Consider the following 72089-nt stretch of genomic DNA (forward strand, 5'->3'; position numbering starts at 1 on the left):
CATGGGAACATGGAAATCAATTGTGTCAGTTAGTCACCTGGTTACAAACAGCTGTATTATCTTAGATTGCATTCCTCCAGTGACCAATTTTACTGTTCAGAAGTGCTGTTCCTGTGTGGGAGACATTGTGGAAATCAATATTACAGTTCTAGTTCAGTGCACTGTTTGATATTAAGGACTTCATTATGCAGGTTCTTGTGTTCTTAGTTTCCTTTTCTCTGCTCCTTCAGGAGAGTAAACCCAGTGGGGACAGATGCTAACATTGTTAATTCACTAACTGAACATGGATGTGACGTCCTGGAGACATGCTATTATCCATATGTAATGTACCCATACCTTTTCTCAGTGCCATGCATTGTGTGTGTCTAACATAGCTGCTGCTGATTTCAGTGCAGCTCCTATTTTATACTGATTGCTTTTATTTTGATAGCCTTAGTTCTAATTATTGCAGAATAAAGAGATGTCTCCCAGATCCTCTAGGCAAGGTTTGTATTCCGACTGCTGTACTGAGGTTATGCAAAACAGGTTACATTGCGTTACAGGTCATTTGGACTCCATGTGTTCTAAAAAGAAAAGGAGTACTTGTGGCACCTTAGAGACTAACCAATTTATCTGAGCATAAGCTTTCGTGAGCTACAGCTCACTTCATCGGATGTGTATTCTAAGATTACTGGTGCAAGAGCAGGCCCCCACCTCCTCTTATTGAACAAGTTAGATTGATCTCTGTTCAGAGTGTCACATTCCTTTACCCCAAAACCAGGCAACGATGAACAACTATGCCTAAAATTAAAGCATTTCCATAGTATAGCCACGCATGTGATCTATTATGGGGACATTTTAGGTGACTGTTCTGGATGTACCCAGGATGCATAGAACTTCAATATGCCAAATGACAAGGGCACTCAGCCAATGGTCAGAGAAGTGTGGTAAGGTGGAGTGAACGACTTAACGGAAGGAAGAGGCTATTTCTTGTTTGATAGTCATGATTCTGCTAAATGTTGTAATCTTTAGTGGGTCAGTATCTTGTCTGGACAGTAGCATATTAATAACCACAAGGAGGGGAGATTTTCAAATGCTCCCAAAAGATTTCGGAGAAGACCTGGGTGACATTTGTTTGGCTGGAACATTTTTCTGGCAAAAAAAAAAATGCAGATTCTGCAACACCACAATGATTTCCAAGTTTGAGTGGATTTTGCCAAATTGTTTTGAAAACAAAAAAAATTGAAACAAAAAAAATCAAAACATCTCATTTCATCATTTCAAAACAAAAAACTTTAAATTTTTCAGTTCGATATGACTTCTCAAAATTTTCTTCAATTTTATTTAAAAAATAAAAAAAAGTTTAAAAATGGTTAAATTGAAAAATTATTTTGTTTGATCCAAAATTCATTTTCTTTAAATGTTTTGGTTTGCCTAAGATTTCAAAAATAAATTTATTGTCAATGTGACCTAAATTTCCCCTCCCAACTTTTTGAAATTGCCAACAAATTGAAAAATCCATTATTTGCCAGCTGTGTTTAGGAACTCATGTTGGAGACAGTGGACTTTCTTGTCATAGATTTAGATACTTTTGAAAATGTCAGGGAAGTCTCAGAAACCAGATTGTTCTGTATTAAAATATAGAACATGTTAGGCTATGGATATGAAGATTCACATTTGCTGTTACAGTTCCAAGGTTACTTGTTATAATCCTCTTGCTTGGCATAAAATGAGTGACAGGTGAGGTCAGAAATGTCTGTTCTCCCCATGGTCTAATATTGCCCACCTGACTGATGGAGTTATGAGGGATTTGTAATCCTTTTCATAGAATCAGAGAATATCAGGGTTGGAAGGGACCTCAGGAGGTCATCTAGTCCAACCCCCTGCTCAAAGCAGGCCCAATCCCCAACTAAATCGTCCCAGCCAGGGCTCTGTCAAGCCTGACCTTAAAAGCTTCTAAGGAAGGAGATTCCACCACCTCCCTAGGTAACGCATCCCAGTGTTTCACCACCCTCCTAGTGAAAAAGTTTTTCCTAATATCCAACCTAAACCTCCCCCTCTGCAACTTGAGACCATTACTCCTTGTTCTGTCATCTGCTACCACTGAGAACAGTCTAGATCCATCCTCTTTGGAACCCCCTTTCAGGTAGTTGAAAGCAGCTATCAAATCCCCCCTCATTCTTCTCTTCCGCAGACTAAACAATCCAGGTTCCCTCAGCCTCTCCTCATAAGTCATGTGTTCCAGTCCCCTAATCATTTTTGTCGCCCTCCGCTGGACATTTTCCAATTTTTAAAAAATCCTTCTTGTAGTGTGGGGCCCAAAACTGGACACAGTACTCCAGATGAGGCCGCACCAATGTCAAATAGAGGGGAACGATCACGTCCCTCGATCGGCTGGCAATGCCCCTACTTATACATCCCAAAATGCCATTGGCCTTCTTGGCAACAAGGGCACACTGCTGACTCATATCCAGCTTCTCATCCACTGTAACCCCTAGGTCCTTTTCTGCAGAACTGCTGCTGAGGCATTCGGTCCCTAGTCTGTAGCGGTGCATGGGATTCTTCCGTCCTAAGTGCAGGACTCTGCACTTGTCCTTGTTGAACCTCATCAGATTTCTTTTGGCCCAATCCTCTAATTTGTCTAGGTCCCTCTGTATCCTATCCCTACCCTCCAGCATATCTACCTCTCCTCCCAGTTTAGTGTCATCTGCAAACTTGCTGAGGGTGCAATCCACACCATCCTCCAGATCATTTATGAAGATATTGAATAAAACCGGCCTCAGGACCGACCCTTGGGGCACTCCACTTGATACCGGCCGCCAGCTAGACATGGAGCCATTGATCACTACCCGTTGAGCTTAACAATCTAGCCAGCTTTCTATCCACTTTATCATCCATTCATCCAGCCCATGCTTCTTTAACTTGCTGGCAAGAATACTGTGGGAGACCGTCTCAAAAGCTTTGCTAAAGTCAAGGAACAACATGTCCACTGCTTTCCCCTCATCCACAGAGCCAGTTATCTTGTCATAGAAGGCAATTAGATTAGTCAGGCATGACTTGCCGTTGGTGAATCCATGCTGACTGTTCCTGATCACTTTCCTCTCCTCTAAGTGCTTCAGAATTGATTCCTTGAGGACCTGCTCCATGATTTTTCCAGGGACTGAGGTGAGGCTGACTGGCCTGTAGTTCCCCAGATCCTCCTTCTTCCCTTTTTTAAAGATGGACACTACATTAGCCTTCTTCCAGTCGTCCGGGACCTCCCCCAATCACCATGAGTTTTCAAAGACAATGACCAATGGCTCTGCAATCACATCCGCCAACTCCTTTAGCACTCAGATGCAGCGCATCCGGCCCCAGGGACTTGTGCTCGTCCAGCTTTTCTAAATAGTCCCGAACCATTTCTTTCTTAACAGAGGGCTGGTCACCTCCTCCCCATGCTGTACTGCCCAGTGCAGCAGTCTGGGAGCTGACCTTGTTCGTGAAGACAGAGGCAAAAAAGCATTGAGTACATTAGCTTTCTCCACATCCTCTGTCACTAGGTTACCTCCCTCATTCAGTAAGGGGACCATACTTTCCTTGACTTTCTTCTTGTTGCTAACATACCTGAAGAAACCCTTCTTGTTACTCTTAACATCTCTTGCTAGCTGCACCTCCAGGTGTGATTTGGCCTTCCTGATTTCACTCCTGCATACCCGAGCAATATTTTTATACTCTTCCCTGGTCATCTGTCCAATCTTCCACTTCTTGTAAGATTCTTTTTTGTGTTTAAGATCAGCAAGGATTTCTCTGTTAAGCCAAGCTGGTCGCCTGCCATATTTACTATTCTTTCTACACATCGGGATGGTTTGTCCCTGTAATCTCAATAAGGATTCTTTAAAATACAGCCAGCTCTCCTGGACTCCTTTCCCCCTCATGTTATTCTCCCAATGGATCCTGCCCATCAGTTCCCTGAGGTTGTCAAAATCTGCTTGTCTGAAGTCCAGGGTCCGTATTCTGCTGCTATCCTTTCTTCCGTGTGTCAGGATCCTGAACTCGACCACCTCATGGTCACTGCCTCCCAGGTTCCCATCCACTTTTGCTTCCCCTACTAATTCTTCCCGGTTTGTGAGCAGCCGGTCAAGAAGAGCTCTGCCCCTAGTTGGTTCCTCCAGCACTTGCACCCTATACTTTCCAAAAACGTCCTGGATTGTCTGTGCACCGCTGTATTGCTCTCCCAGCAGATATCAGGGTGATTGAAGTCTCCCATGAGAACCAGGGCCTGCGATCTAGTAACTTCCGTTAGTTGCCGGAAGAAAGCCTCGTCCACCTCATCCCCCTGATCCGGTGATCTATAGCAGACTCCTATCACGACATCACCCTTGTTGCTCATGCTTCTAAACTTAATCCAGAGACTCTCAGGTTTTTCTGCAGTTTCATACCAGAGCTCTGAGCAGTCACACTGCTCTCTTACATACAATGCAACTCCCCCACCTTTTCTGCCCTGCCTGTCCTTCCTGAACAGTTTATGTCCATCCATGACAGTACTCCAGTCATGTGAGTTATCCCACCAAGTCTCTGTTATTCCAATCACTTCATAATTCCTTGGCTGTGCCAGGACTTCCAGTTCTCCCTGCTTGTTTCCCAGGCTTCTTGCATTTGTGTATAGGCACTTGAGATAACTTGCTGTTTGTCCTGCTTTCTTAGTATGAGGCAGGAGCCCTCCCCTTTCGCGTTCTCCTGTTCGTGCTTCCTCCTGGTATCCCACGTCCCCACTTACCTCAGGGCTTTGGTCTCCTTCCCCCGGTGAACCTAGTTTAAAGCCCTCCTCACTAGGTTAGCCAGCCTGCTTCCAAAGATGCTCTTCCCTCTCTTCGTTAGGTGGAGCCTGTCTCTGCCTAGCACTCCTCCTTCTTGGAACACCATCCCATGGTCAAAAAATCCAAAGCCTTCTCTCGGACACCACCTGCGTAGCCATTCGTTGACTTCCACGATTCGACGGTCTCTACCCAGGCCTTTACCTTCTACCTTTCTTTTCCTTCTTCCTTTTCTTTTGAAGCACCCTGCAAGGACCAATGCCTAAGGTATGGTGCTGGATTAGATACATCATTAGTCTGTTCTAATTGGATAATTCCTATGTATTTATAAAAGACTGCATGTTCTACATTTATGCTTTACCATTTGACCTCTAAAAACAATCTACAATCTGACACAAAATATCAGAGGACCTTTATCTTCTTGAAAAGGTGATTCTGAGTGGATCTTCATAATACACAATGTATCACTTTCTAAGCAGGGTGCAGCCATTAACTAAATCAATCTTCGCAACAGCCCTGTGAGATAGAGAGAATACTTAGTGAACTATTTCACAGGTAGGGAAACTGAAGCACAGAGATTAAATGATTCATCTGAAATCTCACAAGTAAATTCAGAGGCAGGATTATCACTCAGGACTCCTTGAATACCAACTTGTGTTCATTCCTCCAGATGACACTGCCTCCAAGATCTCACACAGTAACACACAACTTTAATAATGTATGCATATTTCATGTCACCACCATGAGGACATGGACTCCTTTGGCTAAAAATGATAGACATGGAGAGGTAATGGGAAACTGTGCAGATGTGATACAAGAGGATGGACATATAGTAGAACCTCAGAGTTATGAACACCAGAGTGACTGAACTGACCAGTCAACTGCACACCTCCTTTTGGAACCAGAAGTACGAGATCAGGCAGCAGCAGAGACTGGGGGGGGGGGAGGACAAGAAAGAAAATACCGTACAGCACAGTACTGTGTTAAATATAAATTACTAAAAAAGTACAGGAAAATTTTTTTTTAAAAAGAAAATTTGACAAGGTAAGAACACTGTTTCTGTGCTTGTTTAATTTGAATTACGATGGTTAAAAGCAGCATTTTTCTTCTGCATAGTAAAGTTTCAAAGCTGTCAATGATCAGTTGTAAACTTTTGAAGGAACAATCATAGCATTTTGTTCAGAGTTACAAACAACTTCCATTCCTGAGGTGTTCGTAACTCAGAGGCTGCTGTACCCATAAATGTGTGATGTGAGATCTTTTCCCTACGTATGCATGATTCATTTCTTAGTATGCAGTTGCTGATATTTTGGGGATGTGAAGAGTATTGTTAGATATTATTTGTTACTAGTGTAAGCAGTGTCAGGATGAGCTCCGCCCTGACATCTGGTGGTGAGGTGTGGCAAGTTGTGGAAAAGGACTTCGGGGGCCGATCTCATTTGCATAGGCACACCCACCCCGCCTAGAATGAGGCCATAGCTGCCCAAATGGTCACTTTGGCTGCTGTGGGATCCCCAGCGTCTCTGTTATTGGGGCAGGAAGAATAAATTGTTATTACCCTGATTATGGGAACTGTGCTTGGAACTGTACATGGCCTTTTGTTATGATGGAGGGACTCACCATCAACTAAGTGGCACTCGCTAGGCAAGGGTCATGGGTTCCAAAACTCTGTGAATTGAGAGAGGCTGGGGATAAGTATTAATACTTGGTGGCATGGGCCCCTTGGTGAGGGCCTTACATGCTAATTGCACTTCCTCCTCTCTCCACTGTGGAATATCAGAGCTAATTTTGATTTCATTAGAAGTCTAGTTACAGGCTGCTGAGCTCACTTTGGGCTAACAGTACACCAGCACTGAGGCTCTCCTACTACAAGCTGAATTCACCAAAGAGCTGAACTGACTCAGAGCTGAAATCACTGAGCATTGTGTTAAGTAGTGGGGGAGCCTGAAGATATATTGTGAAGCAGTTTGCGGGATGGCTGGAGTGCCTTGTGGACAGGCTGGTGGAGCAGTTCGTAGGACGACGGGAGCTGCTGGTGGGACGTGGAGCAGTTTGTGGACCGGCTGGTGGGGCAGTTAGTGGGACGGCGGGAGCTGCTTGTGGGCCGCAGAGCGGAGCAGAGCTGAGCGAAGGAGTTCGTGGGGCGGCTGGCGGAGCGGAGCGGAGTGAAGGCCTATGGAGCTGTGGGGCAGTCAGCTTCAGATCATGTAAGGTGCCTCTTACCCTCGTCCTATCTCCATCCAGGTTGGGAGGTAAAGCTCCGCAGATAAACTTTCGAACTCTGGGGCTGCCCTGACCAGGGACAGAGACTTTTGGGTCATTGGACTTTTGGGACTTTGGGTGATTTGGTGTTGCTGGACTCAAGAACCAAAGGGAAAGGGGCATGCCCCAATTTGCTTGGGGTGGGTTTTTTTTTGCTCATGGGTTGTGTTATGAATCCTGTTGGTGGTGTTTCCCCAACATAATGCCACATTGTTTCTCTCTGTTATTAAAAGGTTTTTTGCTACACTCAGACTATGTGCTTGCGAGAGGGGAAGTATTGCCTCTTGGAGGCGCCCAGTGGGGGTGGTATATATTTGTCCCAGGTCACTGGGTGGGGGCTAGAGCCGGTTTGCATTGTGTTATTGGAATGGATCCCCTAGATATTGAACCCGGCCCTTGTTGCTGCCAACTCTGATGGGCAGAAGGGTTACACTAGGTTCAAATAAGTGTAATTTTTGTTTCCATGTCGTTTTGCTCACACAGCTGTCACATGTCCTCCTGTATAGATTACATGGCTGAGTTAGATACTCCATTCTTCCTAGTATGTCAGTGCAAGTTCACATTATCACTTTTACAATGCACATATGGTCTTTTTTCTGCCCTGACCTCAGTGTTTATTTACTGTGGCTTATCACTCTGATCTTTCCCATCCATCTTACGCTGTGTTGTTGGAAAATATTGATCATTTTATATATTTTCTCTATCAAGCATTTGGTCAAAGAGGAATGTATGTGTGTGAGGAACATAAGGGAGAGGGAGAGTAGAGAGAGAATGGCCTGTAGTTTTCTATTAGATGGAATGTCAGGCCTGCGCAAGGGTGTGTTACTATATTACCCCCCCAAATGGGAGGGCAACATAGGATAAGTGTCCAAATGTCATTATAACTACTGGAGATTCTTCTTTAACTTAAGCAGTAAAGGTCTATGTTTTAAATATAGAAGATGGGATTTTCAAAAATACTCAGTTGTACCATTAACTTTAGTGGGAGCAGTTAGGCCAATGGTGAGTGGTTTTGAAACCTGCACACATATGATCCTGAATTCTATCCCTAATTAAGACCATGAATCTATGCTGCCAACATGTACCAAACAGCTATGTGTACATAGAGTTATTATAGATGGAAGACACCCTCTCTCTCTGACCAGCAGAGATATATACCATCTAGTGGCGAGATAATTTAATAGCCAAGGAACATTCTGATCCTTGACTCGGGTAGATGAACAGATCCTATCTATGGTGATGAGCGAGAACCACGAATACAGTGAGAGAGCAAGAATTACAGGTAAATAACTCATCTCAAACTCAGAAAGGGATAGCAAAAGTCAAACTATTTTAAAATACCCAGAGAATTCAGCTGTACTAACTTCAGTGGCATTTAGACTGCACTATCATCAAGAGACCTTTGAGGAAATAATGAACTATTTTTGTTCAATTTCCTTCAGATAAAGTGCATTGCCAGTGTAAAAATGAAATCATAATATTGTATGTATGTACCCTCTCTTTATATTTTGTGTCATGTTAGCTCAGTAAATTAGTCAGTTGTATCTACTCTCTGCCCTGCAGTGTCAGCTTAGCTTTTGAAAACCTGTTTCATAAGTTCATACAGTCATATTTAGAATGTGCTGTCTTTACTAGCCATTGTACATTCAGACATTTAATATTACAGAATTATATTTGATGCATTTATTCTTATTGCAACCTGATTTCTTAAAAAAAAAAAAAAAACCCCAAAACACCCTGAAGATTCATAAGGCTGTTCTATACTAAATATCAAGAGTTCAGTTTAGAGTCCTAAAATAGCTTTCCCCCTCTGCAATTGCATGAGTGCTTTTATAATAAACTCATTGAAATGTTCCAAGAAGCAGTGCTTTCACAAGAATAGTATTCAATCTCATGTAAAAAAAAATCTATATTAAGAGTCATAGTCACAGATTGAATTAAGATGCAATGAAGTCATTGCAATTGGCTGACACTAAGGGAGCACTCCTTCCACTACTGTGCCCAGATATCTGTGCCAAAATCCCTGTTGTCACTGCATTGGGCTTCAATGGAATGATAGTATAAATAATATTTTCATAGAGGTGGTTGAAAATCTTGCAAATTTTGATAAAAAAGCTAATTAAGGTTCAACAACCGTGAAAGCTGTGTGAAAAAATTGTTCCCAATTTTCAACCAGATGTAGTTATTTTTTAGGCAACCTGAGAAATTCTCATGCTTGTGTAGCAGTACAGGGGCATAGCTTCTTGATGTGTCCCACATGACAGGACATGGTCACACTCTCTTGAACAGGCCTGCATTCCATCCTGAAGCACAGTGGTGGACAGAGGATGTGGAAAGAGAAGGGAAGGGAGAAAGAAAAGGATGCACACATACAAGTCACTTTACGATGCATAAATGTCTGTATCCAGATCAACCCACAGGTTCATTTAAAGCCTGATCCAAAGCCCAGTGATATCAACGGATTGGCTCCCATTGACTTCCATGGGCTTTGGATCATGCCCATAGTCTGGTAACCTTACTTCTGGCATTAGCCCAAGCCTGATCCTTCAGTAGAAGTAACCTTCTACCTCTCAATAATTCACCTTGGCACTGATGCAGTCCTGAGCATGGGTTTAGTATGGGAAAAAAGTTCTTTTGAGCCATATGGTTGAAAGTTTATGCTCTGGAACATGAGATTTAATTCAACATATTTTAAAAACATGCACAACTGTAGATGATATTTAATGTTTGTAAAAGTATCCTTCCTTGATGATTGATTTGGAGGCAGTTAATCTCACAGGGTGATTGGAATCTCTGTGAAGTAAATATCTGTTTGAAACGTGCTGGCCGTTAACTTAACGTTTCTTGTTCTTCTCCTATTATAGAGACATGGTAAAAAAGCTGGGATAATTTTTTTTTTTTTTTTTTGCTATCCTCCAGACCTTTGAGGATGAAATCCTGGCCTCATTGAAGTCAACGGGAGTTTTGTCATTTACACCAATGGGGCTGGGATTTCACCCCGAGTCTTTGATAGTTTAGTCTAACTATTTTCTATTTTAAAATCATCCTGATCTCATCATATGCCTCTAACAATTTGTTATTAACCAGGATGCCATCTTTTCAGATATTAAAAGTTGTTCTGTCAAGCAGATCGCTGGACAGCAGGTGTAACTAGATGTTTAACTCTTGATGCCTAGTGTATATGCTAGCATTGGTCTTATCTCTAGCTTCTAAATAAATAAGTTAAATACAATTATACAAAGTGGCGGAAAATTAAAAACACACTAATAACCTTAGTCCCTGATTCAACAAATGCCCTGAGCGCATGTGCAGCTTTAAGTACGTGGGTAACCCATTGACTTCAACTCATGTGCCTAAATGGACTAAATTAAGCACTTTGTTAAGTATCTTGCTGAATTGGGGCACTAAAATCCCACATCTTCTGCTATTCAGGGTGGATTCTGGTAGGATGTGGCACCTGGACCACAAACTCACTAATTACCAATACTGCTATGTCAGTACTGCCATGGTCCTAAAGGGACTAATGCACTTTTGGATCATGTTACCCAATCATATGAATGATTAATTAATTAATTATTAAAACTATTGAATATCGTGGAGTTGCAGTGAAAAATGAAAACAGCTTTCCTCTCTTCAGGACACCGAGGCTATGTTCAGGCTACAGACCTTACAGCAGTTCAGGTGTACCGCTGTAGCTATGCCACTGCAAGGTCTCTTGTGTAGCCGCTCTGTGCCAAGGGGAGAGAGTTCTCCTGCTGACATAATTAAACCACCCCCTGGTGAGTGGCGGTAGCTATATTGGTGGGAGATGTGCTTCTGTTGGTGAAACTTATGTTGGTCAGGGGGGTGTTTTTTCACGGCCTGGCTGACAAAAGTTTTACCGACAAAAGTACTAGCGTGGGCAAAGCCTTTGAATGTCTAAGCTCCCGAACTATGCATAATAGATTACATACCATTTATTATTGATATTGTTGTACCTTCTTCTGACACCAGTGTCTTGCTTTTCTAATATACTGTGCTGAACACAAAGGGGCTGTGGCCCATAGACATGATTGCAATCCAAATAATAATGATAAAAATTTTGCCCGGTGGCATTCTTGATGCCTCATCGCAGGAGGGGCATGAAGTAGGTGTTCAGCTCCTGATTATTCTGGAATCTTCCATCAAGAAGTTAGCAACAAGAATCTTCTGCTCAGAAAGGACAGCTCTCTACTCTGTCGTATGTGACAGCTATTTAACTTTCAAAAGCTAGGCAGCGGTTTGTGTAGGTGATGGGGGTGTTGGCCTGTGGCTAGTTGATAAAGTGGGTCGAGCTATATAAACATGGGGGATTCCTCTCCCCCCATGCTTTCCACTCCACTGCACTGCTACTGTGGCTCTTGGCTGACGTTATGAGGCTTGCCCTGCTCCTAGCATTACTTAAACCGTCCCTTTCCCAGCTCCAGGACTGTGCTGCTGCTGCTTCGTGTTAATATTAGCCTGGGTTGATGGGAAGATTGTAGGTCATTTTACAACCCTCAGGGCATAGCAGCCAGCTATCCTTTTAAAACCCCATTCTTTCCTTTATTTGCCCTCCATCTCCTTTCCTTCCCTCCTCTCTCTGGGGAAAGAGTGAGGAGGGTGATAGCTAATCAGACGAGCACACTTTTGCCATTTCCCAAGTACATTTATGGTGGGCTAGATAGGGATATTATGCCAGGTTAAGAGGACACAGGAAGAGATACATGCCTGTCCTTCGCAGACACAGTCTCTAGTCTCGGGATCTGTTTTTGGATTCTCAGGCAGCTGCAGTGACCCATATAGCGACTTTAATGTAAGGATTGCCAGTGATCTTTCACTTGGATATAGACCTCACCATTGTGATCCATGCTTAAGTCACCACCAGGCTAGGATTATTGCAGTGCACTACCTGGGGTTACCTTAAAAAAAAAAAAAAAAAAGCTTCAACTGGGCCCTGAAAATTTAGCGAAGACTCCCATTGACTTCAGTGGGAATTGGCTTAGCTCTTATATGGGGTGAGCTGCCAGGAGAGGGTATTGTACCAGTGCCATGTGCTCTACCTATTTGGTTCCAGATGCAGCTTGCCTGGTATGTTATATACCATAAAGTCCTTGCATTATTTAGGATCCCATAAACCAAGAAACTGCCTGAATCCTCTTACAGAGACAAGGTGGGTGAGGAAATATCTTTTACTGGACCAGCTTCTATTGGTGAGAGAGACCCTAACCCCAACCCTAACCCTAATCCTCTCACTTCACTTAAGACTCTGGGCCCATCTTTGCTGATGGGTTTTGGAACTACATTGTCAGGGCCACAGAGAGAGTACTATTCGTCAAGAGCTCTTTTTCCTGTGGAACTCATTGGTGTTAATTTATTACTCTGGCTGTGGTAAATTTTAGGGTCCGTTGTCCTAACATTTGTCAGTTAATCAGTAGCAGCAGGCTTACAGTTCATTAATTTGATCTGGCTGAGAACTTCAGGGGCATAGCAGTTGTAACTGTGTGAATGCATTCAGTTTATAAGACAAGGGACATGACAAATATTTTGGTTTTGCAACTTTAGTTTCAATTTTTTTAAATCAATTTTTATTTATTAGAATAGAATCACTGGGACAGGGAAGTCAACCGTGGGAATTAAATTTGAGGGAAACGTCACCTACATACTTGATCATGAAAACCCAAATTCATCAGGAGATCAGCCTTTAAAAAAAATAAGCTTAAGTAAGTGTCATTTTTATCATGTTTCTATAATGGCACACTAAAATAGCACCACAGGTTACTGGCATGATATCTTAATTATGCTGGCACAAGTATAATTTAATTCATATTGCTATAACAACAAATAACAATGCCGCTGCTAGCTGTAATCATGTTAAGGCCTATGCATAAAATAATTAGCATCTTTATATTTGGCAAATGGGGTCCATTGCAGGTCACCTTAAATGAGGGCAACTTACTGTTACAGTTTGAGACCTTTAAAAGCTTTTGCAGAATGGATATTTGGAACTAAACTTCCTTTAAAACAGATAAATAGGAAGGAAGTTCTGATTATACAGGGGTCAACTCCACATTTCTTTTATGCGATTTTGTCCCCTATTCTGGACAATAATAGTAATAAAATGATTAAAGTGCAAGTAAGCAAGAAAACCATATTCAATGGAAGCAGCATTTGTAGCTCTCCTTTTGTGTCAGAGAGTGTTACCTCACTTTTTAAAGCCTAAGGACCTGGTTCTGCAGTCCATAGTCTGGAAAATGAGAATTTACTTATGTATAGACATTTCTGTGGCCATTGGGCCTGCGATAAACTTACCACTTAAATAAATGGCATGAAGAACAGTGACGTCGTTTTGCGTGGAGGAGCAAAGTTTTCAAAAGCATTTAAGTGACTGGCTTAGGAAAGTAAATTCCATTTTTAAAAAGGCACTTAGGAGCTTAAGTGTCTAAGGCCCATGATTTAGAATGAGATTTATGCCTTTAAGTCCTCAGTGAGCACTGTGGATGGAGCCCTGGCCTGGGACTCAGGATACCCCAAGATGATGGGGATTAATATGAGAATTGAAATATGGATAAGGAACTGGTTAAAGGGGAAACTACAACAGGTCATACTGAAAGGCAAACTGTCAGGCTGTAGGAAAGTTACTAGTGGAGTTTCTTAGGGATTGGTCTTGGGATCCATCTTATTTAACATTTTTGTTAATGACCTTGGCACAAAAAGTGGGTGTGTGCTAATAAAATTTGCAGAGGAAACCAAGTTGGGAGCTATTGCCAATATGGAGGAGGCCTGGAATATCATCCAAGAAATTCTGGACAATTTTGAAAACTGAAGTAATAGGGACTAACAACAAGAAATTTTGCTATAAGCTGGAGATTTATCAGTTGGAAGTGGCAGAGGAGGAGAAACCTGGGTATATTGGTTGATCACAGGATGACTATGAGCCGCCAATGTGTTGCGGCCATGAAAAAAGCTAAAGCAGTCCTTGGATGCATCAGGTGAGCTCTTTCCAGTAGAGACAGGGAAGTGTTAGTACCATTATACAAGGTACTGGTGAGACCGCATCTGGAATACTGTGTGTGCGACTCTGGTCTCCCAAGTTTAAGACACATGAATTCAAACTGGAACAGGTGCAGAGAAGAAGTACTAAGATGATCCAAGGAATGGAAAAACTACCTTACAAGAGGAAACTCAAATAGCTTGTCTCATTTAGCCTAACCAAAAGAAGGCTGAGAAGAAATATGACTGCTCTTTATATATACACATCAGCGAGATAAATAACAGGGAGGGAGATGAGTTATTTAAGGTAGGCACCAATGTGGCTACAAGATGGATATAAACTGGCCATCTAATTTCAAGTCTAAACTTGTTGATAAAAAACTAACTAGCTTCAAGATTGATCTTAATAAATGTACGGAGGGGATGGTATGATGAGACTGCCTATAATGGTATATAGCCGATCTGCGATTGCTAGCACCAAATATCTCCAATGGCCGGTGATGAGACACTAGATCAGGGGTCTCAAACTCAAATGACCATGAAGGCCACATGAGGACCAGTACATTGGCCAGAGGGCCTCATCACTGACCCCGCCCTCGCTGCCCTGGCCCCGCCCCCACTCCACGCCTTCCATGAAGCCCTGCCCCTGCCCCACCTCTTCCCATCCCTTCCCTGTCCCCATTCCAACCCCTTCCCTGAAATCCCCACCCCAACTCTGCCCCTTCCCTGCTCCCAAGGGGTGCAGGAGAGCTGCGGGATGCGGCAGGGGGCTCAGGGCAGGGGTTTGGGGTGCAGGGTGCAGCAGGGGGCTCAGGGCAGGGGTCGGAATGCAGGAGGGGTGCGGGGTGAGGCAGAGGGTTCGGCTACAGGTGGGGTTTGGGGGGTGGGCTCCAGCCCGGTGCGCACCGGGGGCAGGAACGGTGAACCGCAGCCAACGGGAGCTTTGGCGGAGGTACCTGGAGGCACAGCCAGGGCAACACACAGACCCCTGTGCTCCCCCCACCAAGGTCCCAGCCGCTTCCTGGAGTGGCGCGGGGGCAGGGCAGGCAGGCAGGGGGCCTGCCCTGCCCCCGGTGCACGCCAGGCCGGAGCCGCTCTAGGTAAACACTGTGAGGGGGCCGCGGGGAGTTGGCGGGCCACAGAAAATAACCCGGCCCACAGGCCGCATGTTTGAGACCCCTGCACTAGATGGAGAGGGCTCTGAATTACTAAAGAGAATTCTTTCCCACATGTCTGGCTGGTGAGTCTTGCCCTCATGCTCAGGGTCTAATTGATTGCGATATTTGGGGTCAGAAAGGAATTTTCCCCTAGGTCAGATTGGCAGAGACCCTGGGCATTTTTCACCTTCCTCTGCAGCATGGGGCACGGGTCACTTGCAGGTTTAAACTAGCATAAGTGGTGGCTTCTCTGTAACTTGAAGTCTTAAAATCATAAATTGAGGACTTCAGTAACTCAGCCAGAGGTTAGGCGTTTATTACAGGAGTGGGTAGGTGAAGTTCAGTGGCCTGCAATGTGCAAGAGATCAGAATAGATGATCATGATAGTCCCTTCTGGCCTTAAAGTCTTTTTCCTGGCTTTGCTCCTGGCCCCAGCGGTGGTCTTGGGAAAGTCACTTTCTTCCCCACGGCTCAGTTTCCCCATGTGTAAAATGAAGATAATGATAGTACCTTCCTTCACTTTGTGCTTTGAGACCTATATCCAAGAAGCATTATATATTATTAAATCATTTTGGTGCTTTGGAAATTTTTTTTATCTGAGATGAATGACAGGGTATATGATAGAGGTATATATAATAATGAATAGTCTAAGAAAGGAAATCACAGCCTCCTATTTCCCAGAGCCAGCTGAAAAGTTTTTCAGAAGCAAAATGGCCTCTTTTTGAACATGGAAATTTTCACAAAAAATGGTCATATTTGAAATTTTTTGTTTTTCCATGAAAATTCCACATAAACATCTAATAAAAATCAAAACTTATTGAAATACTGTCAAAAATATGCTTTATACATTTTCGAACATTATTCAATAACATTTTATTAAAATAATTGTTGAAATATCATGGAAACTTTAGCAAACAGTTGAAAATAGTCCATTTCAAACCCTGGAAAATAGAACAGTTTTGAAATTCCATTTTTTTTAAACCAGTTATACTATTTGCCCTTTTTCTTATTGAAGTAAGGGCATATCTAATTAAATTGAAAGACAGTACATTTAACACTGTTAAGAGGAAATAATTTTATACACAATGCATAATTACACCCATGGAACTTGCTGTCATGAAATGTCATTGAGTCCAAGAGCTTAGCAATGTTCAAAGTAGTATTATACATTTATATGTATAATGAAAATATCCATAGTTTCATTAGAAAAGATAAAAAATTATATCAGGGCTGCTACTCTGAAATATATCTGGACTATAAACCTTTATGCTTCACAGCATAAGCCAACTGCTAAATGCATGGGGTTAAGAAGAAACTTCTTATGTGTGCAGGTTACTCCATAATTGTCTATTTCAGGGATTCTTGTACCTTCCTCTGAAGTATCTACAAATGGTCAGTGCCATAGACAGGATACTGAATGGAACTGATCACTGGTCTGATACAGTATGGAAACTCTGATGTTCCATAAGGATGCTGATTTCAGTGCAATCAAGATTTCACCCAATGGCTAAACTCCGACCAATTTCAATAGGACAAGTATTTCACTCTCCGAATTCTCATACTGCCAAAGGGATGTGTAGAATTCCTACTACTGCATTTCTTTACCTATTTTTTAAACTATTTCTTTATTTAGGACATTTTAATAGGGAAATCATTGAGATGTAAATGTCTGAGACAGTGCAACAATCATTACAACAGAGAACTTTTGTTTAGAGAATACATTATGCAAGAATATTGTCATAAATATAAAGGGAAGGGTAACCACCTTTCTGTACGCAGAACTATAAAATCCCTCCTGGCCAGAGGCAGAACCCTTTCAGCTGAAAAGGGTTAAGAAGCTAAGATAACCTTGCTGGCACCTAACCAAAATGACCAGTGAGGAGACAAGTTACTTTCAAAGCTGTGGGGATGGGGGAAACAAAGGGCCTGTCTGTCTGGGTGATGCTTTTGCCGGGAACATATCAGGAATGCTCTTCATAACTCCTCAGGTTTCAGAGTAACAGCCGTGTTAGTTTGTATTCGCAAAAAAAAAAAAGGAGTACTTGTGACACCTTAGAGACTAACCAATTTATTTGAGCATAAGCTTTCCTGAGCTACAGCTCACTTCATCGGATGCATACTGTGGAAAGTGTAGAAGATCTTATATACACACAAAGTATGAAAAAATACCTCCTCCCACCCCACTCTCCTGCTGGTAATAGCTTATCTAAAGTGATCACTCTCCTTACAATGTCTATGATAATCAAGTTGGGCCATTTCCAGCACAAATCCAGGGTTTAACAAGAACGTCTGGGGGGAAGGGTAGGAAAAAACAAGGGGAAATAGGTTACCTTGCATAATGACTTAGCCACTCCCAGTCTCTATTCAAGCCTAAGTTAATTGTATCCAATTTGCAAATGAATTCCAATTCAACAGTCTCTCACTGGAGTCTGGATTTGAAGTTTTTTTGTTGTAATATCGCAACTTTCATGTCTGTAATCGTGTGACCAGAGAGATTGAAGTGTTCTCCGACTGGTTTATGAATGTTATAATTCTTGACATCTGATTTGTGTCCATTTATTCTTTTACATAGAGACTGTTCAGTTTGACCAATGTACATGGCAGAAGGGGATTGCTGGCACATGATGGCATATATCACATTGGTGGATGTGCAGGTGAACGAGCCTCTGATAATGTGGCTGATGTGATTAGGCCCTATGATGGTGTCCCCTGAATAGATATGTGGACATAGTTGGCAACGGGCTTTGTTGCAAGGATAGGTTCCTGGGTTAGTGGTTCTGTTGTGTGGTGCGTGGTTGCTGGTGAGTATTTGCTTCAGGTTGGGGGGCTGTCTGTAAGCAAGGACTGGCCTGTCTCCCAAGATCTGTGAGATTGATGGGTCATCCTTCAGGATAGGTTGTAGATCCTTGATGATGCGTTGAAGAGGTTTTAGTTGGGGGCTGAAGGTGATGGCTAGTGGCGTTCTGTTATTTTCTTTGTTGGGCCTGTCCACATACCACACAACAGAGCCACTAACCCAGGAACCTATCCTTGCAACAAAGCCCGTTGCCAACTGTGCCCACATATCTATTCAGGGGACACCATCACAGCGCCTAATAACATCAGCCACACTATCAGAGGCTCGTTCACCTGCACATCCACCAATGTGATATATGCCATCATCTCCAGCGAGAGACTGTTGAATTGGAATTCATTTGCAAATTGGATACAATTAACTTAGGCTTGAATAGAGACTGGGAGTGGCTAAGTCATTATGCAAGGTAACCTATTTCCCCTTGTTTTTTCCTACCCCTCCCCCCAGACGTTCTTGTTAAACCCTGGATTTGTGCTGGAAATGGCCCAACTTGATTATCATAGACATTGTAAGGAGAGTGATCACTTTAGATAAGCTATTACCAGCAGGAGAGTGGGGTGGGGGGAGGTATTTTTTCATGCTTTGTGTGTATAAAAAGATCTTCTACACTTTCCACAGTATGCATCCGATGAAGTGAGCTGTAGCTCACAAAAGCTTATGTTCAAATAAATTGGTTAGTCTCTAAGGTGTCACAATAACTCCTCAGAACTTCTGTTAAATTAGTAAGTAATCTAGCTAGAAATGTGTTAGATTTCCTTTTGTTAAATGGCTGGTAAAATAGGTTGTGCTGAATGGAATGTATATTCCTCTTTTTGTGTCTTTTTGTAACTTAAGGTTTTGCCTAGAGGGATTCTCTGTGTTTTGAATCTGATTACCCTGTAAGGTATTTACCATCCTGATTTTACAGAGGTGATTCTTTTACTTTTTCTTTAATTAAAATTCTTCTTTTAAGAACCTGATTGCTTTTTCATTGTTCTTAAGATCCAAGGGTTTGGGTCTGTGTTCACCTATGCATATTGGTGAGGATTGTTATCAAGCCTTCCCCAGGAAAGGGGGTGTAGGGCTTGGGGGGCTATTTTGGGGGGAAGATGTCTCCAAGTGGGCTCTTTTCCTGTTCTTTGTTTAACACGCTTGGTGGTGGCAGCATAGGGTTCAAGGACAAGGCAAAGTTTGTACCTTGAGAAAGTTTTTAACCTAAGCTGGTAAGAAAAGCTTAGGGGGTCTTTCATGCAGGTCCCCACATCTGTACCCTGTAGTTCAGAGTGGGGAAGGAACCTTGACAAATATGATCATTGAATTTCTATTTAACAGGGTGTTACCGTGTTACAGAGTGAGCCACTATACACTACCCACGACATGTCATTTCTAGTGATTTTATGTAATGGAGTGAAACTGTGATTACACATATTTAACAGACCAGGCACGTCTAACAAAGTGTTAATATTCCCCCCCGCCCCACCAAAAAACATTGGACAGGTGTTTTTTTGTGTGCAGGCGAATGCACTTTGTCTGATAACTAAATAAAAGGTGATCAAACATCTAAGTATTTAGACCCCAGGAGGATTACAAAAGGATCACTTGGTAATAAATATCCAACAATTTGTGATATTTGGTTACAAATTGCGTCCCAATACTCTAAATGACAGGACATATCCACCATAAATACATAAAATCTACTCTTTCATTACAATTTCTCCAACATTTATCCCCATTCATTTATTCAATCTATCTATAGATTAACCAGCGGCTCTCAGACTATTCATTAGGACCCCAAAATGGGTCATGACCCCAGTTTAGACCTGCTAGGGCCTGGGGCTGAAGCCGAAGCCAGAGCCCCACCACCTGGGGTCGAAGTGGAAGCCCAAAGCGTTCAGCCCAGGGTAGTAGGGCTCAGGTTACAGACCCCCTGCCTGGGGCTGAAGCCCTTGGGCTTGGCTTTGCCCCCTCCACCCAGGGCAGCGGGGCATGGGTGGGCTCAGGCTTCAGTCCCCCTCCTGGGGCCGTGTAGTAATTTTTGTTGTCAGAAGGGGATCGTGGTGCAATGAAGTTTGAGAACCTCTAAAACCTGACTGATGTGGGGTTCCATTAAAATAGTATTTTAAAAACTTTTTCTTTTATCATGCTACAGACTGAGGTTGCTGGTTCTCTTTTCCAGAACACCATCATTTCTTTAGGTCTTGTCTATCCACATACTTTTCCCAGCATATCATAGATGGGTGTGTTTTTGTTAGGAATATTGTCTGCAAAGATTAATGTAAATTAGTTATTTTTTGTTTCCTAATTAACCAGACACCATCACTTCAATTAAAGTTAGCTTTCTCTGTAAGACAGTTTTGCTAGAAGGTTGAGAAACAATGGCTAACTTGCAAGTAATGGTACTGTGGGAGAGTGGGCTAGTTAAAGATAGTTTTGATCTCTAAATAAGTGGGACATGTTTCTTTGCTCAATGGCTGGCCAACTATTTAAAGCTCTCTGGTTCATGATTTGGGTTAAGATCTGTATTATTTGCAATGGGTCTCACTGGCGAGAAGAGCTCTATGATTTAAATGTCAAACCACTACTTCAGCAAATGAAAAAAATCATCTGGCCTACAGGGGGAAGTATGTAATGTCTTGGTTCGTAAGAACAGCCACAGTCAAACTGAGGATTTTGCCAAGGATATCTTTGTTTCAAGATATTTCTGTAATCATCCCTGATTAAATCCTAATAGGAATACAGATGATGCTAGAATTTATAAGGAATAAGAAAAGACCAAGATTGAGAGCAGATCCCTTGTACAGATTCATTAAACAAGCTGTTCCAAATATTCTATGGTACTATCAAGCTCAAAGCAGTCATGGGCTGGGGGCGCTTTAACCCAGCCAAACAATGGCTCTTCATTGAACAAGAAAATTGTGGCAGTGTAAACATTGCTAGGCTACCATGTATTAATAAAAAAGTCACGCCCTTCAGAAATGTATGCACATCCTCCAGCAAAAGCTACTCTATGGGCTTGTGATAGAACTAAAGATAAAATGAGTTATCTTAACTACTTTTAATTAAACACAGAACTTGGAAAGCATTATTTAGTAATATGTTCATTATTGGTAGAATTAAGATGAGGTTGGCTTGGATTTTAAGGTTTGGATTAATTTAGAATTTGCTTGACCATTTCATGAAGTTCAAAAAACTGTTAATTGCTTTTCATTTAATTTTTGTTATGTTCAGCAAACACTCAGGAGCAGGTTGATAGGAGAGAAAGCATGGTATTTACATCAACTTCAGGGGCACCCAGCTCAAACTAAATGTGCTCAGGCTCCTGTAAAATCATCTAATCAAAGAGAAAGATGGCTTTGTGTTTGAGTCATGGCACTGGGGCTCAGGAGACCTCAAGGCAGTTCCTGGCTTGACCAGTCTTCCAGTGTGACCGTGGGCAAGTCACTAAGGCCTTGTCTACATTGGTAGTGGTGTGTATAGGGTTGCCAACTTTCTAATTGCACAAAACCAAACAACCCTGCCCCTCCCCTGGGCTCCGCCCCTTCTCAGAAGCCCTGCCCCCACTCGCTCCATCCCCTTCCCCCTCCCGCATTGCTCACTCTCTCCCACCCTCACTCTCTTTCACCAGGCTGGGGCAGGGGTTTGGGGTATGAGAGAGGGGGTGCAGGCTCCGGCTGGGGATGTGGGCTCTGGGGGTGGGGCTCTGGATGATGGGTTTGGGGTGCAAGGGGGGGTGGGGCAGGGTGTTGGGGTGGTGCTGGTTCTGGGAGGGAGTTAGGATGTGGGAGGGGATTCCGGGCTGGGCCAGTGGGTTGGGGTGCTGGAGAGAGTTCAGGGTGCGGAGTCCCAGTGGTGCTTACTGCGACTCCCTGGAAGCGGCCGCTTGGTCCCTGCAGCTCCTCGGTGCATGGGTGGCCAGGGAGGCTCCACACACTGCCTGCGTGCCCACAGGCACCGCCCCTGCAGCTCCCATTGGTCGCGGTTCCCGGTCACTGGGAGCTGCAGAGCCGGCCCTCAGGGCAGGGGCAGTGCATGGAGCCTCCCTGGCCACCCATGTGTCTAGGGGCTGCAGGGACCTGGCGGATACTTCTGAGAGCCGCGCGGAGCTAGGGCCAGTAGGGAGCCTGCCTTAGCCCTGCACCCCTGCTCTCCCCCCTGCTGTGCCACTGACTGCCTGGCAACCCTAGGTGTGTAGGGTACGTGTACTACACACTGCAGTAAAAAGTGGACTGTGTCCACACTGCTGTGTGTAGCTACATGCGGCAGTGAAAGGCTCTGGTGGGGGAGAGGCAGCGGGGCAAGGCTCTGGCAGCAGGGCACTACACTGTTAAAAAGAGCAGTGTAGACGTAGGAGGCACTGCCTGGGCCTATAGAGAGCTGTGTAGGGTCTATATCCTGGGACTCTGGAGTGTCTGTACTTTACACGCCTAAGCAGTGCCTCACTGTCTACAATGTTATTTATACCCATTCTAGCTGGGCACACAGTGTCTGTACTCTACACGCCGCCAAAAGCATAGACCTACCCTAAGTCGTCAGTGCCTCAGTTCCCCCTTCTGTAAAATAGGGATAAAACTCATGAACTTTTCTATTTACCCAGGCAAGTTTTACTCTCTTCTTTTTCCATCTCCACTCACAGCCGCACTCAAGTCAACCCTGCTTTTAATACAGTGTTCTTAAATAGGCTCCAAGCTGTTTCTGCGGAGTATGGGATCTCCTCCTGGCCCTTTACTATTCACACTACTCCTAAGTGCTCTTTTTATATAGTTTTACAGTTTGCCCTTTAGAAATTCATCACCATAATGTAATCCCGGTAAAGTCACTTTCAAGTGTTATATCAGACTCAATTATGCAGTAATTACAGCTGCTAAACTGAGCTCCTACACATAGGGCAAGATTCACAAAGAAACTGAAGTGTGGTGATGCCCTCTGCACCCAGCTTTTATGCAACTAGAAAATCGGAGTGGGACTGGATCCTGGGTCTCCCACGTGAGTGCTCTAACCGCTAGGCTACAGTCACTCATACTTGCTCACTCTCTCTGGACCAATAATTCTTTCATTATTTATCCACAGAGAAATAGCTTCAGTACTGAGCCAGAAAAAACGAGTGAGCAAGTGCACACACAAGTATGAGAACAGAGACCCAAGATACAGTCCCCCAGTGCCAATGAATTATTTATCAGTCTTGTGCCAGTATTTAGCCTTAGATGGAGTATAGCACCGGCTTTGGGCTGCATTCCCAAGCAACCCGACTCCAAGAAGACCCATGGTACAGCTTCAACAGGCGAGATGGAGGCAACTCCCCATCAGAATATCCCATAGCCCACTGGTTAGAGCCCACACTTTGAGAGGAGCTGAGCCCTGTTCAAATCCTGTCTTCCCCTCACATGGAGTGGGGGACTTGAACTGAGGATCTCCCCCATCCCAGGTGAATACCCTAACCATTGGGCTAAAAGTTATGAGGGAAGTCGTCCTCCTCCTCTCCAACACTCTGCCTCAGTTGTTGTGAGTCAACTCAACTATAAGGGCCCAATCCAGTAGGTGAGTTTATCCATGGGTGAGATAAGCAGAGGAACGCCTATTTTTAACCAGTTTATGCCTTGCTCTGGGGCTTATACATCTGGATGCCTGGCGTGGGTCTGCAGTGCACATCCCAAAGGCAGAAACATAGGCACCTAGGGAACTTTTATTGCAAAATTTAGGTGTGGAGTAAGTATACACATCTACAGGTCTTGGGGGCAGCTGAGCAAGGATTTTGTGAAGCCCGATGGGACCTGATTCTGGGTTCTAGGCATCTGAAGTGGCAGTTAAGTCATTTTGTGAATCCAGCACTTACGTCCTATGGATCCATTTCTGCATCACTAACTCATGTTGAGCAAAACAAACATTTCTTTTAAATTCCAGGTGGCTATATGTTGTCTGAGCTCATATAGTGTCAATACTCGTTTACCCAAAGCATGCTCCAATGAGCCATTTAACCAAATATGGTTTTAAAAAATACAAATGAGCAAAATTTAAAACAATAAGACAGATTTTTTCTACATGACTCCAAATAAAACCAAGACTGGTCACATTTCAACTAGAGCAGGGAAAGGTTTTCCTCTCCTACTAGAACTTTCAAGAGTTTGAATGTTTTTCTCCATCCCAAATCAGGATGAAAAGTAAAAATAGCATTTTTTTTTGCAGACTGATAATCTAATTTTTTTAGTCAGATCAGTTGAAACATTTCATTTCAATGTCAACTCTTTTGAAATTTTAGTAGATTCAGAATAAAATGTAAAGTGGTTTCGAACTGAAAACCCAAGCTTTTCCAAAATGTTGAAACGGGACTTTGGCAATTCTGAAACTTCATCTTCAAAAGTTTTTCCCCAATAGGGAGATTTATCAAAACTGACCCTTTTCTGCAAATAGTTTTAGTTTTGATGCATCCGGATTTTCAGAAGAAAAAATATTTTGTTTGAGAATTCCCAGCCAGTCCTAAGTGTAACATGCAATTCCTCTTAAGTGGGGCGAGGGGGGGGGGAAGGGGGAGAGGGAGGGGGAATCAGTAATTTACCCTAGCTGCCACTAGAGGTCAGACCACAAGCAATCAGCACAAATGCAGGAGAAAAAAGAAAGTTTTATTAGATGCTCTTGTAGGATCACATATTCAAACATACCAAGCAAGAAAATTCTAAATGTGATATATGTCAAGTTTCAAAGCATAAGTATGCTCTTGGAACCTGCTACATCACGTTAAGGATAGAACAAATATAATGAGTGCCAATATTATATCAAATCTAAACGATTGCTTTTCGAACAAAGGCTCTGTGGAACTGGGTGCAGAGATTTTGTCAAGTCTGGGCATAATTTACAGAACCCCTGCAAATTTATGAAATTGTTTTTGAAGATTTGGCCCTTAATATAGGAATAAGCATTTTGTAGATTTCTAGTCTCTGATGAATTTTGAGATCAAATTCAAAAACATATGGAGCAGACAACAATTTGTGAGTAACCATAACAAAATATTTTTCCTGAAAGACATTTGGTCAGAGTGATATTGTATCATTTTCCCCTGGTCACATGCCATTTTAGAGTCCACCTCTCCATCTGGCCTTTTGGTCTGTACAAATATTGTAGCATGCTCGGGGCTAAATAAGTTTCAAATTGTACACTCCATTTAATAGAGAGGCTTTCTGGGCAAAAACGCTGCACCGAGACCTTGGTTTTTCATAAGAACATAAGAATGGCCATACTGGGTCAGACCAATGGGGTCCAGCTAGCCCAGTATCCTGTCTTCTGACAGTGGCCAATGCCAGATGCTTCAAAGGGAATGAACAGAACAGAGCAATCATCAAATGATCCATCTCCTGTCATCCAATCCCAGCATCTGGCAGTCAGAGGCCTAGGAACACACAGAGCATAAGGTTGCATCTTTGACCATCCTGGCTAATAGATAAGTTCATGGAGGATAGGTCTGCCAATGGCTAATTCTTTTTTGAACCCCATGATAGTTTTGGCCTTCACAACAACCCCTGGCAAGAAGTTCCATGTGTGCTGAGTGAAGCAGTACTTGAAGGGGAAAGCCCGAGTTAACACTGAAAGAGAAGAGTTTCATGAAACAAAAGGTGGCTCAGAATTTCCAAACATAGGACTATTATATTGCAAATGGCCATTCATAACAGACTCCAGGAATTCTGGGAGCTACTGAACCATTTTCTAGTCAGAAACTCTAGACATGGTATCTTTTCCAGTGCAATCCTGCCCTAGCTTCACCATTAAAAATGCTCACATACACAGTTTTATAGTATAAGAAGAGCATTTATGTAATGACACGTAGATCTTAATTAACCCATCACTTATGAGGAGCAATACTAAAATGAAAAATCAAGTGTATTTTTGTTGGAAGGAATGGGAATTGGCAAGGATAATTTTCCTCTTGGGAATTTATACCTGGCGCGTTAGCAGCTTTCCTTAAAAATGTTTTAAATTGGGAAGCAATCTACAACTGAGATTTCAAGTAATGTCAAGCTACGTACATTCCTACTTGCCTAAAATGCCAGGGGTAAAATCCTGGCCTCACTGAAGTCAACGGGAGTTTTGTCATTAACTTCACTGAGGCCAGGATTTTGCCCCAGACCTATCATATATAGCTCTTTCAATAAGAACACATTCATCCTCTTTTCATCTAGAATCAAAATTGTACGCAATGTTACTTGGATTATCTTATCCTACTTTATGCATTTCAGTTTCTCAGCAAGAAACAGGAATGCAAGTGTACATATGAATTTATACATACACTTTTTTGAGAAATAATGTATTGGACTATAGTACAAAGTATATTAGTGAGTTCAAAAAAAGTTTAAAAGTTCTTTCATTTTAGACTCCTATGCACTTGTTCAAATGTGCCTACTAGACAATAATATTGAGATAGTTTGATCCATTATTTGACAGTCCAGTTAGAAGAAGTTTTTGATTTTGATTGCAGTAAATAAAGTCTGGGCCTTCCATACCAGCTCTGACCTGTGGCCTACCTATGACAGTTCAGTATTCTCTCCCCAAGAATGGCAAAACTCAAATGCTTCAGGGGAAGGTGCAAGAAGCTTCACAATGGACAGTTCCATATTAACCTGTCCATTGGAGAAATTTCTTCCTAGCCCCAAGAAATTAGCTGCTCCCGACGCAAGAGGGTACGTGTCCTTTTAATTTGCTTTTATCCTCTCTTATATAATCAGAGAGTTCTGTGGAAGCATCTATCCCTTTTTAAAATCCTGTAATATATTGAGGCAGCAAATTCCTCAGGTTAACTATACATTGTACAAAAACCAGAGTTCCTGTCATCAGGTTTATTTAATTGAATGTTCCCTTGTTCTTGTGTTATGAGAAAGGTTAAATTAGCACACCCAGCTGACCCTCTCAATGCCATTCATTATTTAACATAGCTCTTATATCCTCTGTTTCTCTAAACCAGGGGTGGGCAAACTTTTTGGCTCGAGGACCTCATCTGGGTATGGAAATTGTATGGCAGGCCATGAATGGTCACAAAATAGGGAGTTGGGGTATGGGGGGGGTGAGGGCTCCAGCTGGGGGTGCCGGTTCTGGGGTAGGGCCAAAAATGAGTTCAGGATGTGGGAGGGGGCTCCAGGCTGGGGCAGGGGGTTGGGGAGTGGCAGGGGGTGGGCTCTGGGGTGGGGCTGGGGATGAGGGGTTGGGGGTGCAGGAGGGTGCTCCGGGCTGCTATCGAGGGGTTTGGAGGGTGGGAGGGGGATCAGGGGCGTGGGAAAGGGTCGGGGTGGAGGCTCCAGGCGGCGCTTACCTCAAGCAGCTCCCAGAAGCAGGAGCACGTCTCCTACTCCGGTTCCTATCTAGAGGGGCAGCCAGAAGGCTCTGCATGCTGCCCTGTCCATAGGTGTGGCCCCTGCAGTTTCCATTGGCCATGGTTCCAGGCCAATTGGAGCTGCGGGGGCAGCGCTGGGGGCGGCAGCAGTGTGTGGAGCCCTCTGGCTGCCCCTATGCGTAGGAGCTGGAGGTGGGACAAGCCTCCGACCCCACTCCCCAGCTGGAGCGCTGGAGCGGGGCAAGTCCCGGACCCTGCTCCCTGGCAGGAGCTCAAGGGCTGGATTAAAATGTCTGAAGGGCTGGATGCAGTCCCCAGGCAGTAGTTTGCCCACCCCTGCTCTAAACAGTCCTAATCATACCCTGGTCTCCTCACAAGAAAGCCTTTCTGTTCCTCAATCGTTTTCACTGTCTGTGTGTGGACTTCTGTAGAAATGGTATGGCATCATACATTGTCTCCTGACTCCGAACAATATGAGCTACATAATGTTTTCATGGAATGTTACTGCCTTTTAAAGAAATGGATTGGCAAGTGCACTTGGTTGTGCAAGGAGATGGATTCTTAGAAGGTGGGAAAGCTGTCGTGGTCCACAAAAAAGAGAGGTATGTTGACCCAACAGAAATTACTTGCTATGTGCAACTTATTTATAAACAGACTTATGACAAAACTGAATAGTTGCCTGTGACATGGGAAGCTTTTCTCTTATAGAAAGGAACACACACAAGCCACTAGAAAGCGGTACAGGATATTTCTTGGGGGATGCTGGGTAGCATTCTTGGACTTTGTTTTTGTAGGCCCCGATTCAGGAAACCACTTCAGCTTAAGTCCATTCCTATTCAGCAAAGCAGTTAAGCTCATATTTATGTCTTTTCCTAAAACTGAGATGCTTTCCTGAATTGCGGCCCTACAAGAGAGATCATCTACATGCATTTTGTTGATTGTTCCCAAGTTTGCTGTTATGTATATAATTTCTGTTTTTAAATCAATAAGGCATTTTAATCTTTGAAAAATCATGCATGAGAGCACATGACAAAAGCATATTTGGCATTGTTTCTTTCCCTTGTTCCTAGTCACACTGTCTTGAGTGGTCTTCACTCAGTAATTAGGTTAAGTAGCTCTTGCAAAATGAGCTAAAGAGGAGATGCAGAGCTGGAACAGTGAGACACCTGAGGTCAGTTAAGGTTATTAGACTCCTGCAGCAATGCTATAAGAGGACTTCCCCTCCCCCCACTTCCTCTTTTAGCAAAGCCTCATAGGGAGGCTTTAAAGACAGCAGGTTTACATTAGGAGGGGGAGTGTGAGAAAGCTGCTTTCAGCATAAGCAGGCTGTGCTGCTTATTCAAATAAGATATTGATGTTGCCCTGTAGATTGCTGCTCTGCTTTCCTGTATAATATAGATCTATGGGTTTCCTTTATGTGTTGATCAACATGCTTTTTTCCAAAAATAAAAAACTCTCTCTGTGTCTGCGTATCTGATTGCAGAGTGCTTTGTCTACATGTGCTGACGAGTGGAAGCAGCAGAGCTCCAAAAGGGAAACGGTGCTCTCTCTCGCAAAGACTTTTTGGTAAGGAAACTTTAGCAAATATCTACATTAGAAATTTAATTCTCGGGGCAGAATCAGACTGTTGTAATGGTAGAAAGTGATGTTATGAGGCATTCCTGAAGTGTTTCCAGTGCAGATGCCTTTGGCATCAGTTGGTAAATGACTACTTGATACCATTTCATAACTTAAAATGGCACCCAGACATAGTTTACGTGCTGGGGGGGGAGTCTTCAAAAGAAGGAGTTGGAGAATCTGACATGCATTGGAATTATATTTTTAAACCATGCACAGTACAGGAGTATTTTCAGAAACCACAGCAAAAAGAGCAATTTGTTCTGGTTATTTGCATATAGTGCAAATAAAAGCTGGTCAAAGAATTTTTAAAACAAATCTTTGTGAAAAACCTTCACTGAAAACTTTGAATAATCTCTAGCAGATACTTTAGCGTATACATATAAGGTAGAGTGAATTTATGCCAACAGTCTGGGGAGTACTTTTGAAATACATCATTATTTTTAGTACACTAATTTCAGTTATATTGGCATCAGGAAAACATTTATGACAAATTCTAGTGGCGACCGTGTGTTTGTCATGCACTTAACTTTCTGGTTATAGGATTTAGTAGCAAGGGCATGCATTAAAGTGAACTCCATGTAGCGAATATACCTATATTATGATCTATACTTATGACTGTGTCCCTGTAATCTCTTTTGTCCAGCTTAGATTTAGGGCTCCACAACACCAGGAATGGCATCTTTCTGGTTTATTCCTAGGGTAGTATCTATTGTCCACAGGCATGATTAGTTTATAATGCATGGATAGTGTGGGAATTGCCTTAATTTGGGGCTAATGTGTGGAGGGGCAGTAGGCTTCCTCAGCGAGCAAGCTATTTGTTCTTAAGGGAGCCATCAAATTGTGCACATATCTGGTCTGCGTCCCAGTGTTAATTTATTACTGTTGCCTTCATCCTCATTCCCCTGTTGCCCTCCTATTTTTTGTTACTCCTCATTTGTCACATCTCTAAACTGAACTGGGAGCTTGTTGGGTTAAGGACCATATCATCCCATCCCTGGCACACTGGGGACTTGAGCTTGAATGGGGTCTTTGGGTGCTACTGTGATACAAACACAGTCTATTAATGGTCATTATTCTTTCAGGCTCTGGCATTAGTCGTGCTGCAGTCAACATGTTAGAAAGTTCACTGACACAGGGCTGTTCTGAGCATGTGGCTGCCATATATTGTTGGTGCCTGCTGGAAGCAGGTTCTCATTGGCCTACTGATTTCTGAAGGGGCATAGGTGGACAAGGAGAATTGGATTGTGGGGATGGGGATGAAGGGCAGGGAAGGAAGCAGGCTCAGGAACTCCAACTAAGAGACAAATATTCCCAGAGTCCCAGAGGCAGTTCTGGGATGTCTAGCTTGGAACAGAATCCTGAATTTCCAGCATGGGCATTGCACAGCAGCCTGTCTGCACTCGATTGTCATGAACCGTTAGCCCTGCCTCAAAAAAAAAAAAAAAAAAAAAAGGCAGCAGTTTTGATGTCTGCAATACAAAAGAATAGTGGCACAGTGAAGAACTGGCTGTGAGAGTTCCAGGGGCTTCAAATACAAGATGAACAAGTGATACACAATGTGAAGGTCTTTGTCTAGTTCCATTCCTAACAATATACAGAGCTATACACACCACCACTGTGCCTGCTAGGTCCTTGCCATCTTTCATGGATGCCAGTTTCATTGCTACTGTAACACAGCCTTCAAGGTCTGCTTTTGTAGCTGTGATTCATCTGCCAGTACCATCAACCAAAAGCCACTTATGCCATGACAACTTGCATAGCCAAGGGAGGAGGCTGAGCCAGTTTCATGGCATCTATATCAGTCAGCGCAGGATGGTGAAATTGAAGGACATCAGCCAAAATCAGGATGACCCTGTGCTAAAGGACACAGAGAGACCTGGCTGATTAGGACTAAGTGATTTTCAGATATAGCATAGTGGATTAAATACAGTGGCATAGGAAAGCCAGGCTAGATGGCATTATGAACAAAATAGCCTTTCAAGAAACTGAATTGTACATGTAGCAGTATAGAAGTGATGCCTTTTTATCATACACAATTTGTAGTAGTTTATATTCTAAAAAAAAAATTGACCTAGCTGAAACTTTCAGTGAAAGTGCTTAGCTAAAAATTGGCTTTAAACATCCCCCCCCCCCCAATTTTTAAAAAAATTTTGAAACCGCAAAAGTGTCCAACCTCAGTAACTTAATTCCCCCTCTTCCCCCTGGTGAAGTGGGGAAAGTATTTTTTTTTAAACATAGAAAGTAACACTCATTTTGAAAATATTACTTTTCACTATTTCATAGTAACACTCACTTAAGTATTTCACTTAAAAGAAGATGGTACTTTGTTATAGGTTTTCCAATTGGGAAAAAGGTGAGAGTCAAAGTGGGGATAAGGTGGTTAAAAAAAAAGCAGAGGGAACTCATTTCCCATTTTCTGCTCCTGTGGATTCTCCCTGCTTAGTTTCCTTAATAGCTTTCCCAATGCAATGTTTGTAGCAACAGTTTTCAACTTTTAGCACAAGGGTTCCTTCCTTTGTAGGCCTATAGGCTGTAGAAGGCACCTTGGGAGAGAAAAAGATACCAAGAAAATTGCCTAACCATAGCAAGATATCAGTCAGTTCTTGGTTCTACATTCAACTAGGGCATTATCACAAAGGCCCACAGAATGCTGTAACAGCTTTGTTTTTGTGGAGTGGGACTGCCTTTCCGGAAAGTCAGAGTATTAACGTGGTTTCCAGCCAGAGTGAGTCAGCCTATTGTGAATTTTTGGGCATTCAGTTCCACTCAGATGCTAGTAACCATGGTAAAAGGACCAGATAGTAAGAGCCACTGAAGAGATCCAATCTCAAGTTTTACACTGACCCAGTGCATACTGGGATAGGACTTCGGGAGGTTAGTGAGTACTAAGTGTATACTCTTGTAACTCAAAATGTGATTAAGAAAACCTCAGTAGTGTACTTCAGTAGTGAGACTTACTGCTTTGTTTCTAGAAGGTCACAGTAACATGGGACAGCAGTGGGGAAGAGAGTGGCAAAGTTACACTACAGAAATGAATGAGATGAGAACATGCCGCGGGGGATAATAGTTCAGAGTTCAAATGAAGCTATATGACAACTGCTGGTGCCTAGCTCGCTCCATCTGAAGGAACTTCATTGAACTCTAGTGGGCTCCTTCTGGGTCGTAGAGCATCAGGTCAACTGACTTGCCCAGTACCCAGAACTATGTGGCCAAACACATTCAACATTCCGGGGAGTGGGGGAAGTGCCATATGATGAGGGTTGTTTGGGGATAGGTGGCTTTATAAAAGACCCACAGAGTTGGAAGCATTGTCTGAGGAGTAGGAGGTTTTTTGGAACACAAACACTAAGCTGTTTTGCTGCAGCTCCACATCTAAATTATAAATTGTTTATGCTATCATACCCTGGCTGAAGCATGTACACACTTGTCAATAAACCACAGATAGAAAAGTGAGTAGACTCACTAGGCTCTCCCAGAATCATCAGCTAAGGCCAAAGGTAAAAATTTCAGAAGATCATTGACTGTCAGTGAAACTTAGGGAATTGCATGCTTAAGTAATTTCTGAAAGTGGGACTTAGGCACTTCTGAAAATTTTACCCCAAATTGTTAACTCCTGAGGGGTCAATACAATATGAAAACTCTTTCGCCAATTTGCAGGGAACTGACAAAAGGAGAGACAAACTTGCAGGTATGTGGCCAAGTATCAGAGCTGGTTCAGTAACAAGAATTAGATTCGTGGACTAATCAGCCTAGGCAGAATTCACTACTATTCAGAATGTTATACTACTTATGTGGAAATATTTAGTTCATTCCTTAAAATGTTGATCTATCTATCTAAAGCTTTGTAAATTCACACTGGAATTATATTATTTGTCATTTGCTAATTGCCATTTTTGTTAAAACTTTAATCATTCAATTGTCCAGAAGCAAAAGACATATTTGACATAAGTAACTAACTTCAAGTAGTAAATATATGAAGAAGAACAGGCCTTTGGCTTAGCTAAACAAGTTTCCCTGTATATGAATACTATTCCTTTCCCCTAATTTAAGGGAAAAGTGACCTAACCCATTCATGTTATGGATCTTAAAGACATGAGCAGGGATTTTACCCTAATCGGAGTCAATGGGTCCAGGATTTCACCCACAAGGTTTTCCACCCCAATGAGACGTATAGTTAAACAAATCTAATATCCTGCCCAGGCCTGATGTCTCAATGCAAGACAGCTGGCCAATTATGTAATGCTGCACTTGAGTGTAGAAATACAACTCACCAGCCAGCATGACCCCTTACAGCTGAGTATGGCAGAGCAGGGTCTCCTCTGGCGCTCCACTGCCGACAGGTGCTCCAATCTTGTATTGGTCTACGTCTTCTCCTGATGCAGCCCTCTGGCCAGGTGAGGTATATTCCCACCTATTCCAGGGTAACAGAATCCAACAACAAAAGTCCAGCACGCTAAGTCTTCAGCCAAGTCCAGACTCAGTCCTTCCTCCTCTTGTCTCTGGAGCCACTTTCATCAGTGGGCCCATCAAGGAACTCAGGCCCCCTCCTCTACTGGGTTGCAGCCCAGAGCCCCGATAGTGAACAGCTAAAGTCTGTCTACTCAAAGCCCTGCCTCCTCTGTGGGCTGCTTCCTACCTTAGCCTGTCTCTAGGTCTTTGTTACATTCCCTTCCCGGGCTCACACCTCCACAGATCTAAAAAGAAAAACAGATTAATCACAGCAAACAAAGCAAGTGTACAGAGTACCATACCTGGCCTACCTGCCCCCAGGAAGGTCTCCAACAGTATCTAGAAAACTCATGGCCTCAGCTGGGCCTTATTTCAGGCAGCCTCAGGCTAGGTCCTGGCCCTTTATTCCAAGAGCAAACTCCTTCTCCCAATCAGCCCCTACTGAGCTGGGCTTGCCCCTTTAACCTTGTTCTCCGGGCTTGACAGCTTTTGCAGATGTAGCAAGGCAGTCTCTCATGAACCCCTTGCTGACTAGTATACCCATCACAGTGAGAAAGTGGTGAAATAGATAATTACATAATCTCTTGGGTTAAAATGAGATTGCATCATTGCACATTTGCCTCTCATGTCAGGATTTTGTTTTGTTTTCTAGACCCGATTTCCAGCTGTGACAATGTTCAAACAATATTTAAAAAAAAAAAAAAAAATTCTCCACTGTGTAACCTCCTGTGCTAAACCCACTTGGTTACTTTCATTTTGTGTGTGCAGCTCTATCCATTTTATTCCAGTAGAGGGCACTGGTGCATAATATATGGACACAAAGTGAGCAGTACTATTACAAGATCACTCTACAGTTGCAGCATTGTTATTATAATCTGATTGCATGTGCATCCATAGGCACACAATCTCACCCTCCTCCTCAACAACAGACAATATTACAGCTCAGTCAATTTAAGAGTTTCTCCATTCTGACACATTCCATTTCTTTTTGAATGTAGGGAGCAGAAACTGTATATCTTAGGGCAGCTCAAATAAATTTGTTAGTCTCTAAGGTACCACAAGTACTCCTTTTCTTTTTGCGAATACAGACTAACACGGCTGTTACTCTGAAAACTGTTCGGACTGTATATCCTGGGGCAGATACTGTTCCGGTATTTGTCACATAATGCATAACTAGCAGAGCTTTCTAAGGCATTTAAAGTTAAAAATGAAGATTGCGTTACCGCATGTAGAAAGGAAATATTGGATTGGTATATGTAACAACACCAAAGACTGTTTTATAAGAGCATGAATTTTCATTATATAGTAAATATTTTAACCAATTAGGAAAACAATTGTTGTATATAAACAGAAACAGTCTAGAATTAGTGCTTGGCTAGGGGAAAGGTATGTACATTAAAAAGAATATACTAGCTGTAACGATCTTGGGGTTCATTAAATAACAAACCAGGGAATGAGAAAGGAGTAAAATTTTAATAAAACAACCTATTTTTGTTTTTGGCTTCTGTAGTGAGCTGCTGCAGACATCCAGGCAGTGTTCTGAACGCATGCCTACAGGTCCCATCTCCAAACTCCCACACTCCCAACACTGTCCCTTCTGAGGGAGCGTCTCCAAAATCACAATCTTTTATAAACCTATCTCTATAGTAGATGCTGAGAGAAATGGGCCATGATTCTTTCCCAAATTAAAAAAAAATAAAAAAGTTTGGAAAGTCAAGGTCATGTCACAAGTAGGAATGTCCCGTGACTAGACTAAGGGAGCTGGGGAAAACGTACAAAACAAAGGTATTAATAAGGAGTTAGGCATGAACAAAGAACACCAGTATGTATTACAATCAATACAATATGACTTGCTCAACTCCATCATTTCCCCTGCACATTTCATACACCCAGACCTTTTTGACAAGCAGGCAGGTGTTATCCTGGTATGAATCTGCCAGTGTTTGACAACATGGATCACTTTTTGGTCTCCTCAGTCAGATGCTGTAGTCTGTCAGGTTCTAGTCATGCGTGTAAGAGCATGACGGAAGGACTTGGAACTCGATTACGCTACTGTGTGCAGAAAAAGATGGGGATATGTAATTATAAAACTTCATACAGATTCCTGAACATGTCACTTTCAAAATGAAACTTTGGGTTACTTTGAAAGCAAGCTAAAAAAGTACATTAAAACACTGGGGCATGGAAGGGTAGTTGCTATATATGCCTTTAGATTAGGACAGTGATATGTTCTGAAACATTTTATAAATAGTGGTAAATACTGTATCAAACGCCTAAGTGACTCCTTAGAATTTATCCAGGATAGCGAAACCACTTTTTAAAGTTAGGGAAAGCCATGACAGAGCAGCCCTCAGGTCCACAGAAGTAAAACCATATACACTCCACACTCCTGAATGTGATGCTAGGTTGGGTCCATTGGCTGCCGACTCTGCTGAGGCCTTATCTGTAGTCAAAGGTCACCACAGTGTTGGTTGAAATTTTTCAACCGAAAAATATTTGTACCAAAAAAAAAAAAAAAAAAAGTGTTTCATTAACCAAATTTTTTGGCTGGAGCTGTCATTTTCAACAGTTATATCACACACACACACGAAACTTCAAAACAAAATGAATATTTTCATTTTGAAATTAAAATTTTTATTCCGTTTTTCATTTTTTTTTAAAAAAAATTCTTAATGCGTTATTCCCCAGTTCTCCCCTTTTTGATGCTTAGGGCTTTGTTTGATTTTGGCCCTGTCTTCACTAGCACTCCCACACACAGCACTAAACCAATGATAGCAACACTGGGAAATGTCTGCATTCACATTGTTAAACAAACAAGTATATAGGATTTAGAAATAGAAGGGATCTGTTAGATCATCCAGTTCATCTCCTTGAAAATGCAGAATTGTTCTCCATGGAAAATTAACAACATTTTCATTGTGGCATGGACCAAGTCCCCATTGTGTCAGGCCCAGGCACTGTACAAACACAGAACAAAAAGACAGTCAAGGCTGGCCTTATGGGTATGCGATGCGGGTGACCACCCAGGGCACCATGGTCAGGTGGGGAGGTGCTGTGGTCAAGAGACTGCAGAAGGGCCGGGCCCACCAAGCAGGTGGAGAGAGGAAATAAAAGGGGCTAAGGGGCAGGAGCCAGGCACTCCCACACATTCCCTGTCTGCCCTCCCAGCAGCATGACACCTGCAGCCTCACTTCCTCTCCACCTGCTGCTGCTCTGCCTGCTGAGTGGCTGCCTGCTGCTTAGGAAGCAGTACTTAAAGTACCAAAGAAAATTCACCCAGGGCACCATTTTCTCTAAGGCCAGCTCTGAAGACAGACCATGCCCTAAAGAACTTTCAGTCAACGTGTAATAGAAAAGACAACAAGTGTATGCAGAAGAGCACAAGGGAAAAATGAGACAATAGTTAGCATGATGAGCAATGGTCTCAGCACACCAGCTGCCTCACTATTGTCAAATTTTTTTGGAGAAGTCCTGAATATTCTGTTTATTCTAAACATGAGTAACTCCAGCCACTGCAGTTCTATCATTTATTTTGGAAAATTATCCTGAGGTCTAATTGACCTTTATTTTTAGGAAATATTGGGAAATCTACTGCAAATTGTTCTTTCCTCATTTTCATCCCTGTACGACTAGTTACTCCCAGTTGAATTAATCTAATACAATTGTTTGCTCCTTCTAAATATCGATAACCTAGGATGGCTTTTTTAGAAAAGTCTGGCTGAATGTTTTCTAGGTTGTTTACAGAGTAGCAGGATCAGATGGTAGTCATGTACACTAATATACCTGAGTGATTGCTTTCTTTTACTGGTCTTTTTAACATTTGGACAAAGCACTCTTACAAGCTATTTTGTTATGTAATATACGTGACATCATCATTCTGAAAAACAAACCTTTTATAAATGTTTCTCCCAAACATTTTGTAGCTGTTCATAAACACTGGCATGGACTTTTATGCTCCCACTTTTGGGGGATTTCATTTTTGACAGCTAGAATAATGTGACTGCAGTTCCCATTTGGAAAAAAGATAGAAAGGGAGTAAACAGCAATCCTCATATCAACAGGGTGAGAATGCTGATCTAACAGAGAGATGGCAGGTAAGTCCACCATAAAATGAAAACCCCTTTGACCTTACAGCATGCGTATAAGCTGCAAAGATGAGAACAGTGATTTTGTCAAGGCTCTTCAGCATGAGTCAACTATTTTAATTTGTGTTTCTCTGCAGCCCCCTTCTACTCTAGGCTTCTGCTTTTTATATTAACCACCCAGCTTCTCCCTCAGCTGGGCTTCATCTTCATTTGGGCCTAGTCCACCATCCAGGTGCACTAACTGCTCTGTCTCCAGTTAACTCTTTCATTACCTGTGTGTGGCCAGACCCCCTCACAGCAGGGAAATGTATTCACTGTTTCCCTCATCTAGACCACACCACAGTGCCATCTTGATAGCCACTGAGGCCTATAAACACTGCCATAAAACAAGCAAATAATATTTCTGAAATACCACATTTTTCTGCACCTTTAGATGCACAGGTGTAGAATGGGCAATGTATTTGTGATATTCTGTGTACATAGAGAATATCATCTTAGAGGCACAGTAAGTTACTGTGGTATTTGTTCATGAAGTGACCACAGCATCCTCGGTGCTGTATGAGACAAAAGAAAAATCCCTGTCCCGAAGAGCTTAACAGCTAAATAATAAATAAAATAAATAATAATAGAGGTAAGAAACTCACAAGAAGGACTGACTTTTTTAAAATTAATGTTATTAGCTTTCTTCTTGTGGGTATCACAGGAACAGTGTGCTTAGGAGGGACTTGAATGAGGTCAGGGGACTCATCCCCTGTAGAGGGGTCATGGGACAGAAAAAGATAGATTGCAGTGGGAGGAAGAAACGAATGGGACATCAAGGGTGGAGTCACTGGAGGAATGAAGGAAGCACAGGGACCACAATAAAGCTCCAATCAGAGATGTGGGTTGGGATGGAGTTGGGCAGGGCCTCCTTTAGAGTATTAAAATAAAGTATTATCATGGAGGAAAGCACTGACAGTACATAGGGCTCGTCCATAAAGGGAAGGAGAGAGGTGATACAATTGTTGCAAAGCACCCAGGCTGCTCCTCAGCTCCCAACATCATCCCCCATAAAATATGTTCAGAAACTCTGGCTCACAGACTGGACAGGGGACAGAGAGAGACCCAGAAAGGCAGCGAATGCAGCATCCTAGAACGCCATCAAGTGATAGCATCAAAGGAAAGAGGCAGGTGAAAGACACAGAAGGGGACATACCAGCATGGTCACACCAATGAGGAGTGTTAAACCTCAACCCAAGAACACAGCAAGGTATGTCTGGAGCAACAGCAGAACACACCCCTGTGACATACTGGTTAATGGTGTTCAGAACAACTTCTTGTCACACAGAAAAACTGTCATAAATATAAAGGGAAGGGTAACCACCTTTCTGTATACAGAACTATAAAATCCCTCCTGGCCAAAGGCAAAACCCTTTCACTTGTAAAGGGTTAAGAAGCTAAGATATCCACACTGGCACCTGACCAAAATGACCAATGAGGAGACAAGATACTTTCAAAGCTGGAGGGGGTTGGGAACAAAGGCTCTGTCTGTCTGTGTGATGCTTTTGCTGGGAACAGAACAGGAATGGAGTATTAGAACTTGTTAGTAAGAATCTAGCTAGAAATGCATTAGATTTCCTTTTGTTAAATGGCTGGTAAATAAGCTGTGCTGAATGGGATGTATATTCCTGTTTTTGTGTCTTTTTTGTAACTTAAGGCTTTGCCTAGAGGGATTCTCTATGTTTTGAATCTGATTAACCTGTAAGGTATTTACCAACCTGATTTTACAGAGGTGATTCTTTTACTTTTTCTTCAATTAAAATTCTTCTTTTAGGATCCTGTTTGCTTTTTCATTGTTCTTAAGATCCAAGGGTTTGGGTCTGTGTTCACCTATGCAAATTGGTGAGGATTTTTATCAAGCCTTCCCCAGGAAAGGGGGTGTAGGGCTTGGGGGGCTATTTTGGGGGGAAGATGTCTCCAAGTGGGCTCTTTCCCTGTTCTTTGTTTAACACTCTTGGTGGTGGCAGCATAGGGTTCAAGAACAAGGCAAAGTTTGTACCTTGAGGAAATTTTTAACCTAAGCTGGTAAGAAAAAGCTTAGGGGGTCTTTCATGCAGGTCCCCACATCTGTACCCTATAGTTCAGAGTGGGGAAGGAACCTTGACAGGAACACAGGACGGATTGTCAGTACAGACAGCGAACAGAATAATGATAGTGTGATTTTAGAGCACACAGGGCACAGATGCTGTAAACCCTGTCACAGCACCGATGTTAACAATAGCACAACATCCACCTAACCACATACATACACAAACAAGTGGCACGGTAACAGGCTCATAGCTTTAAGGCGGGGGGAGGAGGAAGTCCCCTCCAGGGCACCTGGAAATTTGTAGAGTATGAACTTAATGAATTGTGACGATGATTTGGCCCTGGAGCTTCAGCCACATTCTGCATTGGCTACAGCACCTCCTCTGCAACTTCACACTGAAACGGGACCCTTCTTAGTACAATGATGCTGCAGAAGATCACACAGCACACTGATGTGTCACATCTGTTGTCTTGGATGCTAACAGTAGAAGCAAATTTTCATTCCTGTCTTCCTTATCACTCAGTTGGCATTACAGTAACTCTGTTCTTGGATGCAAATATAGTATTGGGTTGTAGAATGCCAGTCAGTAGCCAGCATCGCCCTTGAAATAAAAAGAGAGTGACAGTTTGTATTATTGTCATTATTAATTCAGGAATACAAATAGACCCACAGACTGCTAGGAAAGCTGAGCCCAAACCACTATGTCCCCCTCAGCTGCAAATGGCCTTGGCATAACATACAGTAAATCTCATAAAAGGTTCATGTGACCTATCATTTGTATGAAACAAACAAGGAAACTGGAGAGGAATCCGTGCAATCCTGTGAGATTTAACATCACACTATGCATTATCCATTAGACAGTCACCCAAAATCTGCAAGTCAATGAGTGCACATTTGAATGTGTAAAGTGCTGTATAATGCTAACTCTTATTTATTATTATTATTACATTCCGAGATGTCCTCTCCTTCAAGTTAGGCAAGTCAAAACTGAATGACTCACAAACAAAATGTGAAAATTCCCCAAGTATATGCGTCACCACACATGACCTGTCAAATACCATCTGGCTACTGATAATTAACTGTTTCTGAAAAGGAAACATTTCCCTAGTATTAATGCAGGTGAAACTATGGCAACATGTGCAGTCTATGCAACCCCAAATTTCAGGAAATCCAGAGTTGAAAGAATCACATATGTCATTTTTGTCTCAGGAAAAACAATTATCAGCAGCATGCTGAAATGTTATGGCATCTGTGAATGGGCTAAAGCACTTGTATGCTGTGAATTGACAGATGTCACACACAGGGAAACCATTACACTCTTCAGACAGGGACTGGCATGTATATATTGGGTAGTGTGGAAGCAGATTTCATAGGTCTAGGATGGCACATCTCTCCTATTTGAAGTGCCGGATGCATTCACTATCTCAGAGATCCAGTGCTAGTGTCTTGGGTCTATACATTTTCTTATTTCCATTTTATCCATGTCTTAGTGATGCCTCATCAGTAAATGCCATGACAAATAGTGAAGCCATTATCTGACCTATGTAGGATTCTGACAATGAAAAGAACTGGAAGATGGCTAGAGTAGGCCAAAGGGGGAGTCAAGTAAAGCTCCATTCATGCATACTTTTTGTAAGTGAGGGAATAGTACCGCTATTGTGGGGAACTTTCCTGGTTTCTGCACTACCCCGGTGAAGTAGGCTAGCGAAAGGATCCGAGTCCTTGCTCCCACTTCCTTTACCCAGAGGCCTCCCTGCCCTCAAGGACTCCCCTTCCACTCTCCTGTCTGGCAGAGTCCTCGTAACCCCAACAAGGCTGGGCCCAGGATTCCTGTGGGGCTCGACCTCCAACCCTGCTGTGGTCACCTAGGACAGGGGCTAGGGAGTCTCCACTCCGGGGTGCTCTCTCTGCACTGGGCACTTCTCTGACCCACTGACCATTACATACAATTTAAAGCAAGTGCAAATTATTTAATCAACAATTAATTTTTAAAAGAGTAAGGAAAAATGGGAAAGGTTAAAGGAAACACATCAACCCGCTCTGTGGCAGGGAACATCACAAACAGTGTCTCTGGAATGTCAGGGCAGTTCACAGTCTGTCCTTGTAAGTCCCAGGCCTTCTTCTCCGGTCCTGGCTGTGCTGTAGGGATGCTGTGGTTGGACACTCGCTCTGGTGGTAGCCACACGCTCTCAGGCTCTAGGTGGCAGGGCCCTTCTTCCCAGCGTTGCCCCTGTCCTGTCAGGGTTCCCAATCCCCCTCCGAGTCTGGCCTACAGAGCCTCCTGGCTGAGGTGTCTCCCTGTGCTGGGCCCACTGCCCAGAGTCCCCCTCGCTCTCTCCAGCTGCTTATGACACCTGGCTCCGGATTGCTCCAGCCCCAGTTCCAGCTCCAGCTCCACTCTGCCTCAGCATGGCTGCTGCTCTGCCTCCTCTGGCTCTGGTTGCTACAGCTCTGCTCCCAGGACAGGTCTGCTCTGTGGGCTGCTTCTGTGACTCTCCTCCCAGCACTGACCTGCTTCGTGGGCTGCTTTTCTGGCCCCTCTGGCTCTGGTTGCTGCAGCTCTGTTCCCAGGGCAAGTCGGCTCTCTCTGGGCTGTGCCTCTGGCTTTGGGGCTGCAGCTCTGCTCCCAGGACAGGGGCTGCTCTCTCTGGGCTGCTTTTCTGGTCCCTCTGGATCTGGCACAGCTCTGCTCCCCAGCTCAGCTTGGGCCCCTGCTTTCTCCTTAGCTCGGGCCCACTCCGTCTGACCCAGGCAATTCCAGCTCACAGGGGGGATGGGACCTCCCTAGTCTCCTGACTCCCTGATTTAGCCTACCAACCCTGTCATTCAGGCTGACCTGGAGTATTGGCCTCTCCCCATTGTTCCTGGGGACTGTCAGTCTCAGGGTCCTGATTTCCCATCGACCCTTCCCCCTTTTAGTACTGGGAGCTAGCAACTAAAACACCCCCACTGACTGTTAGTAAGGGGGCAACAGTCCCCTTACATTTTCATGCATGGAGTGATGTAAATCAAAGCAATTTAAATCACCGAGTGTAATCATGATTGAATTCAGCAAGCAGAGAACCTCGATTTAAAGGCACTGTTTGTTGTGGGGATTTCCAGGATTCTGGTGTGGTTACAAAATTGTCCTCGCAATAGACTACAGCCATTTTTAGGGGAAACAAATTGCCCTTATTCAGACCAGAGGACACTTGGTTTGAGGAGACAAGCCACCTCCTTTGAACATGTCTATTCTGTGCAGCGCTTGACAACCTGTACAGCTAAGCAGGGAGACTGGAGTAACATCACCACCACCATGCATTGGGACACAGATGATTACCTTCTCACCACTGGGGCCTTTTCCCCCCAATCTTGAAAGACATTCTGACCAGACTGGGGGAGGAAGGGGAAACAGACAAGATCCCCACCACCCCTAGGGCTGAGTCCTAAGTAACTCATTAAAGTGTTAACCTGCGATACCAACCCTACCCACCTTATTCCTCCTCTACTACCTCTTTCCTACCACTCTCTTTGTCTCCAGTCTAATAAAAATTCAGCTTACTCAGCTACTAGAAATTAACCTTGCAACACTCTGTTGTAACCTGCTTGGCAAATGCAAGAGGATTGTAGAGCAGCCTGTTTTCAGTAAAAACAATTTGGCTTGCCATCCTAGTGAGACACAAATGAAAGCAACTTATGGTCTCTAAAAGTTTTCCAGAGCCAGCAGAAATAAAGCTGGGGTTCCTGGAACAGCAAACTGGGTCACTATGCACTCCCTGTGTGGTCTTCCAAGGCCACAACTACACACACAAGAGACAGATGCTGGTTTTGCTAGTCTTTTCTCTTTTCCCTCGTTTTGTCTGTTTCTCTTAAGAGGAAATAAGTTCAGACTTTAACAGAAGAAACTGAGTGCTCCTGCCTAACCTGATTGATTCCATCTAAGAGACTGTCAAGCAAGAGGGTTTTTTTCCTTTAAAAGCTTCCACAGACCTAGGGCTTGATCCAAAATCCTCTGAAATCAATGGGAGTCTTTCTGTTGACTTCAAAGGGCATTGAATCAGGATCCTAGAGAGAGGGCTTATGGGAGATTGTTAAAATAAAAAATGCATTTGACCTATTTGAGTTTTATATATTTTTACTGTTTTCCCCCATATGTGTGTAACGAATGCTCCAAACACATTTTTATACATTGTTGTGCAAAAAGCAAAACAAAGGGCCTGCCAATATACCCCCAAATCCAAATTACTGTTAATGCTGTGGCAGTAAAATAATAATAATAATAATAATTAACAGAGAGGTTGACAAATGTATAACATCTTAAAAGATGGGAGGTTTTAACAGCTTCTGTAGACGAGGAAGCCAAAGAACTTGAATTTCTGACTCGTGCTGCAGAGTACATCATGTTAACAGCCTTCAGACATTGCTACAAGAAACACTGTTTGGAAAGGGAAAGCCTCAGCTGGGAACTATAAGAAGAAACTGTCCACAGATACACAGTACCACAATCAGTACAAAATTAAGCAGTCTTGCTGATGGCCAATGTAGTCAGATTTGGCTAAGTAGGGAAATCAATTCTGGTGAGCATGGAGCACATGACGTGGCACATTCCTTCCATTCCCTCCGCCCAACAAAGTAATGAGTGTCAGGCAAGTCGTAACTGTAATGTTGTCCCATGACATGCCACTAACTATATGGAAGTCACATGCTTCCCCAGTGTATGCTGCACATGGTGGTAACAGACATACAAACCTGTTCAAATACTATTTTCATGGCCATCTGAATAGGCGTGATTGGTTATCACATGAGCAACATATGCCTATACTCTGGTGGCTGCTGACTACCAGCTCTGCTTTAGACCACCTCCAAGAGGAGTCAGTTCATAGTCTAGTTTCAAACAGAGTATGCTCTACATTAAACTCCTCTTTCAGTCGTCCAGTCAGGGAGCAGAAACAATGCCATATGACACTGGTGACAAATATGAATACCGGGTACTTGAAACAAATAGTCTGCAAACAGGTAAAATCAAAAGTTATGCATCCATGCTAGTTAGTGAATATTAAATACTTTGGCAGAAGTCAGGAGTGGGTTTGGTTTAGTTAGGATTGTCCTAATCCTATCACTCAGTGGCAAAAAAGGGAGAGAAAGTGGAAAAAACAAAGATTCACAATGTTGAAAATTTCAGCTTTCAAAACCAAAACAAAAATTTGAATTTGAATCAAACAAAATGAATTTTCCATTCAATTTCATTTTGAAATCCCCCCAATCAAACAGTTTAAAAACAAAACAAAAAAAATCCAACATAAAGTTTTTGTTTGAAATATTTCACAAGGAAAAGTGAGATTTTTGAACTGCTCTACATTCAAGTAATTAGAAAGACTTTTGGGACCTTGTATACTATGGAAATTGGGAGGGCCACCCACCCGAGTGGCACTGCAAGTGCCCACATGGGGTTGCAGTGCTATTCAGGGTCCTCCCTCCAGTGTTCGGGAGTGGGAGGGCATCCCGGAGATGGGGAGTGCTCTGCAAATGCATATTAGTTAATCTCGATCTGATTTTCTTTTTCTCTGGCACTAATTTGATTTGATTGAATATTGTCTAGATAAGACAAGAACTGAATGCTGAGCAAAGTATTACAAATCAAGAGACAGCGCTAAGGTAACCTTTGAATGACTCAATCATGTCAGAAGGTTAAAAAGATCAAATGCTGCAGCCTTGCTGAATCACACAGCTCCTCAGTGACAGAATTCTGGTTCATTTTTGGTATCCTATTGCCCTCTGCTGTTAACTTTCAAGCACTAAACAGCATAATAAATACCTAACCCAAAGATCATTGCTACCCCGACTTGTGTTAGGAAAGTCTGTTCAGTAACCCAGACTTATAAATAAATATTTCAGAATCTTTACAATTTTATTAAGAACACAAAACCATGAGACAAAAAAACCTGACAAATAGCAAAACACCATCTTCTATTTTATTCTGCAATGTAGTCTGTGATCAAAAATCCCACTTGGGATAAGTAGGGTGAATGCAGTTGCCTTTCCACTGCACGGATGGAAATATAAAAAAGATGGCAAAAAAGATGCTCAACGTATTTAAGCTGTTAGGAAAAAATAATATTTGACTCATCCTGAATAACATATTGAAAACAGAAGAAGTGCTCTTGATGAAAAGGTATGGTTCAAGTGGGACAATACAATACTTTTTATTGCTGTGTAAAATACATACAAGAAGTCAGTGCATTTAAAAGCATCCATCTTGTTGCCAGAGCCCCAAACCTGGAACTGCTATAACTTGGAAGAGTGTTCTGGTTAGTGACATATAAATGAGCATTCCAAACGTTGACTTTCAGTGTATCCATCAGCTTTCAAACTGGAAATATCAATGTAGTGGAGGGGCTGGGGGGAAGAATACAGATGAAACAGCAACAGCTGAGGTGACAAAATGAAGATAAAAAGGTAACATTTATTTACCCTCCCTTGAGAAAAGGGGAGGGAGGATAATTAGATTGTTGGAGAGATGGGTGTTGTGTCAAATGGTGATCATGAGGGCGTGTGTGTCAATGTGTGTAAATGTGCATGGAACAAAGCACCCCTGCTTGTTACTAGAATAGTGTAGAAATACTTACATATTCCAAAATATGCAACAAAATTGGATTGGAATAGGTTAATAAAGGCAGAGTAGGTAGGCTAAAATAAAGAAGTTCCATTACTTCCCTCAGCTGGAGTTGCTTATGTTGTCTGTTTTTTAAGGGCTCATATTTAATGTAACTTGATGTTCCTAGTGATCAAAGAACTGTACTTTATGTCAGAAAGCCACTTTGGTGTTGAAAATGTTTACAGATGTAATTCCTTAATAAGAATCGGCATGTACTGACAAGTTTGCAATTTATTTTTGATAGGAGATGTATAAATCTGTAACACCTTGTAAGCAGAAGCATTAGGAACATTTCATATTTGAAAGATATTGTGTAGCTGGGTAACATTTAAAAAAACATATCTACTCACATCCTAGCTTGTTCAGAATTGTATAATATGTGTTTAGACTGGGAACATTATTGCTACTATTTTTATTACAGTAGTATTAAAGGCCCTGAAATCAGGGCCCCACCATGCTGGTCATATATCTGCAGAGGTCAAAGTCTGATGTCCGTTACTCAGCATACAGCTTGATAAAGCAAAGCATATATGCAGTTCATTCACTTAGAAGTTAGTGTCTAAGGGTGTGATCCAATTCCTTCTTTCGTCTCAACATCTCCAAGATCTAACCTTCTCTCTCTGCTTAGACTGCCAAAGCTCTCAGAGTCTCACATATTGACTACTGCAATTTCCTTCTCTCGGGACTGGGTTACTGAGGCTTTGTCCTGCTCAATTCCACTCAAAAACTCTGCTGCCAAAAATCATCCTTCTTGCTTGACGCTTTAATTATGCCACTTCCCCACCTTTGATCCCCAAACAGGCTCTCTCTTCTCCATCAAACCAAATATAAACTTCTTGGCCTCACCTTCAAAGACGTTTCATCCTATGTATCAGACCATAGTGCTTTATCAGCCTCTGCCTATGTGGCCAGCCTTTATTGCCTATAACCCACTTCTCCCACCAGAACCTCTGCACTTTCTCCCATGCTGCCTCTTATGCATGACAAAAACTCCAGGAAAAAAATGTGAATCCTCCTTAAGATGCTCTTTTGCCATGGTGCCCATAGAACAGTCCTGGTTGATAACAGCTCCTCATCTACATTGTGTGTGTATCCCTTGCTAACATGGGGTGCTTTGTCCCCCTATCGGGGCTACTCCACAAGTAGAGATTTATGAGCCTGCATATCCTTTGGGCTAAAATCCCTGGTTCTTTAGGCTCAAGCAGCAGAGGTTCACGCTCTTCAATCCAGAGGTTCCAGGCTAATTCTCTGCAGATGACACAGTCTGGGATGTCGTCCATCTGAACAGCTATGCTGCATGAAATGACGGTCATATTATTGTTATCTTGTTCTCCCCTACCATAACCCCCAACCATTCATTCTCCTTATTTGTCTGTTGCATCATCACTAGCCTAGATCTTGGGCATTTTAAGGCACGGACTGGTCTTATCCTGTATTTGTAAAGTGCCTAGAACAATAGGACCTAGATCTCTGAGAGGGGCCTCAAGGTAATATTGCAATGTAAGCAATCAATAATAAATAATTATTCCCACTTAAATCTGTGGATGAACTCTCATTGACTTAAGTGGGAGTTGGACTAGATCCCTAAAGAGATTGCTATGTTCTACATCTTCTGTAGTTCTGTGTCCTAGCATGGACCTTAATGAAAGCTCAAGAATAGTCTTATTGTGGTGCAGAACCAAAAGGTCCAAAAGTTATTTTTCACTGGCACCAGCAGAACTAAATATTTTAGGTTTCTTTATGCTTATGGTTTCATGGGGTGGTGTAATGGCACATAGTCAAGGCTGAAATCATTATATTTCCAGTTTTCAAAGAGTCTGGATCAGTAGCCAGTTACATTTGGTGGCAAGACAACTGAGCTGGCTGTAGGCTCACCAGTTGTAGCAGTGCCCAGAGTCTTAGATTTCACATGGATCTGACCGTTTGCTGGGGAGGGTGCTCATTGAGAGACTTAATGGGACACAGAGAGGAAACTATCTGCCTGCTGCAGTTGCAGCTGACTGGCAGCTCCTGCCGGTTTCCCATCTGCTGGGCTTTGGAAAAATGAACAAGCAAACCACCCTCCTCAAAACCTCTGTTTTGAATAAAAACCTGACAGACAGACTCTGAAAGTAAGACCTTCCCAGTTTTTAGGGACACCCAAACAAGCTTGTGTGTTACTCATTTACATTGATGCAAAACAGGGTGTGAACATGTAGGACAAGAGTCAGTTGTTAATGTTTTGGGGGTGGGACAGAGTCAGGATTTTTCTGGGGGTAGGGGTGGAGGAGGAATGTATTGGGGAAAAAGCTGGTTGCAGACTTTTTCATTGAACTGATAAAAACAGCCAAGGCCAGCTATTCTAGAACGAGACAAGAATGCAAACTGAAGGTTGAATGGGTGGTTGAAGTAATGAAGCGATTGTATGGCTATGAGGAAATAGCTGCATCCAGGAACTGCTCATTATGGAAGGAAGGAAGCCTAGTGGCTAGGATCCTGGACTGGAAACTCAGGATTCTTGGATTCAGTTCCTGGCTTGGTAACAAAGTGTCAGACCTTGGGCCAGTCACTTAATCTATCCTCTTTCACAGTTTCCTACCAGTGAAATGGGCTAATACTTCCATAACTTAAAGGAATATTGATAAAACCCCATTAATAACTACAAGATGGCCAGATTCTCAGGCGATGCGAGCCATACAAGTAGACAGATATATTGATATCTGGCTGTCTATCATTTGGGCTTTTTAAGGCATAGAACATTTATAAAGAACCTGTACTAGTATTTTGGGATGTTACACTGGACTCCACCTCAACACTTTTTCAACTTAATTCTTTAAAGGTTTTTTGTTGTCTGGCAATAATAAAGAAAGTGAAGGTGGGAAAAGATATTTCTTATTGAAACTGTGATGTTGCAGTTCTACATCCAGGCTTAAGTAACTTTGCCTTTGCTTAATCTGCAGAAATTTTACAGGTTCTCTGGCTATGGATTAGTAATTTATCCTTTTCAAGTTTCCAAGCTGATCTCCAGGAATGAAAGCTGAATGTTTTAAGCATTATCAGCATTTTCTCTGGTTCAGAATCTGTGATGTGAACTTTCAGCAGTTGCTGAAGAACTAGAGAAAATAGGTAATTAGGGACTGAGCAATATAGTGCTGAACCACCATTCAGCACTGGTGCCATTGTATTTCCCCAAGAGGCAGGTGCATCATGTGCAATGAAGTCTGGACACATGTCAGGTCATGCATGTGATCATCCAGGCCACCATGTGCTGAGCATCCAATAAAGCCCCAGTAAGATCATCACCATAACCAAATAGCATTGTATCTTAGAGACAGCACAGTATCTTTACTGGCCTCAGGTAGATCGCTGCACAGCGTATGCAGAGACCAGTACAACAAGGTGTGGACAGGGATGCTGATAGTGCTCAGCTAGAGACAGGATGGATTGGCTGTAGTGTGCAGAAAAGGAACCTGACAGGGAATGCCTGGAAGGCCTGGTTAGCCAAAGAATCACCATTTCAGAAAGAACTGTACCAAATATTCCAGGTACACATGAAAAAAAAATATTGGCATAGAAAGCTAGAAGCTAAAGGAGTACAAAGAAAGTCAGTTGACAGTATAGGTGACACAGTACTAGCACTGAATACAAGTAAAAGAACAAGGAAGGTTGTACCACTTGAGAACATACTTTGACCCATATTGAAGGGGAAACAAACCCAGTTGCACATATGCTGAGGAATTTAATGGAAAGCAATACAGCATCAACCCGTAAAAAAGTACCATTATTTTAGGGAAATATCAAAAGAAAAAGCAAACCACAAATGCAGCTGAATATGAACAAAATATTGACAGGTGTTGGGGAAAACGGGTTATTTTTCAAAACCTGCAATGTCAGGATTTAACAACGAGGAAAGACAGAACATGGAAGGAGTACAGATGTGACTGAATCATCTGACAAGGATCATAGAGAACAGGATTGTGTTGCTCCCAAAGCCAAGATAAAATGGCAACATGAACACAGGAATCTGAGTGATGTTGAAGATAAATTGGACTGCAAAGGCCAACTGCTTTGACAATTCAGTTGTTTTACTGCAGAAGTCATAATTGCCAAACATGCAGAGTGGAGATGTATGTCAGCTCAGCATTTAAAATATTTTATTGCTAAAAATATGCTCGGTAACATTAGATGCATGCACTTCAAATTGTGCACGACTAATTGATAATGGCTAGTTTAAATTGGAAAGTGACATTCAATTTGTTTATTTATATTTTCAACTAGTTCTGGGTGAATAATAAAGTATGCAAATATTGTATTAGAAAACAAGATGAAATTCAAACCCACTCAATAGCTGTACATGAATTACTTTCCCAGCTGTACATAGGAACATAGCCAGTGTCCTACTGGATTTCACCAATGAACTATCTAGTCCAGTACCCTGTCTCCGATAGTGGCCAGAACCAGATGCTTCAGAAGAAGAGCCATGAAACCCTGCAGTATGTAATGATGGGATAACCTTCTCCTGTGATGTGTCCTCTTAAATCCCAGTAGTTAGAAGTTAACTGCAGAGTGCATATTCTGCATGTTTGAGAAATTTACTGCACCTCCAAAAATGCACATCAGTAAATAATTTCAGAGATTCTGGCCCAGATTCTCATGTGAACAGATGGAGAGGAAGTAGCTCTAATGGCATGCACATTACTAAAATTGCTTGTTCATCACTGATCAAGCTGAGTTCAGTACCCAATACAGACCAATCACTTCAACCTATTGTTAGCAAAGATGGTCTAGAATTAAACAAGTGTAATTATGAAAATCTCATATCTCAAGAACTCCAGCATCATAAAAAAAAGACTGTCTACAATATTGCCTATTTAGAGAAGTGCCACTTTAGCCTTCCAAAAACCACATTATTTGCACTAATCAAGGAATTCTCACCATGATGCCAGAGTCAATTTTTCTGGCAAAATGTCCTCATTATCAATAGCAGTTTAAAACCGATTTGGGTACATGGCATAGGTCTTAAAGACATCAATAAGTTCCTTTTCCTCCATTGGACTATGGCACATTTATGTTGGCACAGTTAATTTAGAACTTCCATAGCAATCATTTGGAGATGTGTATGCTGAGAAACAGTTATATGTACTCACCCTTTAGAACCCCACCCATTCTGGATCTATCACATAGTCTACTAAGTCTACTAGTACGTAGGCCTAGAGTTACTCAGGCCTTGAGTACACGAACGCTGTAAGTTGGTCTAAGTGACACTAGTTAAGTTACGTAAGTAATGTAATAAGTCGACGTCACATGTCTCCTATCAACATAGCTTCCGCCTCTTGTTGAGCTGGAGTACTGAAGTCGATGGGCGAGTGCTCTCATTGACTTAGACCCTCTAAATTGATGCCCACTGCATCAATCACAGCAGCGATTTAGTGAAGACTAGCCCTAAATAAAGACTAAAGCAAACCACTAAAACCCCAGTCTGGGAAGTGTTGAACATGGCTTTTTTACTTCATGAGTCCAGTTGTTAATGCTATTGAGCCTTTGAATGTTGACATGCAAGGAATTTGAGTCTGCGCATGAGTTTTTTGGAAAGCATCCTTTAGTTTGTGCTTCCAGTAGAGTGCATGCTGTTTTCACTGAGGTGGGACCAACAAATTGCAACTATCCTTTGTCTGATCTGTTCCTCACTTGTCTCTGCACTATTTTCTTCCTCTTCCCAGCCTTTTCACTGTTCCTTTTTTAGCTAAAGCAGTTCACCAGCCCTTGCACGGGACCACCAAGCTAACTAGAGCCAAAAGGTGGCTGTCGTAGTTGGGCCAGTCCACTGGATTTTCCCTGATTGTGTTACAGATTGCACATGGGCTATCATGTCCTGCTGAAGGCCGTGGTACAGGGATCCTATTTTATTTGCCTCCTGCAGCTACTTTCCACTGCTCAGATGCTACAATTTGGCGAGTTTCAGGTGGTTTACGTAATTGCTTTGTGTTGCTTATGTTTGTTGTATAGGTTGTTTAAATTATGCTGTTGTTGTGTGCTGTTCTGAGTAACCTCATGACAACAAAACACATGCTATGATTATTTTGCCCTGTTTATTTGTTGCAACTTACTTCTTACTCAATAAAAGCAAGGGTATGGGCAGTAATGTTTGAGGGTAAAATTAAGGTTTTGCCTCCAGTGCCTTGTTTGGTGTTAGGTCTAGTAAGCAGACCAATCCATTGGGGAAAGTCAATTATGCATACAGGGATACAGGCATGTTGCCTGATAGCTAGTTCTTTCAGGGGCACTGCTGGGGGAAACTAAAGGAAACGAGAAACAGACTGTCCCTATAGACGGGGCCTAGGTCCTACAGAAGTTAGTAGTCTAAATACCTTTGAGCATCTGGGCTCCAAGATTGAGGCTGAAAAAGAATTCATGAGTTTCATGCTACTTTACTTTAGGATGATGTTGTACACATTCTACTGTGGAGTTCGACTGTATTTTTAATGACACGGTACAGAATCAGATTATGAGAGAGTAGAATTAGGGAGATTTTTTAAGGTTCAGACTTTAATTTTTCCTAACTTGCCAATGGACTCTTAATTACTGGTAAACTAAACAATATGCATAAAGGATTAGGATTTTTTAATTCACACGAAGGGGGTGACAATATAAAATATGACAGAAGGGTTAGACAAACATAGTGGCGTGTGAGAATGTGAGAACAGATCTCTAGGTTCAGGAACCTAAAAATTATTTCTGCTGCATTCAGAACGGCTGTTTTTAAAATGTAGAGATGTGAACTAAGCAGCAGAAACACTAACTCAAATGTAGAATGAGGATTGGGCATTTGGGGAATGGTAAGTGAACCCTGCCCCCCATATAAACTGACTCTATAAATCTTAAGACCTCCTCCATTTACAAACTCTTGTTTTCAGTCCTTTCTGTTATTTCTGTACTGAAGTTCTCAGGCCTGGTAAATGTTAAACAATCATGGAATCTCTAGGCAGCTTATTCCTTTAACCGATACAGTGCCTAGCTAAGTTTAAAGAGAAGAGAGAAAACAAAAATCACTGTTTCCCCCGCCCTCCAATACTTTCCATCTCCCCTTACAAAAAAATCCTACTTGGTCCATCACTCCTTTTATACTGAACTTGTCTTTCATTAGAATTCCCTTCTTCCTGGGGCCCAATGTGGTTTCTGTATCCAGGAGGCTAGTTGACAGCAGGTTGAACACATTTCCCAATCATTAGGGTGGTGCCGCTGGTTAGATCAAGCCCACACTTAAACCCTCTTTTGTGATAAATCAATCTTTAAAAAAAAATTCTTCAAATGTTAAATCCAGAGGAAAGGGAAGAATCCAGAGTCAGGGAGACACCTGTCACAGTAGGAAGTGAGTATTCCAACATGATACTCAAAAAGGAGTACTTTGTGATAACCATCTGCATTACTAAAATGACCCCACTTTGGAATCAATCACTTGGGGGACAGCAAGGGGCACTGAAAGGATCTTATTTAGCATAAGAACCAGAAGCAATGGGCTATTCCATGTTATCCACTCTAATTAACATCATGTAAAGGGAAAGAGGAGTGTGAACTTTAAAAGCACTTAGGGTCAAATTTATAAGTGTATCTAGTGCCTAAAAATGTAGCTAGGTGCCGCCTATCTGCATCTTTAGGTACCTAAATGCCTTTAAAATTTAGCCTTGGTATAACATGGAGGAGGAAAAATGGCACACTGAAATATTTTACCAATAGAAAAAGCCATTGAGGCTCAGCAATGGATAGGATGACTCTTAAATAGTTGAGAGTTTGGTTCAGATAAGCATCTAAACGTCTGGACATTTAGTGACTACACATCCCTCCACCTCTGTGCACAAATGAAGGACCTTGCATGTGCCCAGGAGCAAGAATGCAAACCAGGAAGCAGAATTAGGAAGACAGGTTTTGCCTGGTGTAGTCTCACAGCGTTGGAGGATTCTCTGCACCTTGAAGTCTTTAAACTACGAGTTGAGGACTTCAATAGCACAGATATAGGTGTGAGTTTTTTTGCAGGAGTGGGTGGGTGAAATTCTGTGGCCTGCGTTGTGCAGGAGGTCAGGCTAGATGATCATAATGGTCCCTTCTGACCTAAATATCTATGAATCTATGACTAGTTAAGTAAACTAGAGTTACTCAGGGAAAAACGTCCCAACACACCAACCTTTTTATATGAGTCTGCCCCAGTGGCAGATCTAACTGGCGTGTGGTTTATATCCATGGAAATTTACTCTGATATTCAACAACAAGAAAAGAAGGAGGAGGAGGCAGCTGATTTGTTAGCTTCCTTGCTCCGCCAGGCTGCCAAGCACATCGAAGGGTTGTTCAGGCAGCTTGGGATAGCCAGTGAGCAGAAGCATTTGGCCACGACCCTTATCCTGGCAAGCTGTTACTGTGACCCAATGCCACTGGAGAATTCTCCTATGCAGGGAGGACCTGCCAGTGGCTAGTTAGGTTTCAGACTGATTTTTGTTGTCAGAACAAGGTAAAACAGTTACAATGGCTAAGAGAATATGGCCCATGTTGTCCGTTACTTTAAAGTTTTATGAAACATAAAAAAATTTCTTAGCCATTTTAATTTAAGAAATAATTTGCAGAATTTTGTATACACTGTAACACTGAAGAATTATCCTTGAAAGTAGATGGGCTGACAATACTGACAATGCGAAGTTTCAAGCATTTGGTTTCCAGAAACTGGAAAAATGGAGGATGAAGTTAGAGCTAGGATAATAAATGACGGGTTCAAATGGAGAGATATAAGTGGGGTAGTATGTGACAGGGAGAGACTAGTAAGATTTAAAGGGAACATCTATAAACCACTGGCCATCACATACAGTCCTCAGCTAAAACCTCTCCACCGCATCATCAGTGATCTACAACCCATCCTGGACAACGATCCCTCACTTTCACAGGCCTTGGGAGGCAGGCCAGTCCTCGCCCACAGACAACCCGCCAACCTGAAGCATATTCTCACCAGCAATGACACAATGCACCATAGTAACTCTAACTCAGGAACCAATCCATGCAACAAACCTCGATGCCAACTCTGCCCACATATCTACACCAGTGACACCATCACAGGACCAAACCAGATCAGCCACACCATCACCAGTTCATTCACCTGCACGTCCACTGATGTAATATACCCCATCATGTGCCAGCAATGCCCCTCTGCTATGTACATTGGCCAAACTGGACAGTCCCTACGTAAAAGGATAAATGGACACAAATCAGACTTCAAGAATTATAAAACCAGTCGGAGAACACTTCAATCTCCCTGGACACACAATAGCAGATTTAAAGGTAGCCTTCCTGCAGCAAAAAAACTTCAGGACCAGATTTCAAAGAGAAACTGCTGAGCTTCAGTTCATTTGCAAATTTGACACCATGAGCTCAGGATTAAACAAAGACTGTGAATGACTGGCCAACTACAAAAGCAGTTTCTCCTCCCTTGGTGTTCACACCTCAACTGCTAGAAGAGGGCCTCATCCTCCCTGATTGAACTAACCTCGTTATCCCTAGCCTGATTCTTGCTTGCATATTTATACCTGCCTCTGGAAATTTCCACTACATGCATCTGAAGAAGTGGGTATTCACCCACGAAAGCTTATGCTCCAATACATCTGTTAGTCTGTAAGGTGCTACAGGACTCTTTGCCACATCTATAAACCAGTGGTCAGTCCAGTTTTACTATATAGTGGTGAGTGTTGGGCAACAAAGAATAAACATGAGCAAGCACAGAAATGTCAGTGTTGGGGTAGATGAATGGTGTAAGCAAGAAAGACCACATGATGAATGTGGTCTGTTGGAGACATGCTCAAAGTAACCCCCAAAAACGAAACAAAGGAGGGCGTGCAGGCTCAGATGGCTTAGTCAAGTGAAGTGCAGTCTTGACAACTAAGTGGATAAGAGAGTTCAACAGACAAAGATTGAAGACAGACAGAGAGGCTGACCCAAGAAGAAGTAGGGATGTCCTAACGGTGTCAGGAATCAGGGCCTGCAGCAGATCTAATCTCCAGACAATCTAACGAGCTGGCATATAGTAGGCTGCCTGATTGGCTGTACCCCCTGGCTAGTTGGAAGGGTCAGCAGACCAACTCTTAAGCACAGCAGCAGCAGTTCAGTGATTAATCAAAGCATTTGCCCATGTCCGTGATAGCTTCCGTGCCTGCTTGTTCTCAGCCATGCACCTGCCTTGTTCCAAGCCCTGCCCTTGCAGGTTCCGATGCTGGGCTCCAACTCCTGGCTCTGATCCTTGTCTTTGGCATCTGGCTTCTGACTGTGGTTTTGACCCTGGTTCCTGACTCCAGCTGTGACCCTTGACTCTTCTCCTAGTCTCTGACTGTGGCTCTGACCCTGGTCTCCAATTCCTGGCTACTGACTCCTGCTCTGACCATTAGGCCTGACTCCTGTCCCAACCACTAGATATGACCCCCCATGTCCCAGTCACTGACAAAAGGAAGAAATGTTAGCATGTGATCAGGGTGATGGGGTATATAAGCTCCGCACAGCCGAGGAAGAGGCCAGAGAGGCCCTGGTGGTGGCTCTAGCCCCACCCCTCCAGCCCTGTCAATCATGCAAGATAGGGAGGAAGCCTTTAAAAGGGAACTATCTTAATTTATAATGTAATGCTCCAATGCTGTTTTGTATTGGATAGCCACTAAATAAGTGTGCCTCTTTTTCCTCTCCACTATATATGTATAAGCATAAGATCTTTTCACAACTACTATTTTCACTCAAATTAGTCAGTGCTGGCAACAGAATGTGTCTTTCTAACCAGTACTTCAATAATATCTGTATACATATTCCAGAGATCTGGCCAAGGTTATGTTTACTGCTTCTCAGGTGAACTTGTTTTGGTCTTCTAATTTCCTACAGTAGTCTGATGCTGTGGCAAAGAGGTCTAATGCAGTCATTGGATGTATAAACTGGGAAGGAGTGAGCAGCAGTACAGAGGGGAATTTACCCCTACATACAGTATCGGTGAGACTAATACTTGAATACAGTGTCCAGTTCTGGTGTGCATATTAAAAAAGGATGTTGAAAAAATGGTGCAGAGAAGAGCCCCCAGAATGATTCAGGGGTTGGAGAAAATGCCTTTACAGTGACAGTCTGAAGGAGCCCAAATCTGTTTATCTGATCAAAAAGGTGACAACAAAGTGACTTTATTACAGTGTATAAGTACATTTACAAGGAGAAAAATGGGGTATTTAGGGCTTTTAATCTAGCGGAGAAATGCATGAGAAGAACCAATGGCTGGAAGTTAAAAACAGACAAATTCAAATTAGAAATAAAGCACGTATTTTTAACAGAGAAGGGGATTAACCACCGAACAAATTACCAAGGGAAGTGGTGGATTCTCCATATTTTGAAATCTTCAGTTCAAGACTGGATGCCCTGGTGGAAGGTGTGCTTCAGTCAAACACAAGTCTTTGGACTCAGTACAGAACTAACTGGATGAACTTCTATGGCCTTTGTTATACAAGTGGTCAGATTAATGGTCCCTTCTGGCTTTAAGTTGTATGAATCTATTAAAATCCCCCCCCTCTCTCTCTCTGCATCAGTCACAACCTATTTCTGTTTGACAACATTTAGATAAGACAATAGCTCACAATGATAGGGAACTTGTGGACACACCCTAGAGGGGGAAGCTTTTAAATGTACTGGAGTATATAAAACCATTTACTTGTCCCATGTGCCTCATAATTTTCTTGTCACATTTGCTTCTAATTGAAGCTATTGGTATTCACATAAGGGCTTTTCGCTTTCCCACCCCATCCTTTCCCTTCTTGCTGTACCCTGCAGAGAATCTGTAATGCTGAGCTGGTGACATCTCATTCCTTTCCATAGCAGCCAGTCAATGTGTCTCAAACAAGATAATGATGATGACTTTGCTGCAGGATCATTTAGAAGGAGCAGCTGGGCTACGACAGATGCAGTCATTCAGAAACAAAGATCTGAAAGTAATATCAAAGGGAGGACAAGAAATGACAAGCTGTGGAAACAATGTTTTTGTGCAAAAGAACTCTCATTTCAAGTATGAAGGAACAGTTGACTTAAAAGTGTTTTGTAAAATATAATGTAGCGGGGTGGCCTCTTACTAAGTGCCCCCCTCATAGCTTGCTTTGCAGGCACCCTGCCGCTGGCAGCCCTCTCTTGTGGGCCCCTGAAGTGCTCCAAACAGCCCACAATCACAAAATAATCCAAACGATCCTCGATGAGTCCCCAACACAACATCCATAATCATAACTGAACAGTTCATACTTAGCTCCAGTGCTTTGGCCACTCCCAGAGCTCTTTCTCTGTCAGTCTGCTCCACCAGCCGCTGCCAGTTTCCATCCCTTTCTTGCTATAGCTTCCTTCTCCTGTCAGTGTCTCCTGTCAGTGTTCGGAGACAAAAGGCAGTCTTTATACTGCCCTCCTCCAGAGAGCTCCTTCCAATTGGCTGGAAGAGAGCAGAGCCCTGCCCCAACCTATACTATAGGGCTCCTAATCCCAGATCCTTAAAAAGAATATTGTCCCGGGGTTTTCCCCACCCTCGTCCAACTTCAAAGTCCCCAGGATGGCTTCCTCTCTTCCGCTTTTCTGGACCTTAGGGTATGTCTACCCAGCCAGCAAAGACCCATAATTGTGAGTCACGGACTCTGGGTCAACTGACACAGGCTCATGCTAATGGGCTAAAAATAACAGCGTAGAGGTTCGGGTTGGGAACGGAACCCAGAGTCTGAACTGCAGTGAGGGTCTCAGGGCCCAGGCTCCAGCCCAAGCCCGAATGTCTGCACTGTTATTTTACCCAGGCAGTCTGAGCCCAAGTCAGATGCCCTGGGCTTTCAGACTGGCTGCTGTGTGTTTTTTGTTTTGCTGTGTAGATGAACCCATAGTTTATTCCCACTGCCCTTGAATAGGGTCTTCTGATCCCTTTTATTCTTAAAGGGTCCGTGCACCCCGCTACAAATAAATACAGCCAAATAGGAATGACTTATTCAGCTTAATACTTTGAACATGAGTATCATTACTTAGGTCTCTATTAGGTCTCTATTCTGCTACCCTTATTCATATTGAGTAGTATCAAAGTCTGCAAGTAGTTCCATTGAAATCCATAGTATTATGTGCAGAGTAAACTGGTACTTTCAATGCAAGTAAGGCTAACAGAATCTGACCCTTCATGCAGTTCTCTTGTGCCCGTCACTGGCCTTGTTCATTATTAGGAGTCAGATTTTCAAAGTTAGGCAAGGACAACTGAAGGCATATATTTGCATGTACCTATTTTATTATCTCCATCATCATCATCATAATACCTAGTTGCCCTGGTCATGGACCAAGACCCTATAGTGCTAGGGGCTATGCAAACAGAATCAAATGACTGTCCCTGCTGTGCATGAAATTAGGCATTTGTATGTGCTCTTGACCAGTTAGGTATAAAGCTAGCTACTTTTGTGCCCAAATACCGGATTTGTGCACGTAAAGGTTTGGACTCACCCCTGTGGAATCTCCTGCTGGTAGTCATTGGGAATTAACTCCTCCAGCCCCAGAGCACCCTCTGCAGGCCGGTGATATGCCTTACCACAGGCCCCTGTGTCCCTCCCAGGACCCGGTGCCCCTTTCTCTGGGGTGCTGGCCCCCTGGCAGTATCTCCCACACTCTCAGGTTCTGGGTCTCCCCACCCAGGGGAACCCCCACCCTCTAACCCCACCTCACCTCAGACTGGGCTACTGCCAGTCCCCACTTAGCCCCTTATATTAGGGGCAGACTACAGTGTATATGCCACTCATCACAGGCAAGGGGGTTTTGGACTTGCTGCCTCCACCTAACCGTGGGCTGCCCCTCTGCTATCCTGCACCTATTTGGCCTGTAGTCAGGCTTGCAGCCTGAGGCTTTCCAGACCAGAGCTCCCAGCTCCTCTGGCCCTTCCCCAGTCCTGCTCCAATCTGGGTGTCCTGCTCAGCACCTTGCAGCCAGGCCCTTCTCCCTCTACAGGCAGAGGGAGACTGACTGGGCTCCTGGCTCATAGCCTCTTATAGGGGCCAGCTGGGCCTGATTGAGCTGGCCATAGCTGCAGCTGCTCCCTTAATCTGGCTGGGCTTTTCCCCACAGCCCCAGCCCTCTCCCCAGGCTGGCCTCAGCCCTGTCAGGGCCTGAGCAGGTAACCAGCCCGCTACAGTACACATATCTGGTATCTGAGACTACAGTAAGCAAATTGTACGTGCCGAACTTTGAAAAATCTGGCCTTAGTTCTACCATTGACAGAAGCTGACAATCTTAAAGAGTACATTGATTTTAATTTTTTAATTATGGATCCTTATTGATCCCTCAGACCCCCAAAATGCATTGACACAAATGATTCCTGTGCTGGTTGTTCTTCCCTGTCCATGCCAGGCAGCATGCGAAAGAAATACGGTGTGTTCTCCTGCATAAAGTTAGCAGCAAACATTAGAAAACTGAATTTAATGTTCAGATGAGCCAGGCATAAGTATGATTTTCATATCAAACCAGACACCTAAGTGAAAGGAAGGTCTGAGAAAACAGATAGCCACTTTTCAATTATAAGTGACAAATGTGCCATTTCTGATAGCCTTGTCAGTAAAAAGCAAGGGTGGAAATGCCAAGCTGTTTAGTGAAGCGGGATCAACATTTCTAATACAGCATGTGATTCCCTAATAGCTTCCACATCTTTCAGAACAATCAGTCTTTGATTGTTTCCGTGAAGGCAGTTACCAAACATTCATTTCACTAATTGCAATATTTTAATGTTGATGCATGTAAGTATCAACTGGCAAACTGGGTCTGGGCTTAAAAGGAATGTCCAGTTACCTTGAGTTTGTCAGGTTGTTTGTGGAGGAGCCATTTACAAAGTATACAAGCTATACATCAAAGGGATCTGACCCTTCTGATATTATTCAGGCAACTTACCATGGAAAAGATGAAACAATGTTTATGCACTTTATTACTCATGTTGACAAGCTAATGTCTGGGTGATGCTGTGGATCTTCCAGAGACAATTTATTGCATCTGGGAAACTAAGTAAAATGTCCAAAGATACAGGTTTACAGAGCTCTAAGAGTCATATTCCTCATTTAAAATTTTATACGGAGCTGGGACTGAAGTAAAAACATCCAGTGTGTTTTGCAGACTATATAATGTCTTAAGAGGATGAGAAATAAATTGTACACACAGCATCATATTTTTGTATTTAACTTCTCTTTTTAATGGTTTAACTCATCAAATACAGCAATATAAAGATCTTGCATAGCTTACAAACTTGGTGATCACATACCAAAGAGCTGAATTATAATGTATTGTAATTGCAAGCACTGTAATGAAGTGATCCTCAAAAGTACTAAATAGCAAACTTTAATCATACCAGGGCATAAAATTTCAAAAGTAACTAGTGATTTTGGATGCCTCAGTTTATAGGTGCCTCGTTTGAGACAACTTCAAAGGCCTAATTTTCAGTTGGTGTTTGCTTGAGACTTCTACACATCTGGCCCCCTTTCAGTGTCTCAGATTGACCACCCAAAAATTGAGGCACCCAAATTCACTAGTCACTTTTCAAATGTGGCTCCAAATTATGCTTGATTACTTAGAGTCTAATCTCTTTGAGGCCGGGGTCATTTTTTCTTTTGTTTATATGTATGCAAGTGCTTAGCACAATGGGCCCCTGATTTTGCCACTATACACTACCACAACACAAATGGTAACAATATAGCTATGCAACAGTAGACAGAAATAAACAAGCGGCAAAGAGTCCTGTAGCACCTTATAGACTAACAGATGTATTGGAGCATAAGCTTTCGTGGGTGAATACCCACTTCGTTGGATGCATGCATCACCCACAAAAGCTTATGTTCCAATATGTCTGTTAGTCTATAAGGTGCCACAGGACTCTATGCCACTTTTACAGATCCAGACTAACATGGCTACCCCTGTGAGAAATAAACAAGTGTGTTTTGGCTCTCTTGTGCTTTGGATCGGACTCTAAACTAGGGGTGGGCAAATCACTGAATGTTCATATCTTGAGTTTGCTTCAGACTTGCATCCAAAAGTTTGGATGCTTACATCCAAAGATTGTCTAAATCTCTTGGGCTGGAAATCTTGCAAGGCTAGGGTTCCTTGCAAAATGTATGACCCTTCCAGTACTGGAGCCAAGGTGAAAGAAACGGAACATTCCAAAACAACAACGCAGTTTAATCAGGAGAAAAAGGACAAATGATTGGGGAGAATGGTTTCTTCTATTTTCTAAAGTTTGCCCATTCCTAGTTTAAAGATGTTTAATACGAATGACTGTTCACCATCTTAATGAGCTGGTGAGGAGTGGAGTTCATGTTTATAGTACAGTACAGTTTTTTTATGATGTTTATGTTTAAAAGAGCTGTGCTGCACCACATTTGTTACATTTTGAGGAAAGAATCCTTTGCACTTATATAGTGCCTTTCGTATGCAGATCTCAAAGCACCTTACCCATATTAAGCTTTGCAACATTGCTTTTTCACCAGTACTTTTTTATAGAAGAGGAAATTGAGAACAGCAAGTCAGTGGCAGAGATGAGAACAGAACCTCTCGTGTTCAGTCTAATCTTCTAACCTCTGGACTATACTCCAAATTTCAGGAGATTGATTACTAGTAGACCAATTACTTTTCTCATGTTTCTTGGTGTCTAAAGGCTTTGGGCCTTAGTCTGTGTCAACTGAAATCAATGACAAAATTGCCACTGACTTCAGTGGTACATGATCACTCCTATATTGCACAGAATGGGAAAATATGCATGTGAGAGTCTTTCAGAATCTTGCCCATGCACTTTGGTGACCCAACTTCTGGCTAACATGAGCTGGACATGGCTCTGTCTGGAGTCTGTCACAGTTACTAGAAATGTTAACAGTTATATTTCTTTAGGAGGGGTCCCTCCTTCTCATTCACTGAACACACAGCCTGCACAGTGCTCCCAACTTTCTGCCAACTCCAGTAACTCAGGACCCAGGTGAGGACCCAAACTCTGCTCCTCATGTGGCAGGATAATCTGGTGCAACTTTATGGCCTACATAGCCCAACCAAATCATGTTCAGTTAATTTGGAAAAAAGGGACGGTTTTCCTCTGTTAAACTGCAGGCTTTGGAAAACAAATTCATGACTAAAATAAGCATTGCTGTGTGTCAGCTTTATTTATGGTAAGCTGCAATTATTTCATATTCATTTCTGGTATTTGAACTTAAAGCGACTGGCTCTGCTCAACTTTCTCCCACAGAAAATGTCAGCAGGATCTAATTATCTGAAAGAAATGAACTTTTACTGATGTCCCCATTCTTATCAGCACAATAGTTCAGCAAGATATTATTATTACAAAAAGAAAAGGAGTACTTGTGGCACCTTAGAGACTAATAAATTTATTTGAGCATAAGCTTTCGTGAGCTACAGCTCACTTCATCGGATGCATTCAGTGGAAAATACAGTGGGGAGATTTATATACATAGAGAACATGAAACAATGGGTGTTACCATACACATTGTAACGAGAGTGATCACTTAAGGTGAGTTATTACCAGCAGGAGAGCGGGGGGTCGGGGGGAAATTTTGCAGTGATAGTCAAGGTGGGCCATTTGCAGCAGTTGACAAGAACATCTGAGGAACAGTGGCGGGGGGGGGGGAATAAAAATGGGGAAATAGTTTTACTTTGTGTAATGACCCATCCACTCCCAGTCTCTATTCAAGCCTAATGTAATGGTGTCCAGTTTGCAGATTAATTCCAATTCAGCAGTCTCTCATTGGAGTCTGTTTTTGAAGTTTATTTGCTGAAGAATTGCAACTTTTAGGTCTGTAATCGAGTGACCAAAGAGATTGAAGTGTTCTCCAACTGGTTTTTGAATGTGTCCATTTATTCTTTTACGTAGAGACTGTCCAGTTTGACGAATGTACATGGCAGAAGGGCATTGCTGGCACATGATGGCATATATCACATTGGTAGATGTGCAGGTGAACGAGCCTCTGATAGTGTGGCTGATGTGATTAGGCCCTATGATGGTGTCCCCTGAATAGATATGTGGACACAGTTGGCAACGGGCTTTGTTGCAAGGATAGGTTCCTGGGTTAGTGGTTCTGTTGTGTGGTGTGCGGTTGCTGGTGAGTATTTGCTTCAGGTTGGGGGGCTGTCTGTAAGCAAGGACTGGCCTGTCTCCCAAGATCTGTGAGAGTGATGGGTCGTCCTTCAGGATAGGTTGTAGATCCTTGATGATGCGTTGGAGAGGTTTTAGTTGGGGGCTGAAGGTGATGGCTAGTGGCGTTCTGTTATTTTCTTTGTTGGGCCTGTCCTGTAGTAGGTGACTTCTGGGTACTCTTCTGGCTCTGTCAATCTGTTTCTTCACTTCAGCAGGTGGGTATTGTAGTTGTAAGAATGCTTGATAGAGAGCTTGTAGGTGTTTGTCTCTGTCTGAGGGGTTGGAGCAAATGCGGTTGTATTGTAGAGCTTGGCTGTAGACAATGGATCGTGTGGTGTGGTCTGAATAAAAGCTGGAGGTAGGAATAGCGGTCAGTAGGTTTCCGGTATAGGGTGGTGTTTATGTGACCATCAGTTATTAGCACCATAGTGTCCAGGAAGTGGATCTCTTGTGTGGACTGGTCCAGGCTGAGGTTGCTTATTAGCACCATAGTGTCCAGGAAGTGGATCTCTTGTGTGGAATGGTCCAGGCTGAGGTTGATGGTGGGATGGAAATTGTTGAAATCATGGTGGAATTCCTCAAGGGCTTCTTTTCCATGGGTCCAGATGATGAAGATGTCATCAGTGTAGCGCAAGTAGAGTAGGGGCGTTAGGGGACGAGAGCTGAGGAAGCGTTGTTCTAAGTCAGCCATAAAAATGTTGGCATACTGTGGGGCCATGCGGGTACCCATAGCAGTGCCACTGATTTGGAGGTATACATTGTCCCCAAATGTGAAATAGTTATGGGTGAGGACAAAGTCACAAAGTTCAGCCACCAGGTTTGCCGTGACATTATCGGGGATACTGTTCCTGCCGGCTTGTAGTCCACCAAAAAAACTTCAAAAACAGACTCCAATGAGAGACTGCTGAATTGAAATTAATTTGCAAACTGGATACAATTAACTTAGGCTTGAATAGAGACTGGGAGTGGATGGGTCATTACACAAAGTAAAACTATTTCCCCATTTTTATTCCCCCCCTCCACTGTTCCTCAGATGTTCTTGTCAACTGCTGGAAATGGCCCACATTGATTATCACTACAAAAGGTTCATCCCCCCTGCCCCGCTCTCCTGCTGGTAATAGCTCACCTTAAGTGATCACTCTCGTTACAGTGTATATGGTAACACCCATTGTTTCATGTTCTCTATGTACATAAATCTCCCCACTGTATTTTCCACTGAATGCATCCAATGAAGTGAGCTGTAGCTCACGAAAGCTTATGCTCAAATAAATTGGTTAGTCTCTAAGGTGCCACAAGTACTCCTTTTCTTTTTGCGGATACAGACTAACACGGCTGCTACTCTGAAACTTGTCATTATTATTACAGTTATGGTTATGAGTTTGTCTGTTTCTTTCTCTTTTTGGAAGAGAGATTCCTTCCTACATACCATAAACTGGAACAAATCAGACTATGGGAGGAATGCCCATAGGACTGGTTCTGGGGATGGGCAAGCAGGACAGTCACCATGGGTGCTAACTTCTGGGGGATCGGGCAATCAGACAATGAGGCTAGTAACATGAGTGTGTATCCGGGATCACAGGTGGGTTTGTACAGCCTCTGCTGAAGTCCATGCTACCACTGCTATTTTTAGCCATGTTAGCATGGGTGTGTCTACCCTTGCTGTAATCACACCTCGGATTGCAGTGTAGACGTACCCTCCGTTATGTGCTCCAAAAACACCCAAATGGCCATTTTAGGTACCTAGGAGGCTTCATTCTGCAGACTCACATAAACAGACTATTTGTGCAAGTAAGAGTATGCAGAATCTGGCCCTTACATGCCAATCTGAGCATCCAAAATACACACCCAAGCTTGAAAATTGGACACCCTATATATTAAGCCGGGGTTCTCAAACTTCATTGCACCACGACCCCCTTCTGACAATAAAAATTGTTACACGACCCCAGGAGTGGGGGCCGAAGCCTGAGCCTGCCTAAGCCCTGCTGCCCCGGGCAGGAGAGGCAGGGCCAAAGCCAAAGTCAGAGCCCTACCACTGTTGGCGGGGGAAGGCGGGGCAAAGCCGAATCCCAAGGGCTTCAGCCCTGGGGTGGGGTGGGAGGCTGTAACCTACGGCATTGGGGCTCAAATTTTGGCCCTGGGCCCCAGCAAGGCTAATGCCAGCCCTTGGAGACCCCATTAAAATGAGGTGCAACCCACTTTGGGGTCCCGACCCACAGTTTGAGAACCATTGTATTGAGCTGTAACAAGTTACTGCTACATTCTTTTGTTTGAATTTTTTTGTCAAGCACTCAATTCAATCAGAGAATTATGGCTTGATCCTCTTTATCTAAAGTTCCTCTAGTTGAAAACTCTAGGCTCCAGAAACTCGAACAAATCCTCTGGTACTTCAAGAACGAAGCACCAAAGCTCAAGTATTTATATATTGTATCAAGTGGTTTAATACTACAGATGGGAAAGCAGAATAGGGGTGAAATTCCACATCACCATCCCCTGCAACAATTTTCTGTGGCGTCCCTCAATTTGAATTAATCTTCAGAAAGGATGCAGGGGCTGAAATGTTGTTTTTTTCCCCCCCTACTCTTCTATATCCCGTACTAAACCACTCAACATAATACATAGTCCTTGAGCTTTGATGCTTTTGAGAAGTGTCATTGGATATATTGGTGGCTTTGATGATTTGAGGGATATTAGTCTGCTCTCCCTGAGCATTCTCAGCGCTTGTAATGTAATTTTGGTGGGCAGGAGAGGATATGCGGGTAACTGAAAAAATTAAAAAGGCTACGTACAGTACTTTATACGTTGAAAGTGACTTTATTTTTCTCTCTCTAGCTTTACGAATATATAATAGCATCATATTTCATCCCTCCCCCAGGCCTGTCTGGAAGAGATGAGACAGTTGTTTGCTTGAGCTAGCAACTACTCCTTTTAGTCTAACAAAAAATGCGCTAAATGCCCAATATGATTTTCACAAATGCAGAAGATCCCATACAACAATCCAGTCAGGTAATTCTCCCTATGATATACAGATAGCCAGCAAGAGGTGACTTTATCCCATCACAATATTTTTAGGCAACATTTTTATATAGACCAGGGGTGGCCAACCTGTGGCTCCAGAGCCACATGCGGCTCTTCAGAAGTTAATATGCAGCTCCTGGTATAGGCACCAACTCCGGGGCTGGAGCTACAGGTTCCAACTTTCCAATGTGCCGAGGGGTGCTTATTGCTCAACCCCCAGCTCTGCCACAGGCCCTGCCCCCACTCCACCCCTTCCCACCCCCTCCCCTGAGCCTGCCGTGCCCTCGCTCCTTCCCCTTCCCCCACAGAGCTTTCTGCATGCCATGAAACAGCTGATTGGGAGGTAAGGAGAGGCACTGATTGGCAGGGCTGTTGGTGGGTGGGAGGCGCTAGGAGCAGGGGGGAGCTGATGGGGGTGCTGCTGATGTATTACTGTGGCTCTCTGGCAATGTATATTGGTAAATTCTGGCTCCTTCTCAGGCTCAGGTTGCCACCCCTGATATAGAACTAAACAGGTACTAAAATGTCTGTGTCCATTCATACTGGCCCTGATCCAGAAAAAGCACTCAGAAGTTTAATTTTAAGCATGAGTAGTCTGACTGAAGTCTTTCTTAGTACCGTCCTAAGCTTTCCTGGCTGCCAATGTTCCTCTATTTTCCAGGCTTCTGATTTAGGAAGCATAAGCTGTCACTAGGCAGTGACGAAAGCTCTTGGGGAAGGAAAGTCAGTGCTCAGTTACAAGTGAGAGTTGTTTTCCCATTGGATTTTAGTTAGGGTACCATGGACAGGAGCTCCTCTGCTAGTACCAGAAGACTGACTGTTGTTACTCAGTTTCAGGACTGTGGTGAGGAGAGACAATGATAATGATAAGACAATGAGTCTTTTGGTGTAAAGAACTTGACTGGGCCTTGGCAGATGTGAAGTCAATTCCCAGCTCTGGCACCACTGAGCTGTGTTGAAATAGTTGTCAGGGCTTAAGGGTTCTCTTGGCTAATCCCACTATAAATGCCATAGATTAACTCTCCAGAGCAGGCCCCTAATAAACTCCACTCAGCCAAGGAGGCTCTCAAATGGTTTAATACTTGCTGGGAGTGACAAAAATACGCCCTGGTAGTCAATCCCATCAGCAGGCAAATTGCTTAATCAATCTGTGCCTCAGTTCCCCATCTGTAAAAAGGGAATAATAATTCCTTCCTTCCTTCCTTCCACCCTTTGTTTGGTTCATCTGTTTAGATTTTAAACTCAGGGAATGGACTTTCTCTTATTGTGTGTCTGTACAGTTGCTAGTACAAAGAGTCCCTTATGTCGGCTGTGGCTTCTCCATGCTACTGTAGTACAAATAACAACAGGAAGCAGGTCCTGAATTGTGGATTTCTCTAGCTTACAGAGTTGGCAACTCTTGTGATTGCCCCCCCCGCTCCCCCGCCTTGTGATAGTTGGTATCTTTATTAAAAACTGCAGATCCCAAAGCCATGTTGTTACCTGAGAAATTCAGCTTTCTATTTTTAGAAATGTAAATTTCTAGCCCTCAGGATTGTAGAGAAAAAAAACTTGAAAATGTGGCCTTTGAATGCTCAAAAGCCAGAAGGGGGAAAAAATCCAAACTTACTATATTTTAAATCATTGTGATTTTTAAGCCAGTGTCATGATTTGGGGGGGGGGAGGGGCTAACCCATGATTTTGGGGCACTGGGTTGGCAAAACCAGGCCTAGCTGTCACTCTTTTTTATGCCAAAGCATTCTGGGAAAGTGTAAGAGTCTGAGGTCGTTAAAATACAAACTCTTCTCCTTCTCAAAGCATCTAAAAGGAAGACAGCACAGAGGAAGGAGGAGGCTATTTTGAGGAGAACGACCATGAGAAGAAAATGTTTTGTTCTCCTTAATCCCACAATTTCTGGGATGGGCAGGGACAGTGGTACCTTAGGACAATTCACCTAAATCACATCAGCTCAACAGATCTTGGTTCTCTTTTTCAGACTGTACTACTGGCTTCCTGAGCTGAAGGCAAGATAAAAATCATAGCCCTCCTATCCCAGCTCTACTGAAATCACAACTCTGCCCTTCTGGTCCTGGTTTCAGGTATGGAATGCACCACTGAGTCCAGGAGCCGAGGGAGAGGTGAATTCACAGCCCTAGACTGGTTCATAAAGCTGTAGCTGAGCTCACAGCTGTAGGACACTCCCAGCTCTTTCTTACTGAGATGGAAAGCACTCTTTTCAGAGATTTTTCTGGTCTTTGAAGATATTTCAGAGAAGTAGAGGGACATCAACTTCCTAATGGAACGATAGCCATATCTCTCAGATAGCAAAGTCTGCAGATTTCTGAACTGCATTCCTTTCAGCATCCAGTAGATGGGGACACTATTTTAGAAATGCTCTTCGTATTTAGTCAGCCTCAGAAGACATGCCTTTATCTAATTAGCTGTACTATATTTTCCTATATATAGTTAAAAGAAACTTTCAACAATTCTTTTTGACTGTTGGACATTTTAAAGAACTGGCTGATTATGTGTTTTATCCTGTTCTTTTCAAGGTGGTGAATATTGCTAAAAATAGTCTTTCAAATGTCTCATTGATTAATTTTTAATGTGTTATTTCCCTAATTTTAATTACATCTTTATTTCTACAAGGAGCAGGTCAGATACTAATCAAGGATCATTACTATTCTATATCATCTATGGTTCTTGTTGTCCATAAATAACAATCAAGGAACTAATTAGAGCTGGTCAAAAATAGAAACTAATTTCATGAAAATGTTTTCTCTCACCAAAATTTCTGAATTTTTCCAACCAACTGGTCAAAAAATGGAAAAGAAACAAAAGGCAGAAACAATCTGGCAGTTTTGCTTTTCACTATCTAATGAACCATTGAAGCGTGTGGAATTTTCTGACCAGCTCTAGAACTAATGATTACACTAGAATGAGACACATGGCATTACAAAAATCAGGAAGGTTACAAAACTTAGCAAGGGAAGCATAACTTCATCATTTATATTGCAGTAGCACTTTGAGCTCTCAGCTGTGGATCAGGGCCCTATTGTGGTAGGCACTGTACACACAGACATAACAAAAAGACATTCCCTGTCCTGAAGAGCCTACAATCTAAATAGCTTCTAAGTTATGATTCTGAGGAACTAAGCTATTTCCAACATTAAAGGTACAAGTTCAAAAGTTTTATCAAACAGAAAACATTGCCTATACGTCTCAGGCAGTTAGATAACTATGAGAGGAGCGACCATCTTCTGTCCCTTGGGCATTCCAGACCTCTTGCTCTATCATTGATTAGCATATCAGATCAGGTGACTCACTCTACATGATTTAACATCAGGGCACGTGTCTGTGATGAGTCACTGTTCGGTGATTTCTCAGTACCAAAGTACCAAAGTGATTTCTCAGTACCAAAGTCCTTTCCGTGGACTCTAAAGATGAGTGGTATAACAACAGTGTCTCCTATATTGAAGGCTTACACATTCCCAAGATATCCAATTAGCTAATGGAGGTGTCTGAGTCTTGGGGAATGTTTTTGGTTGAACTCACATCCAGAATGCCCCCACGGTTTTGTCTGAAAAGGACAAACATGAGATACAAGAGTTTGTCTAGGAGACATAAAAGAGAAAGGTAACAGAGTGCTTAGGGTCCTATCTACATTCAGGAAATTACATAAATATAATTACACTGGTGAAAATTTAGACAGGGCTGTACAATGAAAAGCCATCTGAAGGGAACTGACTCAGGGAAAAGTGTTGTCAGGTAACTGTCCCGAGAACAGGCTTAAGGGGAGGCCTGGCCTGCGCAGAGTCTCAGCCAGGGTGGTCCTCAGTAAATGCGGTCCTCATCAAGTGCAGATCTCAAGAGACCCGTGGACTCTGGGGTTGAAACTGGTTTGTTTCATAGGGTTCCCCAGACCCATTTGGAGAAAACTCTGACAGCCGTTTCCTCCTGAGTGCTCCTCCGCCTAGAAGCCCCATCTCATGGGTTTTAGATGGGAAAGAGGTAAACAGGCCCTTAGTATTATTTGACCTTCTTTAGCATGAAGAACTTATGGTAAGGCACAACTCTGCATTGGCGCAGGGATGGACTAGAACAGTGGTTCTCAATCTTTCCAGGCCACTGTACCCCTTTCAGGAGTCTGATTTGTCTTGTGTACCCACAAGTTTCAGCTCCCTTAAAAACCACTTGCGTACAAAATGAGTCATAAACATACAAAAATGGCACAGCACACTATTACTGAAAAATTGCTTATTTTCTCATTTTGTCCGTATGACGTTTTAGTTTGTACTGACTTTGCCTAGTTTTACAAAAGGCTACATAAAAAGCACTAACAAATATCTAGATGAGTTGCTGTATCCCCTGGAAGAGCTCTGCTTACCCCTAGGGGTACGTGTACTTCTGGTTGGGAACTATTGGACTAGAAGATGGTCTAATAGGTCTGCTCTATTTTTAATTTGTGTGGATATGCAAGGGAAAATTTGGTATATATATTGTACAATGAAAGAAGATTTGTGTACTTAAATTCTCATCAGGGCAGCACGGCTGTCTCCAGGAAAACAGTTTTTAATTTATCAGAATAAATATATATCTATACAGTGGTGAAAGAGAATTCATTGTGCTACTGGACACTGAAGATGCATGGCCCTGTGGGTAATACATTGCTACTGTTCAGACTCATGAGAGCACCAAGGAAGGCTGATGCAGAGTACGCTAATGACTATTATAAGTGACTGCAGTGAAAAAGACTTAAGTACATTTCAAAATGTA

Source organism: Eretmochelys imbricata, chromosome 1 (genome assembly GCF_965152235.1).
Source record: "Eretmochelys imbricata isolate rEreImb1 chromosome 1, rEreImb1.hap1, whole genome shotgun sequence".
Taxonomy (NCBI): Eukaryota; Metazoa; Chordata; order Testudines; family Cheloniidae; genus Eretmochelys; species Eretmochelys imbricata.